The sequence below is a fragment of the Bubalus bubalis genome, chromosome 6, assembly GCF_019923935.1.
Source record: "Bubalus bubalis isolate 160015118507 breed Murrah chromosome 6, NDDB_SH_1, whole genome shotgun sequence".
Classification (NCBI taxonomy): Eukaryota; Metazoa; Chordata; class Mammalia; order Artiodactyla; family Bovidae; genus Bubalus; species Bubalus bubalis.
Genome location: NC_059162.1, coordinates 32541226 through 32613314, shown reverse-complemented (window position 1 = coordinate 32613314; position 72089 = coordinate 32541226). Strand labels below are relative to the sequence as shown.

The following is a 72089-nucleotide window of genomic DNA, read 5'->3' as shown; positions in this document are numbered from 1 at the left end:
ACAGCCACTATGGAGAACAGTGTGGAGATTCCTTAAAAAACTGGAAATAGAACTGCCATATGACCCAGAAATCCCACTGCTGGGCACACACACCTAGGAAACCAGAATTGAAAGAGAAACATGTATACCAATGTTCACTGCAGCACTGTTTGCAATAGCCAGTATATAGAAGCAACCTAGACGTCCATTGGCAGACGATTGGATAAGAAAGCTGTGGTACATATACACAATGGAATATTACACAGCTATTGAAAAGAATGCATTTGACTCAGTTCGAATGAAACTGGACCCTATTGTACAGAGAGAAATAAGTCAGAAAGAAAAACACCAATATGCATTAATATGGTATATTAACGCATATATATGGAATTTAGAAAGATGGTAATGATGACCCTGTATGTGAGAGACAGCAAAAGACACAGCAAGAGAGACACGGATGTAAAGAACAGACTTTTGGGCTCTGTGGGAGAAGGCAAGGGTGGGATAACTTGAGAAAATAGCATTGAAACATATTCATATGTGAATATCATTATCATATGTGAAATAGATGGCCAGTCCAGGTTCGATGCATGAGACAGGGTGCTCAGGGCTGGTGCACTGGGATGATCCTGAGCGATGGGATGGGGAGTTAGGTGGGAGGGAGTGTCAGGATGGAGAACTCATGTACACCCATGGCTGATTCATGTGAATGTATGGCATAAACCACCACAATACTGTAATGTAATTAGCCTTCAATTAAAATAAATTTTAAAGAAAAGAAAAGACCCTGATGCTGGGAAAGATTGAGGGCAGGAGGACAAGGGGACGACAGAGGATGAGATGGTTGGATGGCATCACGGACTCAATGAACATGATTCTGGGTAGACTCTGGGAGCTGGTGATGGATAGGGAGGCCTGGCGTGATGTGGTCCATGGGGTTGCAAAGAGTCGGACATGACGGTGTGACTGAACTGAACTGAACTGAAATTGAATGTAAATGAATGACATGAGCTAGTCAAAAAACAAAGTATCATACTGAATTTTTTGAACATCAAATTATATATTATTTACAAGAGAAATATCTAAAATTTCAAAGACCTGTAAATATATAGAATATGTCCTTTGCTCATAATCCATTTATACTGGAAATCTACTAAAGAAAGACAAAAAAGGACTTTCTTTTATTTAGAATTTAGGGAGTACTCATGGAATAGAGAAGAAATCATAATATAAATCAGAGAATATTGTGAATATATATATATATAAGTGTTATCATTCACAATATTCACAATAATATATATATTGCTCAAGATATATGGGAAGCAGCTACAGTTTGGAGAGAATTTATAGCCTTAAATGCATATGTTAGAAAAAAAAAGGGGGGGCGGTCCTAAGATGGCAGAGGAATAGGATGGGGAGACCACTTTCTCCCCCACAAATTCATCAAAAGAGCATTTGAACGCCTAGTAAATTCCACAAAACAACTTCTGAATGCTGGCAGAGGATATCAGGCACCCAGAAAAGCAGCCCATTGTCTTCAAAAGGAGGTAGGAAAAAATATAAAAGATAAAAAGAGAGACAAAAAGGTAGGGATGGAGATCCATCCCAGGAAGGGAGTCTTAAAAAAGAGAAAAGTTTCCAAACACCAAGAAACACTCTGACTGGTGAGTCTGTGGCGAGCCTTGGATCCTCAGAGGGCAACATAACCAGGAGGAAAAATAAATAAATAATTAAAACCCACAGATTACATGCCCAAAGGTTACTCCCAGTGGAGAAGCAGCGCAGACGCCCGCATCTGCCACTATCAAGCAGGGGCTGGGCAGGGAGGCGTGGCTGCATTGCTTAGAGCAAGGACCAGGCCTGAATACCCTGAGGGCAATCTGAGGGAACTAACTTGAGATAGCAAACCAGACTGGGATAGCTATCCCACGAAAAGCCCTAACCTAAGACACCGCCAGGCTGGCTCACAGAACAAAGGACTGAGCAGAGCTGGCCAGCTGTGGACAGTCCCATACTCTGCTGGAGACAGGCAGGTGAGGGCAGCCAGAGCCAGAAGTGGGCAATCACAGCCCCAGAGAGGCATCATCTACCAAACTGCAAGCAGGCTTCGTTGCTAACCAAGACTTCTTGGGATTCTGGATGGTCGACATCAGCTGGGAGGGTCGCAGCCAGAGAACAGCTCCCCAGAAGAGACACATGGCACACCTGAGAAGGTAGGCTGGTTGTACACCCAGAAAACCGAGCAGCAGGGACAGGGGAGGCAATAAGTCACAGCGACCATGCTCGTCAAGCACCTGGTCACCTGAGCTGCTCAGACCTGGGAAGGGCACAAAACAGGCCCAACCGAGTCTGCGCCATTAAGAGTACCTGAGTACCTGAACCTGAGCGGCTTAGACCTGGGAAATGCACACAACCCAGGGCCGGCCTCAGACAATTCCTGGCAGAGTAACCTAGAGCCTAAGCAGTGTAGACAGGGAAAGCACACACGCGGTGAGCAGGGGCAAACCCAGTGTGGCCGAGATACTGCGAGCACAGGCCAGTGTTATTTGTTTGTAGTGTTCCTCCCTTCCCACAGCACAATTGAACAAGTGAGCCTAAAAAAGTGTCCACCACCGCCCCCTTGAGTCAGGGCAGAAATTAGACACTGAAGAGACCAGCAAACTCAACCGACTTGGAAGTGACAGGTGAAATAGATTTAAACCCTGTAGTTAGCACCAACTACATAGAAAGGGGCCCATAGATCTTGAAAAGTATAAGCTGGATCAAGGAACTATCTGAAAATGAAATGACCCCACACTGCCCACAACAACACCAGAGAAAGTCCTAGATATATTTTTTACTATTATCATGATTTAAATTAAAAAATTTTTTTTCTTAATTTTTAAGTCCTCTATTACTCCTTTAATTTTCATTTTTATAACCTACTATTACTTTGTAAAAAATAGACCCTATTTTTAAAGCAAACTTCATATATATTTTATAATTTTTGTGATGTTGGCTTTTTTTCTTTAATATTGTATTTTTGAAAATCCAACCTGTACTCTAGATTTTTAACCTTCGCTTTTTGGTATTTGTTATCAATTTTGTACATTTAAGAATCCAATCTTCAGTACCCATTTTTACTTGGGAGCGAGATTACTGGCTTGACTGTTCTCTCCCCCTTTGGACTCTCCTTTTTCTCCACCAGGTCTCCTCTATCTCCTCCCTCCCCCTTCTCTTCTCTATCCAACTCTGTGAATCTCTTTGTGTGTTCCAGATGGTGGAGAACACTTAGGGAACTGATTACTGGCTGGATCTGTCTCTCTCCTTTTGATTCCCCTCCCTCCCATCCTTATGGCCACCTCTGTCTCCTTCCTCCCTCTTTTCTCTGTATAACGCTGTGGACATCTCTGAGCAGTCCAGACTGTGAAGCGCACATAAGGAAGTGATTACTAGCTAGTTTGCTCTCTCTTCTTTTGATTCCACCTCAACTCCTCCTGGTCACCTATATCTCCCTCTCCATCTTCTCTTCTCCATGTAACTCTGTGAAGCTCTCTGGGTGTCCCCCACTGTGCAGAAACTTTTCATCTTTAACCTAGATGTCTTATCAATGGTGCTGTATAGATGGAGAAGTCTTGAAGCTACTGTAAAAATAAGACTGAAAACTAGAAGCAGGAGGCTTAAGTCCAAATCCTGAGAACACCAGAGAACTCCTGACTCCAGGGAACATTAACAAACAGGAGTTCAACGAACAACTCCATGCCTGCACTGAAACCAAGCACCACCCAAGGGCCCACAAGTTCCATAGCAAGACATACCACACAAATTCTCCAGCAACACAAAAACATAGCCCTGAGCTTCAATATACACTGCCCAGAGTCACTCCAAACCCATTGACATTTCATAACTCATTACTGGACACTTTATTGCACTCCAGAGAGAAGAAATCCAGCTCCACCCACCAGAACACTGACACAAGCTTCCCTAACCAGGAAACCTTGATAAGCCCCCCGTACAACCTCACCCACAGTGAGGAACCTCCGCAATAAAGAGAACTCCACAAACTGCCAGAATACGGAAAGGCTGCCCCAAACACAGCAATATAAACAAGATGAAGAGGCAGAGAAATACCCAGAAGGTAAAGGAACAGGATAAATGCCCACCAAAACAAACAAAAGAGGAAGAGATAGGGAGTCTACCTGATAAAGAATTCTGAATAATGATAGTGAAAATGATCCAAAATCTTGAAAACAAAAGGGAGTTACAGATAAATAGCCTGGAGACAAGGATTGAGAAGATGCAAGAAAGGTTTAACAAGGACCTAGAAGAAAAAAAAAGAGTCAATATATAATGAATAATGCAATAAATAAGATAAAAAACACTCTGGATGAAACAAATAGTAGAATAATGGAGGCCGAAGATAGAATACATGAGATATAAGAAAGAATGGTAGAAATAAATGAAACAGAGAGGAAAAAAGACAAAACGAATTAAAAGAAATGAGGACAACCTCATAGAACGCTGGGACAATGTTAAAGGCCCCAACATTTGAATCATAGGAGTCTCAGAAGAAGAAGACAAAAAGAAAGACCATGAGAAAATACTTGAGGAGATAATAGTTGAAAACTTCCCTAAAATGGGGAGGGAAATAATCACCCAAGTGCAAGAAACCCAGATAGTCCCAAACAGGATAAACCCAAGACAAAACACCCAAGACACATATTAATCAAATTAACAAAGATCAAATGCAAAAACATATTAAAAGCAGCTAGGGAAAAACAACAAATAACACACAAGGGGATTCCCATAAGGATAACAGCTGATTTTTTGATAGAAACTCTTCAGGCCAGGAGGGAATGGCAGGACATACTTAAAGTAATGAAAGAAAATAACCTACAGCCCAGATTACTGTACCCAGCAAGGATCTCATTCAAATATGAAGGAGAAATCAAAAGCTTTACAGGCAAGCAAAAGCTGAGAGAATTCAGCACCACCAAACCAACTCTCCAACAAATGCTAAAGGATCTCCTCTAGACAGGAAACACAGAAAGGGTGTATAAACTCAAACCCAAAACAATAAAGTAAATGGCAATGGGATCATACTTATCAATAATTACCTTAAATGTAAATGGGTTGAATGCCCCAACCAAAAGACAAAGACTGGCTGAATGGATACAAAAACAAGACCCCTAAATATGTTGTCTACAAGAGACCCACCTCAAAACAAGGGACACATACAGACTGAAAGTGAAGGGCTTGAAAAAGATATTCCATGCAAATAGAGACCAAAAGAAAGCAGGAGTAGCAATACTCATATAAGATAAAATAGACTTTAAAACAAAGGCTATGAAAAGAGTCAATAATGACTGATACATAATGATACATTATGATCATAATGTATGATCATAATGATACATAATTGATCATAATACATAATGATCAAAGGATCAATCCAAGAAGAAGATATAACAAAGATAAATATATATGCGCCCAACACAGGAGCACCACAATATGTAAGACAAATGCTAACAAGTATGAATGGGGAAATTAACAATAACACAATAATAGTAGGAGACTTTAATACCCCACTCACACCTGTGGATAGATCAACTAAAGAGAAAATTAACAAGGAAACAAACTTTAAATCATACAATAGACCAGTTAGAGCTAATTGATATCTATAGGCCATTTCACCCCCAAACAATGAATTTCACCTTTTTCTCAAGCACACACAGAATCTTATCCAGGATAGATCACATCTTGGGCCATAAATCTAGCCTTCATAAATTCAAAAAAAAAAAAAAAAAGAAGAAGAAAAGAAATAATTCCAAGCATCTTTTCTGACCACAATGCAGTAAGATTAGATCTCAATTACAAGAGAAAAGCAATTAAAAATTCCAACATATACAGGCTGAACAACACACTGCTAAATAACCAACAAATCACAGAAGAAATCAAAATATGCATAGAAATGAATGAAAATGAAAACATGACAACCCAAAACCTGTGGGACACTGTAAAAGCAGTGCTAAGGGGAAGATTCATAGCAATACAGGCATACCTCAAGTAACAAGAAAAAAGTCAAATAAATAACCTAACTCTACACCTAAAGCAACTAGAAAAGGAAGAAATGAAGAACCTCAGGGTTAGTAGAAAGATAGAAATCTTAAAAATTGGGACAGAAATAAATGCAAAAGAAACAAAAGAGACCATAGCAAAAACCAACAAAGCCAAAAGCTGGTTCTTTGAAAAGATAAATCAAATTGACAAACCATTAGCCAGACTCATCAAGAAATGAAGGGGAAAAAATCAAATCAATAAAATTAGAAATGAAAATGGAGAGATCACAACAGACAACACAGAAATACAAAGGATCATAAGAGACTACTACCAGCAACTATTTGCCAATAAAATGGACAACTTGGAAGATATGGACAAATTTTTAGAAAATTGAACCAGGAAGAAATAGAAAATCTTAACAGAACCATCAAAAGCATGGAAATTAAAACTGTAATAAAAAATCTTCCAGCAAACAAAATCCCAGGTCCAGACAGCTTCACAGCTGAGTTATACCAAAATTGAGAAGAGCTAACACCTATCCTACTCAAACTCTTCCAGAAAATTGCAGAGGAAGGTAAACTTCCAAACTCATTCTATGAGGCCACCATCACCCTAATACCGAAACCTGACATAGATGCCACAAAAAAAGAAAACTACAGGCCAATATCACTGATGAACATAGATGCAAAAATCCTTTACAAAATTCTAGCAAACAGAATCCAACAACACATTAAAAAGATCATACATCATGACCAAGTGGGCTTTATCCCAGGAATGCAAGGATTCTTCAATATCCACAAATCAATCAATGTAATACACCACATTAACAAATTGAAAAATAAAAGCCATATGATTATCTCAATAGATGCAGACAAAGCCTTTGACAAAATTCAACATCCATTTATGATAAAAACGCTCCAGAAAGAAGGAATAGAAGGAACATACCTCAACATAAGAAAAGCTATATATGACAAATCCACAGCAAACATTATCCTCAATGGTGAAAAATTGAAAGCATTTCCCCTAAAGTCAGGAACAAGACAAGGGTGCCCACTCTCACCACTACTATTCAACATAGTTTTGGAAGTTTTGACCACAGCAATCAGAGCAGAAAAAGAAATAAAAGGAATCCAGATTGGAAACGAAGAAAACTCTCACTGTTTGCAGATGACATGATCCTCTACATAGAAAGCCCTAAAGACTCCACCAGAAAATTACTGCTGCTGCTGCTGCTAAGTCACTTCAGTCGTGTCTGACTCTGTGCAACCCCATAGACGGCAGCCTAACAGGCTCCCCTGTCCCTGGGATTCTCCAGGCAAGAACACTGGAGTGGGTTGCCATTTCCTTCTCCAATGCATGAAAGTGAAAAGTGAAAGGGAAGTCGCTCAGTCATGTCTGACTCTTAGCGACCCATGGACTACAGCCCACCAGGCTCCTCCATCCATGGGATTTTCCAGTCAAGAGTACTGGAGTGGGGTGCCATTGCCTTCTCCGAGAAAATTACTAGAGGTAATCAATGAATATAGTAAAGTTGCAGGATATAAAATTAACACACAGAAATCCCCTGCATTCCTATACACTAACAATTGAAAACAGGAAGAGAAATTAAGGAAACAATTCCATTCACCATTGCAATGAAAAGAATAAAATACTTAGGAATACATCTACCTAAAGAAACAAAAGACCTATATATAGAAAACTATAAAACACTGATCAAGGAAATCAAAGATGACACAAATTGATGGAGAAATATACCATGTTCATGGATTGGAAGAATCAGTATAGTGAAAATGAGTATACTACCCAAAGCAATCTATAGATTCAGTGCAATCCCTATCAAGCTACCAACGGTATTTTTCAGAGAACTAGAACAATTAATTTCACAATTTGTATGGAAATACAAAAACCCTCAAATAGCCAAAGCAATCTTGAGAAAGAAGAATGGAACTGGAGGAATCAATCTGCCTGACTTCAGGCTCTACTACAAAGACACAGTCATCAAGACAGTACTGGCACAAAGACAGAAATATAGATCAATGGAACAAAATAGAAAGCCCAGAGATAAATCCATGCACCCATGGACACCTTATCTTTGACAAAGGAGGCAAGAATATACAATGGAGTAAAGACAATCTCTTTAACAAGTGGTGCTGGAAAACTGGTCAACCACTTGTAAAAGAATGAAACTAAAACACTTTCTAACACCATACACAAAAGTAAACTCAAAATGTATTAAAGATCTAAACGTAAGACCAGAAACTATAAAACTCCTAGAGGAAAACATAGGCAAAACACTCTCTGACATGCACCACAGCAGCTTCCTTTATGACCCACTTCCCAGAGTAATGGAATAAAAGCAAAAATAAACAAATGGGACCTGATTAAACTTAAAAGCTTTTGCACAATGAAGGAAACTATAAAAATACAGCCTTCAGAATGGGAGAAAATAATAGCAAATGAAGCAACTGACAAAGAATTAATCTCAAAAATATACAAGCAACTCCTACAGCTCAATTCCAGAAAAATAAATGACCCAATCAAAAAATAGGCCAAAGAACTGAACAGACATTTCTCCAAAGAAGACATACAGATGGCTAACAAACACACGAAAAGATGCTCAGCATCACTCATTATCAGAGAAATGCAAATCAAAACTACAATGAGGTACCATTTCACACCTGTCAGAATGGCTGCTATCCAAAAGTCTAGAAGCAATAAATGCTGGAGAGGGTGTGGAGAAAAGGAACCTCTTACACTGTTGGTGGGAATGCAAACTAGCACAGCCATTATGGAGAACAGTGTGGAGATTCCTTAAAAAACTGGAAACAGAACTGCCATATGACCCAGCAATTGCACTCCTGGGCATACACATTGAGGAAACCAGAATTGAAAGAGACACGTGTACCCCAATGTTCATCATAGCACTGTTTATAATAGCCAGGACATGGAAGCAAGCTAGACATCCATCAGCAGACGAATAGATAAGAAAGCTGTGATACATATACACAATGGAGTATTACTCAGCCATTAAAAGAATACATTTGAATCACTTCTAGTGAGGTGGATGAAACTGGAGCCTATTATACAGAGTGAAGTAAGCCAGAAAGAAAAACACCAATACAGTATACTAATGCATATATACGGAATTTATAAAGATGTTTATGATAACCCTGTATGTGAGCCAGCAAAAGAGACACAGATGGATAGAAAAGTCTTTTGGACTCTGTGGGAGAGGGCAAGGGTGGGTTGATTTGGGAGAATGGCATTGAAACATGTATATAACCATATGTGAAATGAATTGGCAGTCCATGTTCAATGCATGATACAGGATGCTCGGGGCTGGTGCACTAGGATGACCCAGAGGGATCGTTTGGGGAGGGAGATGGGAGGGGGTTCAGGATGGTTAACACGTGTACTCCTGTGGTGGATTCATGTTGATGTATGGCAAAACAAATACAATATTGTAAAGTAATTAGCCACCAATTAAAATAAATAAATTTCTATTAAAAAAAAAAAAGAAAAAATTACCCCTGGCTTACACCATATAAAAATTTCGACTAACAATAGTTTGAAGATTTGAACATAAGATCTGAAACCATAAAACTCAGGTGAAAACAGAGACTGTAAGCTTCTTGACATTAACCTTGGCAATTAATTTTTGGATTTAATACCAAAAGCACAAATGACAAAAGCAAAAATAAACAGTTCAGTACAGTTCAGTCACTCAGTCGTGTCAGACTCTTTGTGACCCCATGAATCGCAGCACAACAGGCCTCCCTGTCCATCATCAACTCCCGGGGTTTACACAAACTCATGTCCATTGAGTCAGTGATGTCATCCAGCCATCTCATCCTCTGTCGTCCCCTTCTCCTCCTGCCCCTAATTCCTCCCAGCATCAGAGTCTTTTCCAATGAGTCAACTCTTCGCACGAGGTGGCCAAAGTATTGGAGTTTCAGCTTCAGCATCAGTCCTTCCAATGAACACCCAGGACTGAGCTTCTTTAGGATGGACTGGCTGGGCCTCCTTGCAGTCCAAGGGACTCTCAAGAGTCTTCTCCAACACCAGAGTTTAAAAGCATCAATTCTTCAGAGCTCAACTTTCTTCACAGTCCAACTCTCACATCCATACATGACCACAGGAAAAACCATAGCCTTGACTAGATGGACCTTTGTTGGCAAAGTAATGTCTCTGATATTGAATATGCTATCTAGGTTGGTTATAACTTTCCTTCCAAGGAGTAAGCGTCTTTTAATTTCATGGCTGCAATCACTACCTGCAGTGGTTTTGGAGCCCCCCAAAATAAAATCTGACACTGTTTCCATTGTTTCCCCATCTATTTGCCATGAAGTGATGGGACCAGATGCCATGATCTTTGTTTTCTGAATGTTGAGTTTTATGCCAACTTTTTCACTCTCCTCTTTCACTTTCATCAAGAGGCTTTTTAGTTCCTCTTCACTTTCTGCCATAAGGGTGGTGTCATCTGCATATCTGAGGTTATTGATATTTCTCCTGGCAATCTTGATTCCAGCTTGTGTTTCTTCCAGCCCAGCGTTTCTCATGATGTACTCTGCATGTAAGTTAAATAAGCAGGGTGACAATATACAGCCTTGACGTACTCCTTTTCCTATTTGGAACCAGTCTGTTGTTCCATGTCCAGTTCTAACTGTTGCTTCCTGACCTGCATATAGGTTTCTCAAGAGGCAGGTCAGGTGGTCTTGTATTCCCATCTCTTTCAGAATTTTCCACAGTTTGTTGTGATCCACAAGTGCAGACGGCTGCTATGGCACACGAGTGCGGCTGAGAGGAGCTACCCTACATCCTAGGTCAGGGGCAGAAGCCGGGAGGACCCCATGCCTGAGGCCAAGAGGAGCTGCTCCATGTCCGAGGTCAGGGGCGGCAGCCAGGAGGAGCTACCCCGCATCTGAGGTCAGGGGCAGGGGCCGAGGGGAGCTACTAACAGCCCGAGGCCAGGGGCGGAGGCCTGGAGGAGCTACCCCACACACGAGGTTGGGTGCGGCGGCCGAGAGGAGCAACCCCACGTCCAAGGAGTGGTGGCTGGGAGGGCGCAGGAGGGCCTAGGGGAGCTATTCCACGTTCAAGGTCAGGAAGGGCGGAGGTGAGGAGATATCCCTCTCCAAGTTAGGGAGCAACGGCTGTGCTTTGCTGGAGCAGCCGTGAAGAGATGCCCCACGTACAAGGTAGGAGAAACCCAAGTAGGACGGTGGGTGTTGCAAGAGGGCATCAGAGGGCAGACACACTGAAACCATAATCACCGAAAAGTAGTCAATCCAACCACACTAGGACCACAGCCTTGTCTAACTCAATGAAACTAAGCCATGCCCTGTGGAGCCACCCAAGACTAGCGGGTCATGGTGGAGAGGTCTGACAGAATGTAGTCCACTGGAGAAGGGAATGGCAAACCACTTCAATATTCTTGCCTTGAGAACCCTTGAACATTATGACCTATATATAGAAAACTATAAAACACTGATGAAAGAAATCAAAGATGACACAAATAGATGGAGAAATATACCATGTTCATGGATCAGAAGAATCAATATAGTCGAAAATGAGTATACTACCCAAAGCAATCTATAGATTCAGTGCAATCCCTATCAAGCTACCAACGGTATTTTTCAGAAAACTAGAACAATTAATTTCATAATTTGTATGGAAATACAAAAACCCTCAAATAGCCAAAGCAATCTTGAGAAAGAAGAATGGAACTGGAGGAATCAATCTGCCTGACTTCAGGCTCTACTACAAAGACACAGTCATCAAGACAGTACTGGCACAAAGACAGAAATATAGATCAATGGAACAAAATAGAAAGCCCAGAGATAAATCCATGCACCCATGGACACCTTATCTTTGACAAAGGAGGCAAGAATATACAATGGAGTAAAGACAATCTCTTTAACAAGTGGTGCTGGAAAACTGGTCAACCACTTGTAAAAGAATGAAACTAAAACACTTTCTAACACCATACACAAAAGTAAACTCAAAATGTATTAAAGATCTAAATGTAAGACCAGAAACTATAAAACTCCTAGAGGAAAACATAGGCAAAACACTCTCTGACATGCATCACAGCAGCTTCCTTTATGACCCACTTCCCAGAGTAATGGAATAAAAGCAAAAATAAACAAATGGGACCTGATTAAACTTAAAAGCTTTTGCACAATGAAGGAAACTATAAAAATACAGCCTTCAGAATGGGAGAAAATAATAGCAAATGAAGCAACTGACAACGAATTAATCTCAAAAATATACAAACAACTCATGCAGCTCAATTCCAGAAAAATAAACGACCCAATCAAAAAATGGGCCAAAAAACTGAACAGACATTTCTCCAAAGAAGACATACAGATGGCTAACAAACACACGAAAAGATGCTCAGCATCACTCATTATCAGAGAAATGCAAATCAAAACCACAATGAGGTACTATCTCAAGCCCGTCAGAATGGCTGCTATCCAAAAGTCTAGAAGCAATAAATGCTGGAGACGGTGTGGAGAAAAGGGAACCCTCTTACACTGTTGGTGGGACTGCAAACTAGTAGAGCCACTATGGAGAACAATGTGGAGATTTCTTAATAAACTGGAAGTAGAACTGCCATATGACCCAGAAATCCCACTGCTGGTCATACACACCGAGGAAACCAGAATTGAAAGAGACATGTGTAGCCCAATGTTCATTGCAGTACTGTTTATAATAGCCAGGACATGGAAGCAACCTAGGTTTCTGTCAGCAGCCCAATGGATAAGAAAGCTGTGGTACATATACACAATGGAATATTACTCAGCCATTAAAAATAGAGTACATTTGAATCTGTTCTAATGAGGTCGGTGAAACTGGAGCCTATTTTACAGAGGGAAATGAGCCAGAAACAAAAACACCAATACAGTATAATAATGCATGTATATGGAATTTAGAAAGATGGTAATGATAACCTTATATGCAAGACAGCAGAAGAGACAGAGATGTATAGAACAGTCTTTTGGACTCTGTGGGAGAAGGCAAGCATGGGATGATCTGAGAGAATAGCATTGAAACATGTATATTATCATATGTGAAACAGATCTCCAGTCCAGGTTTGATGCATGAGACAGGGTGCTCAGGGCTAGTGACTGGGATGACCCAGAGGGATGGGATGGGTAGGGAGCTCGGAACGGGGTTCAGGATGGGGAACACATGTAAATCCATGGCTGATTCATGTCAATGTGTGGCAAAACCCACTACAATATTTCAAAGCAATTAGCCTCCAATTAAAATCAATAAATTAATAAAAAAGAAATACAAATACAACAGGTACATGAAAGAAGTGCCTAACATCAGTAATCATCAGGGAAATGTGAATGAAAACCGCAATGATATATCCTCTAGTGTCTATTAAGACGTCTATTATCGTAAGACAAGAAACAAAAATATTGATGAGGATGTGGAAACAAGAGGATATTTGCACACTGACTGCTGCTGAGAATGTAAACAGGTAAAACCATGGTGGAAGACAGTATGGAGGGTCTTCGGGAAATTAAAAATAGAAATAGCAAATGACTCAGTGATACCTCTTCTGGTCTATGTGCAAAGGGAACAAACCCACTATCTTGGAAAAATATCTGTAGTCCCATGTTCATTGCAGCATTACTTACAATAGCAGAAGTATGTAAATAACCTAGATCCTAAGTGTTTATTATGAATGAATGGATGAAGAAAATGTGATATACAGATACAGATTGGAATATTATTGAAGTCTAAAAAGAAGGAAATACTATTGTTTATAGAAAGATGGATGAACCTGGAGGGAATTATGCTAACCATAATAAGACAGAAATAAAAATATAAATACTGTATGATGTCACTTATATGTGAAATATTTTGTTATACATCATTGAAATCATTGAAACGAAGAGTATAAAAGTGGTTTCCAGGGGGTGGGAGGCTGGGGAGTTGGGGAGATTTGTACTTTAAAGCACGTACAGTGATCCTAGACAGAAGATCTGAGATATACAAATTAATAACGAGAAAAGAAAGTGGGAAAATGTAAGTGAACATGAGTGTATGAAACTATAATACTAGTGTTTACTGGATTTTTAAAAATTTACTTAGAAGATATACTCAATTGTCATATAACAATAGCATTTAAAGAGAGGTATATATGAAGTTAAAGTGTTTTAAAGTCTTTGTATAATCTGGGAGATGAGTGTTGTTGTTCAGTTGCTAAGTAATATCTGACACTTTGCGACCCTGTGGATTGCAGAATGCTAGGCCTCGCTGTCCCTCACTATCTGCAAGAGTTTGCCCAAGTTCATGTCCATTGAGCTGGTGATGCTATCCAACCATCTCATCCTCTGCCACTCTCTTCTTTGGCCTTCAATCTTTTTCAGCATCAGGGTCTTTTCCAAAAGACCATCAGCCCTCATCTTTTCCAGGGCTGTTTGAATCAGGTGGCCAAAGTATTGGAGCTTCAGCTTTAGTATCAGTCCTTCCAATGAGTATTCAGGGTTGATTTCCTTCAGGGTTGACTAGTTTGACCATCTTGCTGTCCATGGGACTCTCAAGAGTCTTCTCCAGTACCACAATTTGAGATGAGTAGAGGTTTCAATTAAATTAAGACTAATTAAATTAAGTTTGCAGGTTGTCACTGATTGCTTACCACTGAAAGTACAAATACCACAACTAGTTTCCAAACTAGTAGAGGTAAAAGGTAAAATAATTTTAAAAGAATACTTATTGAACCCCAAAATATCAAGAAAGAAATTTTCTATTATTGGAACTAACAGAAAGCACAAAATAAAAGAGCAAATATAAATCAAACTATTTCAATAGAAAAGTCAAATGTAAAATTTGTAAAGGTCCAGTTTAAAAAATTGTTAAATTGGATAAAAACAAAGTTTAACAATAATAACAACAAAACCTGTCGTTAAATCAGGCAAAAAGTACTTTAAGTAAAACAGTATTATTTTAGGTGAAAAATCACTTCACCAGAAAAAAAATGTATTTAAAAAATTTTATGTATCTAATTGCACAATTTTTAAATATATAAAAGCAAAAATTGACAGAACCACAGGGAGAAATACACAAGTATAGTTAAAAATTTCTAGAAAATTTCTTTCAGTGGTAGATAGAACAAACATTTTTTAAAAATCCGTGAAGATTTAGTAAATATGATAAATAAAGTTGACCTAACATACCCATATATTGGGTTAGCCAAAAAGTTGTTGCAGTTTTTAAGTAAAAATAAGACATATTTTTCATTTTAATCAAGAACTTTATTGAACAATGTATTCACCATTTTGTTCCACTACCCTCTGCCATTTTTCAGGCAACTTCATAATTCCATCTTTCCAAAGTTTTTAATCTTTTTGAGCAATGAACTGTGCCAGGTGCCTTTTATAGTCTTCCAGGGAATTACATTCTTTTTCCATTAAGACAACTTTGTAAAAGACTGAAATAAATGGACATCTAAAGGAGTAGTGTCTGGTGAATATGGTGGATAAATCAGAACTTCCAAGCCAAGCTGTAAGTTATGCTGATGGAAGATTATGCATTATTCTGTTGACTAACTCCAGACACTTTTCATCAAGTGCAGCTTTTAGTTGGTCTAACTGGGAGTAGTACTTGTAGGAATTAACCATTTGGTTTTATGAAAGGACCTCATAATAGAGGACTTCCTTCTAATCCCACCATATGCACACCATCACCTTCTTTGGATGAAAATCAGTCTTTGGTGTGGTTGGTAGTGGTTCATTTTGCTTGCCCCATGAAATCTTTTGTTTCACAGTATTCATATTTCATTGCCCATAACAATGTACTTTTATTGTATTTATTTATTTTTTTATTTTAATATTTGCCTTTTAACTTTTTTAAATTTATTATTATTATTATTTTACTTTTCAATATTGTATTGGTTTTGCCATACATCAACATGCATCCACCACGGGTGTACACGTGTTCCCCATCCTGAACCCCCCTCCCACCTCCCTCCCCATACCATCAACCCTGTATGCGAGACAGCAAAACAGACACAGGTGTATAGCACAGTCTTTTGGACTCTGTGGCGGGGGGTGGGGGGGGGGATGATTTGGGAGAATGGCATTGAAACATGTGTAATATCACATAAGAAACGAATCACCAGTCCAGGTTTGATGCAGGATACAGGAAGCTTGGGGCTGGTGCACTGGGACGAACAATTTACTTTTAAAACGGACCATTATTTTACATTTAAGTAGACAATGACATGTGGAAATATAGTCAACTTTGTTTTTTGTTTTGTTTAACTTACATGGAACTCAAACATCAAAGCAAATAACATAACCATGCTTGTGCAAATGACTTTCAATGATTGATTTGGATATTTTGAGTATGTCAGCTATCTCCTGTATGGCATAACATTGATTGTTCTCAAATAATGTGTCGGTTTGTCATTATAAACTTTAACTGGTCTAGCTGACCATGGAGCATCATCCAGCAAGACATCTCCAGCATAAAACTTTGCAAACCATTAAAAAATTTTTTTTGTGTCATTCTTTTCAGATTCCACATATAAGGGATGTCATAGCATACCTCTCCTCTGTGTCCACAAGCCAGTTTTGACACATTCGATCAGTCGCAGTACCTTCCCCATGCACAACACAAATAATTTCTTTGCATTTCAATTGTGCTTTTACCTTTCTTGAAATAATATAGCATAATATACTGAAAATGTTGCTCTTTCTTCCATCTTCAATATTAAAATAGCTACATAAAATTCACCAATTTTGATAAGATTTTTTTTTAATGCATGCTGATATGACAGCTGTCACAATACAATCTAACCAAATGCTACTAGAGACATCTTGTGGGAGAAAACAAACGTTTCGGCCAGCCCAATAGAATGCTACCCATCCAATCTGAACAATGCAGATTGTTTTCAAACACACATACTATTAGTTTCCTATTACCGTGTCCACAAATTTGCTGGCTTAAAATAACATAAATTTATTATCTTGTAGTTCTGGATATTCAATGTCTAAAATGAATCTTAAGGGCTAAAGTCAAGACTCCATCAGGTTTGATTCTTTCTGGAGACTCTAAGGAGAAAATATGTAAACTCGAATGTAAAACCAGATACCCTAAAACTCCTAGAGGAAAACATAAGCATAACACTCCTTGACATAAACTGCAGCAATATTTTTCTTTGGGTCTGTCCCCTAGAGTAACAGAAATAAATACAAATATAAACAAATTAGACCTAATTAAACTTAAAAGCTTTTGCACAGCAAAGGAAACCATAAACAAAACAAAAATACAATCTACAAACTGGGATAAAATATTAGCAAACAATGCTATCAACGAGGATGAATTTTCAAAATATACAAACAACTTATATAGCTTAAAATAAAAAAAAAAAAAGCAAAGTCAAAAAATGGGCAGAAGACCTAAATAGAAATTTCTCTAAAGAAGACATACAGGTGGCCAACAGGCACATGAAAAGACACTCAAATTGCTAATTATTAGAGAAAGGCAAATCAAAGCTACAAGGAGGTATCACTTCACACTAATCAAAATGGTCATTATTAAAAACTCTACAAATAATAAATGCTGGAGAAGGCGTGGAGAGAAAGGAATGCTCCTACAATATTGGCAGGAAGGTAAATCGATGCAGCCACTATGCAGAACAGTATGGAGGTTCCTTAAAAAAACTAAAAATAGAGCTACCATATGATGCTGCAATCCCACTCCTGGGCATATATCTAAAGAAAACTCTAATTTGAAAAGACACATGCACTCCAATATTCATAGCAGCACTATTTACAACAGTCAAGACAATATCAACCTAAATGTCCATTGACAGATAAATGGGTAAAGACTATGTGGTGTATATATAAACAGTGGAATATTACTCAGTCATAAAAAAGAATGAAATAATACCTTTTGCAGCAACAGGCATGGACCTGGAAATTATAATACTAAGTGAAGTGAGTCAGATAAAGACAATCATCATACAATATCACTTACATGTAAGATCTAAAAAATGATATAAATGAACTTACAACAGAGAAATAGACTCTTAGAACTGGAAAATAAACTTACGGTTACCAAAGAGGATACTGGGGGTGGGAGGTAGATATACTAGGAATATGGGATTAACATCATTGAAAAAGCAAGAGAGTTCCAGAAAAACATCTATTTCTGCTTTATTGACTATTCCAAAGCCTTTGACTGTGTGCATCACAATAAACTGTGGAAAATTCTGAAAGAGATGGGAATACCAGACCACCTGACCTGCCTCTTGAGAAATTTGTATGCAGGTCAGGAAGCAACAGTTAGAACTGGACATGGAACAACAGACTGGTTCCAAATAGGAAAAGGAGTACATCAAGGCTGTATATTGTCACCCTGCTTATTTAACTTATATGCAGAGTACATCATGAGAAATGCTGGGCTGGAAGAAGCACAAGCTGGAATCAAGATTGCTGGGAGAAATATCAATAACCTCAGATATGCAGATGACACCACCCTTATGGCAGAAAGTGAAGAGGAACTAAAAAGCCTCTTGATGAAAGTGAAAGTGGAGAGTGAAAAAGTTGGCTTAAAGCTCAACATTCAGGAAATGAAGATCATGACATCCGGTCCCATCGCTTCATGGGAAATAGATGGGGGAAACAGTGGAAACAGTGTCAGACTTTATTTTTTTGGGCTACAAAATCACTGCAGATGGTGACTGCAGCCATGAAATTAAAAGACGCTTACTCCTTGGAAGGAAAGTTATGACCAACCTAGATAGCATATTCAAAAGCAGAGACATTACTTTGCCAACAAAGGTCCATCTAGTCAAGGCTATGGTTTTTCCTGTGGTCATGTATGGATGTGAGAGTTGGACTGTGAAGAAAGCTGAGTGCTGAAGAATTGATGCTTTTGAACTGTGGTGTTAAAGAAGACTCTTGAGAGTCCCTTGGACTGCAAGAAGATCCAACCAGTCCAGTCTGAAGGAGATCAGCCCTGGGATTTCTTTGGAAGGAATGATGCTAAAGCTGAAACTCCAGTACTTTGGCCACCTCATGCGAAGAGTTGACTCATTGGAAAAGACTCTGATGCTGGGAGGGATTGGGGGCATGAGGAGAAGGGGACGACAGAGGATGAGATGGCTGGATGGCATCACTGACTCGATGGACATGAGTCTGAGTGATCTCCGGGAGTTGGTGATGGACAGGGAGGCCTGGCGTGCTGCGATTCATGGGGTCGCAAAGAGTTGGACATGACTGAGTGACTGAATTGAACTGAACTGATATATAAAATAGATAAACAACACTAATCCTAACCCTAATCTTACTAGCATGTGAAATGAGCACAATTGTATGGTAGTTTAAACATTCTTTGGCATTACCCTTTTTGGAGATTGGAATAAAAATTGACCTCTTCCAGTCCCGTGGCCACTGCTGAGTTTTTCAAATTTGCTGGCATATTGAGTGAAGCACTTTAACAGCATCATCTTTTAGGATTTAAATAACTGAGCTGGAATTCCATCACCTGCACCAGTTTTGTTTGTAGTAATACTTCTTAAGGCCTACTTGACTTCACACTCCAGGATGTCTGGCTCTAGGTGAATGAACACACCATGTGGTTATCCAAGTCATTAAGACCTTTTTTTTTGTATAGTTCTATGTATTCTTGCCACTCCTTCTTAATCTCTTCTGCTTCTGTTAGGTCCTTATTTTTTCTGTCCTTTATCATACCCATCCTTGCATGAGATGTTTCCTTGATATCTCCAATTTTCTTGAAGAGATGTCTAGTCTTTCCCACTTTAATGTTTTCCTCTATTTTTTCGTGTGGTTCATTGAAGAAGGCCTTTTTATCTCTCCTTGCTATTCTCTGGAACTGTGCATTCAGTTGTATATATTTTCCCCTTTCTTCCCTGCTTTTCCCTTCTATTCTTCCCTCAGCTATTTGTAAAGCCTCCTCAGACAACCACTTTGCCTTCTTGTGTTTCTTTTTCTTTGGGATATTTTTGCCTCCTATGCAGTGGTACAAACCTCTGTCCATAGTTTTCCAGGCACTATATCTACTAGATCTAATTCCTTGAATTTATTTGTCACCTCCATTGTGTAATCAGCAGGGATTTGATTTAGGTCATAGCAAAATGGCCTAGTGATTTTCTCTACTTTCTTCAATTTATGCCTGAATTTTGCAATAAGGAGCTCACAGCCTAAGCCATAGTCAGCTCCAGGTCTTGTTTTTGCTTACTGTATAGAGCTTCTTCATCTTTGATTGCAAAGAATATAATCAATCTGATTTTGGTATTGACAGTTTGGTGATTTCCATGTGTAGAGACATCTCATGGATGTTAGAAAATGGTGTTTGCTATGAGTAGTGTGTTCTCTTAACAAAACTCTGTTAGCCTTTGCCCTGTTTCATTTTGTACTCTGAGGCCAAACTTTCCTATTACTCCATGTATTTCTTTCTTTCTTTCTTTCTTTAGAATTATGACTGATTTTAATCTTTTTTTAAAAATTTATTTTCATTGGAGGCTAATTACAATATTGTAGTGGTTTTTTCCATACATTGACATGAATCAGCCATGGGTTTACATGTGTTTCCCATCCTGAACCCCTCTCCCACCTCCCTCCACATCCCATCCCTTTGGGTCATTCCAGTGCACCAGCCTTGAGCACCCTGTCTCATGCATCAAACCTGGACTGGCAATCTGTTTCACATATGATAATATACATGTTTCAATGCTATTCTCTCAGATCATCCCACCCTCACCTTCTCCCACAGAGTCCAAAAAACTGTTATATACCTGTGTCTCTTTTGCTGTCTCGCATATATGGTTATCGTTACCATCTTTCTAAATTCCATGTATGTGTGTTAATATACTGTATTGGGGAGAAGGCAATGGCAACCCACTCCAGTACTCTAGCTTGGAAAACCCCATGGACGGAGGAGCCTGGTAGGCTGCAGTCCACAGGATCGCTAAGAGTCAGACACGACTGAGCGTCTTCACTTTCACTTTTCACTTTCATGCATTGGAGAAGGAAATGGCAACCCACTCCAGTGTTCTTGCCTGGAGAATCCCAGGGAGAGGGGAGCCTGGTGGGCTGCCATCTATGAGGTCGCACAGAGTTGGCATGACTGAAGCAACTTAGTAGCAGCAGCAGCAGCATACTGTATTGGTGTTTTTCTTTCTGGTTTACTTCACTCTATAAAATAGGCTCCAGTCTTGACTTCATCCTTTTACATTCCAATTCCCTGTGATGAAAGGACATCTTTTTTTGGTGTTAGTTCTAGTAGGTCTTCATATAACTGTTCAGCTTCCTCAGCATCTTTGGTTTGGGCATATATTTGGTTTACTTAGGTTTACTTAGGTTTTAGGTTTACTTTGGTTTACTTAAGTTTGGGCATAGACTTGGATTACTCTTATGTTGAGTGGTTTGCTTTGGAAATGAACTGAGATCATTCTGTCGCTTTTGAGGTTGCACTCAAGTACTGCATTTCAGATTCTTTTTTTGACTATGAGGGCTATTCCATTTCTTCTAAGGGATTCTTTCCCAATCCATTAGTAAATATAATGGTCATCTGAATTAAATTCACCCATTCCTGTACATTTTAGTTCACTGGTTCCTAAGATGTCAATAGTTCTCTGTCATCTCCTGCTTGATGACATCCAATTTACCTTAATTCATGGACCTAACATTCCAGGTTCCTATGCCATATTGTTCTTAACAGCCTCAGACTTTACTTTCACCACTAGACACATCCACAACAGAGCATCGTTTCCTCTTTGGCCAGCCGCTTCATTCTTTCTGGAGCTATTTGTAATTGCCCTCCACTTTTCCCCCATAGCATAATGGACATCTTCCGACCTGGGTGGCTCATCTTCTGGTGTCAATTTTTTTGTCCTTCGAAACTCTTCATGGGGTTTTGCAGGAAGAATCCTGGAATGGTTTGCCTTTCCCTCCTCCAATGGACCAGATTTTCTCAGAACTCTTCACTATGACCCATCCATCTTGGATGGCCCCGCATGGCAGGGCTCATAGCTTCACTGAGTTACACAAGCCCTTTTCCCATGACAAGTCTGTGATCCATGAAAGGGTTGCTTACATTAATCATATAAAAAAAAGTCACCAAATCAGAACACACCACAGAAGAGGAGAAAATATCTGCATCATGGAGAATCAAAAAGGCTTATATTCAAAATTGATAAAGAATTCCTGCAACTGGATAAGAAAAGTATAATACAAAGAAAATGGGCAAAAGATTTGATATAAGTTCAGTTCAAGCGCTCAGTCATGTCCGACCCTTTGTGACCCCATGGACTGAAGCACACCAGGCTTTCCTGTCGATCACCAACTCCTGGAGCTTACTCAAACTCATGTCCATTAAGTTGGTAATGTCATCCAACCATCTCATCCTCTGTCATCTCCTTCTCCTCCCTCCTTCAATCTTTCCCAGCATCAGGGTTTTTTCCAATGAGTCAGTTCTTCACATCATGTGGTCAAAGTATTTGAGCTTCAGCTTGAGCATCAGTTCTTCCAAAGAATATTCAGGACTAGTTTCCTTAGGATTGACTAGTTTGATCTCTTTTCAGTCCAAGGGAGTCTCAAGAGTCTTCTCCAACACTACAGTTCAAAAGTATCAATTCTTTGGCACTCAGCTTTCTTTATAGTCCAACTCTCACATCCATACATGATTACTGGATAACTGATAGCTTTGACTAGATGGACCTTTGTTGGCAAAGTAGTGTCTGTTTTTTTAGCATGCTGTCTAAGTTGGTTATAGGTTTTCTTCCAAGGAGCAAGCATCTTTTAATTTCATGGCTGCACTCACCATCTTCAGTACTTTTGGAGCCAAAGGAAATAAAGTCTCACTGTTTCCATTGTTTCCCCATCTATTTGCCATGAAGTGATGGGACAGGATGCCACGATCTTAGTCTTCTGAATGTTGAATTTTAAGCCAACATTTTTACTTTCCTCTTTCACTTTCATCAAGAGGATCTTTTGTTCTTCTTCTCTTTCTGCCATAAGGGTGGTGTCATCTGCATATCTGAGGTTATTGATATTTCTCCCGGCAATCTTGATTCCAGCTTGTGCTTCATCCAGTCCAGCATTTCTCATGATGTACTTTGCATATAAGTTAAATAAGCAGGGTGACAATATACAAACTTGATGTACTCCTTTCCCGATTTGGAACCAGTCTGTTGTTCCATGTCCAGTTCTAATTGTTGCTTCTTGACTTGCATACAAATTTCGCAGAAGGCAGGTGAGGTGGTCTGGTATTCCCATCTCTTTAAGAATTTTCCATGGTTTGTTGTGATCCACACAGTCAAAGGCTTTGGCATAGTCAATAAAGCAGAAGTAGATTTTTTTTTCTTTAACTCTCTTGCTTTTTCAATGATCCAACAGATGTTGGCAATTTGATCTCTGGTTCTTCTGCCTTTTCTAAATCCAGCTTGAACATCTGGAAGTTCACAGCTCACATATTGCTGAAGCCTGGCTTGGAGAATTTTGAGCATTACTTTGCTAGCATGTGAGATGAATGCAATTGTGCAACAGTTTGAACATCCTTTGGCATTGTCTTTCTTGGGGATTGGAATGAAAACTGACCTTTTCCAGTCCTGTGGCCACTGCTGAGTTTTCCAAATTTGCTGGCATATTGAGTGCAGCACTTTCACAGCATCAGCTTTTAGGATTTGAAATAGCTCAACTGGAATTCCATTACCTCTACTAGCTTTGTTCATTGTGATGCTTCCTAAGGCCCACTTGACTTTACATTCCAGGATGTCTGGCTCTAGGTGAGTGACCACACCATCATCGTCATGAAGATCTTTTTTGTATAGTCCTTCTATGTATTCTTGCCACCTCTTCTTAATATCTTCTGCTTCTGTTAGGTCCATACCAGTTCTGTTATTTACTGTGCCCATCTTTGCATGAAATGTTGCCTTGGTATCTCTAATTTTCTTGAAGAGATCTCTAGTCTTTCCCATTCTATTGTTTCCCTCTATTTCTTTGCACTGATCACTGATCACTTTCTTGTCTTTCCTTGCTATTCTTTGGAACTCTGCATTCAAATGTGTATATCTTTCCTTTTCTCCTTTGCCTTTTGCTTCTCTTCTTTTCACAGCTATTTGTAAGGCCTCCTCAGAAAGCTACTTTTCCTTTTTCCATTTCTTTTTCTTGGGGATGGTCTTGATCACTGCCTTCTGTACAATGTCACAAACCTCCATCTATAGTTATTCAGGCACTCTATCAGATCTAACCCCTTGAATCTATTTGTCACTTCCACTGTAAAATCGTAAAGGATTTGATTTAGGTCATACCTGAGTAGCCTAGTGGTTTCCCTACTTTCTTCAACTTAAGTCTGAAATATGCAATAAGGAGTTCATTATCTGAGCCACAGCCAGTTCCTGGTCTTGTTTTTGCTGACTGTATAGAGCTTCTCCATCTTTGGCTGCAAAGAATATAATCAATCTGGTTTCAGTATTGACTATCTGGTGATATCCATGTATTGAATCTTCTCTTGTGTTGTTGGAAAAGGGTATTTGCTATGACCGGTGTGTTCTTTTGGCAAAACTCTGTTAGCCTTTGCCCTGTTTCATTCTGTACTATAAGGCCAAATTTGCCTGTTACTCCAGGTATCTCTTGACTTCCTACTTTTGCATTCCAGTCCTCTATAATGAAAAGGATATCTTTTTTGGGTGTTAGTTCTATAAGGTCTTGTAGGTCTTCATAGAACCCTTCAACTTCAGCTTTTTCAGCATTACTGGTTGGGGCATAGACTTGGATTACTGTGATATTGAATGCTTTGCCTTGGAAATGAACAGAAATCATTTTGTCGTTTTTGAGATTGCATCCAAGTACTGCATTTCAGACTCTTTTGTTGACTAGGAAGTCTACTCCATTTCCTCTAAGGGATTCTTGCCCACTGTAGTAGATAAAATGGTCATCTGAGTTTAACCTACCCATTCCACTCCATTTTAGTTCACTGATTCCTTAAATGTTGACATTCACTCTTGCCATCTCCTGTTTGACCTGGACCCAACATTCCAGGTTCCTATGCAATATTGTTTTTCACAGCATCCTCCTTTACTGCCATCACCAGTCACAGCCACAATTGGGTGTTGTTTTTGCTTTGGCTCCCTTTCTTCATTCTTTCTGGAGTTATTTCTCCACTGATCTCCAGTAGCATATTGGGCACCTACTGACCCAGGCAGGTCATCTTTCAGTGTCCTATCTTTTTGCATTTTCATGCTGTTCCTGGTGTTCTCAAGGCAAGAATACTGAAGTGATTTTCCATTCCCTTCTCCAACTCTTTGTGACCCCATGGACTGTAGCCTACCAGGCTCCCCTGTCCATGGGATTTTCCAGGCAATAGTACTGGAGTGGATTGCCATTTCCTTCTCCAGTGGATCTTCCCAACCCAGGGATCGAACCCAGGTCTCCTGCATTGTAGACAGACGCTTTACCATCTGAGCCACCAGGGAAGATTTTCCCTTCTCTAGGTGACCACTTTTTGTCAGTACTCTCCACCATGATCCGCCCATCTTGGGTGCCCTACATGGCATGGCTCATAGTTTCAATGAGTGAGACAAGGCTGTGGTCCACGTGATTAGATTGGTTAGTTTTCTGCAATTGTGGTTTTCATTCTGTCTGTCCTCTGATGGAGAAGGATAAGAGGCTTATGGAAGCTTCCTGATGGGAGAGACTGACTAAGAGGGAAACTGGCTCTTGTCCTGATGGGTGGGGCCAGGCTCAGCAAATCTTTAATCCAATTTTCTGTTGATGGGTGGAGCTGTGTTCCCTCCCTGTTGTTTGATCTGAGGCCAAACTATGGTGGAGGTAAAGAAGATAATGTTGACCTCCTCAAAAGGTCCCATGCATGCACTGCCACACTCAGTGACCCAAACCCTGCAGCAGGCCACTGCCGACCCACACCTCCACCAGAGACTGACATGGCACTTCACAAAAGAGGAAACTCAAACAGCTGGTAATCAAAATAAATTACTCAAATTCATAAGAAATCAGGAAAATAAGACATCACTGCATACATATTACTTTGGCTAAGTAAATAAATAAATAACAGAGCTGACTAGTTCCTGTATTAAAATATGAAATATTGGGAAATCTTATATATTGCTGATGAGTACATAAATTAATACAATCCCTTGTACAACAGTGTGACACATTCTTTGATGCAATAATTTCACTCTTAAATAAACATCCTACAGAAATGCATAGTTAAATGCTCTGGGACATAGTATAAATTTGTTTTACAGAAACATTGTCTATAGCAGCTGAACGCTGGGGAAATTCCTAATGTTTATCAACAATAGAGTAGATAAATCATGACATATTCATGTGATGAAATATTAGATGTCAATGAAAATGAATTAAGTAAACGATGATGTCTTAAAACATAATACTGAATTAAAAAACAACACTCCAATAAATATATACAATATATTTCTGTTGAAAACCTTTAGAGTTATGCTATATTTTCCATCAAAAACTTAATTATCATTTTTAATAGAGCAAAAATATAAGTATCTAGAAATAAATTTCTAAAAAGTTATGCAAGAGGTTCTTGGAGAATATTTTAAAACTCAGTTGAAAAGCATTATAGAAAACTTAAATAGAGAAATGCACCATGCTTAGAGATTGTATCTGTTAACATTATACAAGATAATACATGTTGATTATCTCCAATTTAATCTATTGATATAATCCAACCTGAATACATACCAACAGATTACATTATGGAATTTGAGGAGTTATTCCTAAAATTTATATAAAAATGCTAAGGATAAAAACACCAAGATACTCTGGATCAAGAAAAGTAAGATAGGGTACATGCCAAGATATATATTAGAGCTACTGTAATTAAGACACAAGTAGTCACTGAGTTATAGATATCCCTTAACTTAAGTTAGGTACAGCTATACTAATATATACACATAGATATACTAAAAGAAAGACCAGAAAACAAACCCATACATGTATGGACACGTGCTATATGATAAACTTGATATTACATATTAGGTAGGTAGAATAGGGAAAAGGAGTCCAAAATGGCGGTGACTAGAAGACAAGGAAGGTCAAAGAAGGTCCGAGGATCAGAGTGAAGACTTCAGGCAGAACAAACAGCACTCCTGGCTAAGCCCAATTTGCATAGGGCAGGCCCAGGTGGAGGAAAAAACATATAAAAGGAGGAGCCAAAGCGCTTTCTCACGGACTCTCTCCCGCGTGCGTGCGCCCGCTCTGTCTCGCTCTCTCTTTCTCTCTCTCTCTCCCGTGCGTGCGTGCGCTCTCTCTCTCTCTCTCTCGTGTGTGCACGTGCTCTCTCCCCCCTTCCCCCCCGCTCCCCACGCACTCCTCCACTCTCTTCTCTTCGAGTCTTGGATTCTCCTGCTATCTTCTAAATAAAATGGAGCTGTAACACTGATTTGCCTAAGAGCTGTAGCACGGTTTGTCCAAGACCTGAGAGCTGTGACGCGCCGAGGACTTTAATGTCCGTCGCTCCAAATCTTTGTTGTGATGAGACAAAGAACCAAGGAACATACACTCGCGTGACATACCTATCAAAAGTGAAAAGATGGACTTTCCAATTAAGAATCTTGAAACAATGGACTAATCATTTGGAAAGAAATGGAATTGAACTCATTCACACTGTACATACATGAAAACCAATATGAAGCAAGTTAAAGAACAGTCTTTGAAAGGAAAAAAATTCTAAACTCATCACAGAAATTGTTGGAGAATTTTAAAATAAATTCAGGGTAATGTATAAGTCAGAGTTCAATCAGAGAAGCAGAACCACTACAATGTGGAATATGTATGTTTTTGTATGTGCAAAAGGATTCATTCTAGGAATCTAATCTTCTTGCCTCCTTGTGAAGAGCTATTGTCTCCTTATCTGATCGTGAAACTTCAAGTCCACAAGGCAGGAAATCAGCAAGAAATTCTGAGGGAGAGGAAGAACAAGTAGGAACACACAAGGACAAGCTGAGGGCCACAGGACAGATTGAAATTTGTGTCAATTCTGTTGTCTCTTACCTTGATGGTTTGCATGCCCTCTTTGTCACAGACCTAAACTTAGTAACTTGGCCAATAAGTAAGAAAGCTGAAGAAAGATACAGGGAAGATGAAGTAGTTCCAGATCTGGCCACACCTCATGACAAAGAGATGTGTCAGTAGATTAGACAACCTGTGTGAGCAATAAAGTGGCTACTGCTTTGATTTTGCCTCCCAAGTTTCCCACAGAAGTCTCTCTTGTAGTCCACCCTAACTAGAAATACTATATACAAAAGGAAGTTCTAGGAAATGTAGCTTAGCCTAGCCAAGCTGATTTAGTACAAAGCCACTGTTGTTCACTCACTCATCATATCCAACTCTTTGTGACCCTATAGACTGCAGGACACCAGGCTTCCTTGTCCTTCTCTATCTCCCAGAGTTTGTCCAAACTCATGTCCATTTAATTTGTGATATCATCCAACCATGTCATCCTCTGTTGTTCCCTTCTCCTTCTGACTTCTATCTTTCCCAGCATCAGGGTCTTTTCCAATGTCAGCTCTTTGCATCAGGTGGCCAAAGTATTGGAGCCTCAGCATCAGTCCTTCCAATGAATATTCAGGGTTAACATATTTTTTTAAAACAAAATATGCAAGGAATATTCTGGTGGTCCAGGGTTAGGACTCCGTGCTTCCAATGCAGGGGACCTGGATTCAACCCCTGGTGGAGGAACTAAGATTCTGCAAGCTCTGGGGCCAAAATAAAAGCCCTACAATGAGCTGTAATAGCACATGTTAAAATAGTTTTATTCAACAAGGAAACCTGAAAAGCATATTTTCTCGGCTCTTGTATATTTGAGAATATCTTGTTATAGATATCATTTTTCATTCAGAACTTCAGTTCAGTTCAGTTCAGTCACTCAGTCATGTCCGACTCTTTGCAACCCCATGAATCACAGCACACCAGGGCTCCGTGTCCATCACCAACTCCCAGAGTTCACTCAAACTCATGTCCATCGAGTCGGTGATGCCATTCAGCCATCTCATCCTCTGTCATTCCCTTCTCCTCTTACCCTCAATCCCTCCCAGAATCAGAGTCTTTTCCAATGAGTCAACTCTTCGCGTGAGGTGACCAAAGTATTGGAGTTTCAGCTTCAGCATCAGTCCTTCCAATGAACACCCAGGACTGATCTCCTTTAGGATGGACTGGTTGGATCTCCTTGCAGTCCAAGGGACTCGCAACAGTCTTCTCCAACACCACAGTTCAAAAGCATCAATTCTTCGGTGCTCAGCTTTCTTCACAGTCCAACTCTCACATCCATACATGACCACTGGAAAAACCTTAGCCTTGACTAGATGGACCTTTGTTGGAAAAGTAATATCTCTGCATTACAATATGCTATCTAGGTTGGTCATAACTTGCCTTCCAAGGGGTAAGCATCTTTTAATTTCATGGCTGCAGTCACCATCTGCATTTTGGAGCCCCCAAAATAAAATTTGACACTGTTTCCACTGTTATCCCATCCATTTCCCATGAAGTGATGGGACCAGATGCCATGATCTTCATTTTCTGAATGTTGAGCTTTAAGCCAACTTTTTCACTCTCCTCTTTCACTTTCATCAAGAGGCTCTTTGGCTCTTCTTCACTCTCTGCCATAAGGGTGGTGTCATCTGCATATCTGAGGTTATTAATATTTCTCCCGGCAATCTTGATTCCAGCTTGTGCTTCTTCCAGCCCAGCGTTTCTCATGATGTACTCTGCATATAAGTTAAATAAGCAGGGTGACAATATACAGCCTGACATACTCCTTTTCCTATTTGGAACCAGTCTGTTGTTCCATGTCCAGTTCTAACTGTTGCTTCCTGATTTTGGAAGGAAAGTTATGACCAATCTAGATAGCACATTGAAAAGCAGAGACATTACTTTGCCAACAAAGGTCCATCTAGTCAAGGCTATGGTTGTTCCAGTGGTCATGTATGGATGTGAGAGCTGGACTGTGAAGAAAGCTGATCGCTGAAGAATTGATGCTTTTGAACTGTGGTGTTGGAGAAGACTCTTGAGAGTCCCTTGGACTGCAAGGAGATCCAACCAGTCCATTCTGAAGATCAGCCCTGGGATTTCTTTGGAAGGAATGATGCTGAAGCTGAAACTCCAGTACTTTGGCCACCTCATGTGAAGAGTTGACTCATTGGAAAAGACTCTGATGCTGGGAGGGATTGGGGGCATGAGGAGAAGGGGACGACAGAGGATGATATGAATGGATGGCATCACTGACTCGATGGACGTGAGTCTGAGTGAACTCCGGGAGTTGGTGATGGACAGGGAGACCTGGCGTGCTGCGATTCATGGGGTCGCAAAGAGTTGGACACGACTGAGCAACTGAACTGAACTGAGTGCGAACTCCAATGTGAACTCTCTTCCTGGTTTGCAGATGGTTGCATTCTCACCATGTCTTCACTTGACCTTCTTCAGAGCAAGCATGTTGGTTCAGTACATTCTTGCTGGGGGTGGGGTGGGGGGGTGGGGGGGTGGGTGATTGTGGGGGATCATTCTAAAGTCTCATAAGGACACTAATCTTATTAAATCACAGTCCCATTCCCATGACCTCATTTAACCTCATTTACTTCCTTAGAGGCTCCATCTCCATACTGGGGTTTAGGGCCTCAGTGTATGAATTTTAGAAAGGACACAAACATTCAGCCCATAACAGAAAGGTTTTGTATTTTTGGAAAGACTACCACATACAAAAATGTCTTTATGCATCATATCAAGGGATTCATGATACTGATATGTCTACTTACTGGTGTTATTTATCTTGATCATTTGGATAGGTTGGTGTCTGCTAGGTTTCTCCCCTAAATTACAGTTACTTTATTTCCCCTTATAGTTAATAAGTATCTTTGGGGAAGTATTTTGAGATTGTAATTCCTTCTCAAACATTTGCCCCCTAATTTTAGCATCCATTGGTGAATCTTGTCTGCAACAAATATTACTAGGGCACTTAGAATGATGATTCTCTATTTCTCCTTTCCATCTACATTTAGTTGAAATTCAACTGGAAGGAAGAGCTCTCTTTTCCTTCATTTATGCATTTGATTTTTATATTTGCATAGACTCCCTGAGTGTATTATTCTAGGCGTTAAAGTCAAACACTATTATATTGTTATTCACATTATTCCAGTTTTGGCCATTAGATGCTCCTTTAGATTGGCTTCTCTGTTTTTAAAAAGCCTCCATCTTTCGTAGGAGCATTTCCTTACCTTCTGACATCACAAAATGTTCTAAGTTTATCTTCTATTTTCTTTGCTCCAGGCTGCTCTGGAATCAAATTATCCAAGGAACTCTGGTTCCTTATGTTGGAGCATGGCATTTAGAAACCAAGATCTGGTAGTAGGTGTGCTCATTGTTCTGGAGTGTCAACTGCTTCTAGGCCTTCTCAGTGAGTGAGTTAGGAAATATGAATGTATACTAACCCACACATATGCCCATATTATATATTTATAATAATGTGTCTGAATTATATACTAAAACCCATGAATCTATGTGGATGCCTCTTATTTTAATCCAATACCACAGGCTTGACTTTATCCTTCTTCCTTTCTTTACAAAGTTTTCCTCCAACAGTAAGACGCCTGGCTCGCTCTATCCACAATATATGTACTTACTTGTTCAATTCCAGCACATAGTAGGCAAATGCAGTTTCAGGATTGCTAACTCATATACCTGTGAGAATAACATTTACTAACTAGAGCACAGTGCTTAAGACTTTAGCTTTGTGCCTAGTGAAGATACTGCTTCTAAGTTGCTTAGGTTGATTTTTTTCCCCATCTTCTTAAGTATGGTCATGTTATTCTTTCACAATACATTTACTTTCATTTGTTAGTATTGACATTCCAATTTTCTTTTGTCATTTCCTGCTTGGTTTTAGTCATTTGTTTATTTAAGGGTATGTGAAGAGTATGCAAGATTCTAAGAATCATACAAAAAGATGTAATCAGAGAAATGTTACTCTACTTCATTCTTGCTAACCTATTGCCATTCTCTTCTTCTTTCTATCCCTTTCCTTTAGGTAGTCTGTCTCGTTAGCTTTTGGTTTATGCTTCTCGTATTTTTTATTTTGTACAAATGAGCAGATGTTTCTTGTAGCTCTTGTGCCTGCTCAGTCGCTTCAGTCGTGTCTGACTGTGACTCCAAGGACCACAGTCTGCCAGGCTTCTCTGTCCATTTGCCAGGGATTTTCCTGGCAAGAATACTGGATTGGGTTGCCACGCCTCCCTCCAGGGGGTCTTACCCACCCAGGGATCCAACCTGTGTCTCCTGCATTACAGACAGATTCTTTACTGCTGAGCCACAGAGGGGAGATATTATAAAGGGTAGATACATGAAGGGTAACATGCTATACTCTTCCCTTTTGCTTTTTTTTTTTTTTCATTTTAAAGCATGTCTTAGAAATTACTCCGTGTCTTAGAAATCACTTATCAGTTCATAAAGCTCTTCCTCATCCCACTATGTAGACATGTTTTTTTTTTCAACTACTCTCCTATAAATGGGCATTTAAATTGCTTGCAATTCACTGCAATTAAAAACTAATATATTTTTGTATATACTTTAATACTGTTGGAGGGTTATCTTCAGTATTCCTGAAAACAGAGGAGCTGGCCCCACTGGTTGAAACGTAAATGAATAACTTTGTTACATACCATCAAATTTCCCTCCAGAAAAACTGTATCCATTTGTAGTCCCATCAGCAACATGTGAACATGACTATTTCTTTACAGTCTTGCCAACATGTATTGCCATATTCTTAAGTATTTTCCATTCTTACCAATGAAAATTGTTGAATTTTAATGTGCATTTATCTAATCTCAAATGAATTTGAATATTTTTTGTTTGAAGGTTCTATCTTTCATCATGAATTATCTGTTCATATATTTTGCCCATTCTCATTCTGCTTTTGGTTCTTTTTCCTCTCATTACCTATACTTTTGGGGCTTCCCAGGTGGTGCAGAAGTAAATCTACCTGCCAGTATAGTAGCCGCAAGAGATGCAAATTCAGTCCCTGGGTCTCGAAGATCCCCTGGAGTAGGAAATGCCAATCCATTCCAGTAGTGTCACCTGGAAAATTCCATGGACAGAGGAGCTTGGCAGATCCACTCCTCAGGGTCACAAAGAGTTGGACATGACTGAGCATGCACGCACTTTTTTTATACTTTTAGCAAAATTATTTGCCTATTGTGCTAAGTAAAGGTTGTAGGAGGACACTGGTGGAAGCAGGGAGACAGTTGCTTCAATAATCCAAATGACAGATAATGCAAGGCTGTCACCATACAGGTGGTAAACAATGGTTACATTCCAGGTAAATGAAGACAATTTCCTAACTGACTAGGGTAAGAGAAAAAAAAAAATCAAGGTTACTCCAAGGTTCAACTGTGGTGTACTTAGTCACTCAGTCATGTCTGACTCTTTGCGATCCCATAGACTGCCGCCCTCCAGGGACCTCTGTCCATGGGATTCTCCAGGCAAGAATACTGGAGTGGGTTGCCATGCCCTCCTGCAGGGGATCTTCCCAACCCAGGGGTCAAACCCAGGTCTCTGCATTACAGGTGGATTCCTTACTATCTGAGCCACCAGGGAAGCCCAAGAACACTGGAGTGGGTAGCCTATCCCTTCTCCAGAGAAGCTTAGACTAGGGTATAAGAAAAAGAAAACTCAAGGTGTACTCCAAGTGGGTACACTTGAACAAGTTGAAGCCTGGATTTTTCATTAACTGAGATAGAGATCTTGGTTGAGGAAAATTGTGGGTGTGGATTAGAACTTGGGTTTGGTCTGTGTTAATTTTGAGATGCCCACTGAACTTCTAAATGGAAATCACAAGAAGGTGGTTGGAAACACAATGTTGAAGTTCAGAGAAAAGTTCCTGTATATAGATGGTTTTTTAATTCATGAGAACTAGATGAGACTATCATTAAGTGAACATAGGTATAAAATCAAAGACACACCAGGACTGAGCTGTATGTAACTTCAACATTAAGAGATCATGGAGGAGGGAAAAGAATAACGAGACTAAGGAGGAGCAACCAGTAAGGTAGTAGGAAATCAAGAATATGATGTCTTGGTAGCAAGAGTGAAGAAATTTCAGTGTTGTTGTTCAGTCACTCAGTTGTGCCCGACTGGATGGAGAAATGAGAAACTGACTAAAAACAGGTACATGGAAACTCTTTGGAGCAACAGAAACACATCTTGCTTGGTATGTACATAGGTGTGTGTATCACTTCAGTTGCACAGTCATGTCTCTTTGTGACCCCATGGACTGCAGCACTCCAGGCTTCCCTGTCCATCACCAACTCCCAGAGCTTGCTCAAACTCATGTCTATCGAGTTGGTGATGCCATCCAACCATCTCATCCTCTGTCGTCCCCTTCTCCTCCTGCCTTCAATCTTTCCCAGCATCAGGGTCTTTTCAAATGAGTCAGTTCTTTGCATCAGGTGGCCAAAAGTATTGGAGCTTCATCTTGAGCATCAGTCCTTCCAAAGAATATTCAGGACTAATTTCCTTTACGATGGACTGGTTTGATCTCCATGCAGTCCAAGGGACTTACAAATCTTCTCCAACACCACAGTTCAAAAGCATCAATTCTTTTGTGCTCAGCTTTGTTTACCGTCCAGCTCTCACACCATACATGACTACTGGAAAAGCCACAGCTTTGACTAGATGGACCTTCGTTGGCAAAGTAATGTCTCTGCTTTTTAATATGCTGTCTAGGTTGGTCATAGCTTTTCTTCCAAGGAGCAAGAAGAGTCTTTTAATTTCATGGCTGCACTCACCATCTGCAGTGATTTTGGGGCCCAAGAAAGTAGTGTCAAATTTCAATGACTTATAAACTGTCAAATGCTCTAACAGGTCAAGTAATATAAAACTAAGCATTAGATTTAGCAATATATTGATATTTGAAGACCTTGAGAAAAATAGCTTTAATGGAGTGATAAAGCTAAAACCCTAATTTGAGTGAATTTCAAATGAGAAATAAGAGTTTGAGACCATCAGTATAGATAAATTTTGAGAATTTTGCTCTAAAGGATTCAAGCTACATTTCCATATTATGGAATTTATTATCAGAAAAAAATGGGTGCTTGATAATTCCATGAGAAGCAAAGCCTTAATAATAAAAGCAGAAAACATCAAGAGGAGGAGGTAAAGTAAAAAAAATGAAATGAAATGAAAATGGACGCAGTATGTCTATTAGGATGATTTTAGATGATTTTATTTAACAAATACTGATACATTGCTGTCAGGCACTATCCAAGGATTTATAAATACAATTCATTGAAGAAGCTTCTGATTCCCAAAATTCATTTGAGACTGCCCTTTTCCCAATCTTTAATTGTATTAAGACATGAGCCCACAATTTCACCTTCTTCTCTGTTTATACTGTTACCCTAAGTGAAGTTATTCAGACCCATGGCTTCAAATGGTATCTATTTACTGATAGCCTTTAATTATGTATACCCAAGCTCCAACATTTAATATTTTAGCTTGATAGGAAAGTGAAATTTTAATATTTTGGATTGTTGTATTTGCAATTTTCCCAAAATGGACATGTACTGCTTCTTTTTTAAAAGCTAAAATTTTTTTTCAAAGGAGGTAATTAATTCATGAACTAATCTCCCCACAGATAAATAAATTAAGAAGACTGACAACTGACCACTGGATCTAGCAACATGGTAGTCACTGGTGTCCTTAACAAAATCTAATATGGTGGAGAAGGGGGAGAAAAATCTGCCTGGAATAATCTGGCAGTTCCTCAAAGTTAGGGTATGGCCCAGCAATTACACTCCTAGGTATATACCCAACAGACTTGAAAACATTATGTCCACACAAAAACATATACCCAAACATTCAGAAAAACACAGCAATATAACATCCTAGTAGCCAAAGTGTACACAACCCAAATGTCCATAAACAAATGGATAAACAAAGTATGGTATATCCATACAATGGAATATTAGCAATTTAAAAAATTAAGTATGAATGCATGTGACAGCACAGATGAACCTTGAAAATATTAAACTCAAAGAAATCAGTCACAAAGGAAAATATACTGAATGGTTCATTCCATGAATATGACTGTCTAAACTAGGCAAATTTATAGAGACAGAAAGTGTATTGGTGTGTTGCCAAGGGATGCAGAAAGAAGGGTCTGGGGAGTGACTGCTAATGAGTATGACGTTTTCTAGGTGGTAATGAAAATGATCTAAAATTAGATCATGTTGAAGGTTACACAACTCTGTGAATAACAACTATACACTTCAAAAGGGTGAAATTACAATATGCAAATTACCTTAATAAAGTTGTTACCAAAAAAAAAGGGGGGGCAAGAGAATCTAGTTGACACTCAGTTTGCATTTGTTTTATTCCCTCTCAGTGTCTTCTGACTTTCTGTTTTCTATTTTGTTGCCAATGTCCAGGTTTTATTTGACCTTACTTCCAGAAATTTATTATTTCTTAAAAATAACCTTTTCCTCCTTTCCCTTAATCCCTATCTCTACACCACTTTCCAACTCTCCAAAGATAACCAGAGATTAAAATGTCTGGCTCTATTAAGAAAAGCTACACTTTACAATTTTAAGAAGTATTAAATGTGGCCATGTTCAGATTTACTTTTCACACAATCTTAGTCATATATTTACATATTTCAAAAAAGGGTAGCATTTGCCTAGAGATAACATACCACTTTAAGCAAACAACACATTATATAGCCTGAATTCTAAAACCCATTTTGTATCATATGAAACTACTTTGTAAAAGTTACAAAACAAACATCCCTCACTCTTGAAAAATGTTTGAATTTTTTTAACAATGCTGCTATAATACATTTTCTTTCATGAAATTTAAGAAAAACTTACAACAACGGTGAGTAGAAGGTATTGTCATTTTATGGGTAAAGAGACATATATAAAGATACAAGCCCACTGGTAAAGCCAAGTTTTGAGTTGATTTCCTATCTTGGATTATATAATTTTAAAAGTATACAATAATTAACTATTGTTGGAATAACATCTGGGCAATTTAGCTAAACATACAAATAACAAATATTCAAACTTAGGGAATTCTAGTTGAAGTAATAGAAAAATAGAAAATTTTTCCTTCCAAAAAAAGGTATCTATAGACAAAGATTCAGATATCTCATGAGTTAGTCATAAAAATCAAATGTGAGTTAACCTTTTCTGTATCTTACATAAAATTTTACAATCAGCTGATGAAAAGACAACTTTTACATTCAAAAGCACTTTCAGAATGCCCTATAACTAACTTAATGCAAAAGTGTATGAAAAAACACAGCTATTTCACTGATGCCTGTAAGAACAGCCATTTTATTATTTTTGATGCATCTTCTTACGCATTTCTTCAAGAGCTGCTTCTTTCTCTCTCAGCACTTGCTTAAGTCTTCTTATCTTTTCATCTCTAATGGTTTCTTCTAACTCTGGTGGTGTCATTGGGAAAATATCTTCAGTATAATTTTTATTAAAGGAATGGCTTTGTTCAAAAGCTGTACTTGAGCTCAATGTGTCTTTTTCTTGGTTTCCATGAGTACAGTGCTCTACCTCAGTTCTTTTTTGTTCTCTGGTTTTGTTGCAGCTTGTGAGTATGTTATGGTTTGACACATCTGAAGTTGGTAAAATACTGCTAATGAGCTGAGAACTGGTGACATTAGTTCCTCCATTTATAGTTGTGTTATTAACACTATTGGTTCTTCTCTTCTTTGGCTGATCCATCTTCTTAGTGGTTTTTGCTTTTCTTTTCTTATCAATACCCTGCTGCAGTTTTGAGTAAGACTTCAAAAGAAAAATAAAATATTATTGCTGTATACTGTACTCTTGAATTTAAAAATATGTCCAGTTACAAATATTTAGACATTAAATTTAACTCAACAAAACTACTGAGAACAACTACAGGAAGAAAGTAATGTTTGCCACTGTATGGTATCAAAGTGAATGGCAATGTCCCAGTGACAGTCACTGAGAATAAATTGCCTATTTTCCTGCTTAAGTCAACTATTAGAAGCTATATTGATCTACTACAAAAGCGTAACAATCATTTGTGAAGAGCCTAAGAAATAGAATTTATCTAACATTTTTTTTCATCTGTACAGTAGGCGTATATGAAAGATTATCACTGGGAAAGGTTGACTGGTTTCTGATCTGAAGTTCAGGATATTCAACAACAAGGAAACATTTATAAGTAGAATGACAGTAGGCAAAGTTACAGGGATTTTTTGGTTTATCATTATTGTGTAGATTTCTCCTAAGGCTTATATTAAAAGCAATACTGTAGTGAATATCTACATGCTTATATTTTCTCTACATTTCTGTCATTTATTTTCCTTTTTAAATTTTTTTGGCCACACTGTGCAGCTCAAGGGATCTTAGTTCCCTGAGAAAGGATTGGGCCCTCGACAGTGAGAATGTGGAGTCCTAACAACCGGACTGCCAGGGAATTCCCTAAACAATATTTTAATTAACTGGGGATATCTTCTTACTTGTGCATATCTTATTTTCTTTTATGTTTTGGTATAATACATATAGACGCAATATTGGTAAGAACTATCATTCATATTAATGCATAAGACTAAAAAATAAAAATCAAGAAAATTAATACATTCATGTATCTTTGGAGTACCTACAAAGGATACTTTAAAACCTATTACCTGTGTTCACACGTACACGTGTTCCCCATCCTGAACCCCCACCCGTGGCAGATGCATGTTGATGTATGGCAAAACCAATACAATATTGTAAAGTAAAAAATAATAATAAAAAAAAGGAAAATAAATAAAATCTATTACCTGTTTTCTCCCTTCCTCCTTCACTATGAACTCTGCCTCTTTGTAAGTTTCACTCTTCACCAAAGGGCTAATGGAATCAAAACCTTCTCCAGAGCCCAACTGCTGAGCAATCCGAGTAAGGTACACTCTCAAATCTTTAGTGATACCAAATATCTTTTTAAGTTCAGCATCACTCTTCAGATATGATGCCTTATTGCTTCTTCGTTGAGAACTGTTCTTGTCATTTCTTTCCTGAGTAACTTTTTCTAATGTTGATGCCATCTCATTCTGGATCTGGAAATAGAAAAAGAAAACACACAAACAATACTGCCAATTACTTAAACTATTTTATCACACTAGCAACTAAGTAATTACCTCATCTTACTTAAAATGCCATGCTTTAAAGTCCTAAATGGTTGGATTGCATTACTCTTACGTTACCACCCACACTTTGGAAAGCTGAACTTTACTGGGCAAAACCAAAATGCTCCCCTACAATTTTACTTTCTTGTACTAGGAAAGTAACAGGCAGTCAATTCTCAAACAAATGAAATGAGAATACAGACTAATAACAAGTTGAAGGTAATCTATATGACAGTATGTTGGAAATTGTCATTTTTTGAAAAACTCTTATACCTTTAATCAATCGTACTTCATGAGAATTTACCTCCTTATATCCCTGGAGTTCAATGAATTCTGTACAAAATGGGAAAATACTGAGATTATTAAGTAGACCTCTAAGTACAAATATTTAGAGGTCACACATACACATATCTTAAGTAGAACAGAAATAATTATGTGGATATGTTGGGTAACTGAATGAGGAGTCAGAAAGAAGGGCTAGAAAAAGGAAAAGGAAACTTGTATATTAAAAAAAAAAATCAAGATGTTGATAAATTTTTTCCACATATGAATGAAAGGTGTTAATTAGTCAAGTCCTACCCTTTCCACCATCTACCTAAAAAACTGCCAGATAGCTCCCTACCACAAAACAAACAAACATCCCAGCTCTCCTCTATGCCTAACATTAATCTCTTCATATACTAAAAGTAATCTCTTAAATACATGTATGTATATGTACTTATGTGTACAAATATAAGCATGCATATATATATTTACACACATAATTTTACGAAGCTTTGACTTCACATAATCCTTGTCCAACTCTTCTGAATCTTGTTGCTCTGTGATTTGTTTAATTTTGCTCTGAAGATTTGGCATGCCAAATGATTCAAGAGAAAAATACTGTTTGGCCTCTATTATACTTCTCAAACATTTCCCTCAAATGAAAGCTTTGGCTTAAGCATTCACCTGTGTATGATATGTATATGATGAAAAGGAGGATGGGAGAGGAGGGAAAAAGAGGTATCACAGATAACTAAGAATCAAGAAAGAAAAATGTTCTATATACATAAGATAAAAAGAACACCCTGACATGGGAAAATTACCTTTGGTTCTTGGTCTCTGAAAACACACTGTTGTGAAGTAACAGTTGTTGCATCAACAGAGGAACTTATTTTCTCTATGCTCTGGATGATATTTCCTTTCCTGGGGGCATTTTGTCCTGTACTAAATCCATCTGGTAAGACTGGCTTTGAGAATAAAGTCTTACTCTGTTTTAAGTAGTTAATAGACTGGTTCATACTATGTGGGTTTGGGGCAGAAAGAGATGGTTTCTCCACTTTCTTATTCTTCTCTGCCCTTAAATTGGCCATGGAAGCAAGCTGAGTATTTGAAACTGATTTTGTCTCCATCTGGGAAGATTTACTTTTAGCCAAAACAATATTTACAACCTCTCTGGATATTTCTGTGACTGGACTTGAACTCACTATCTGTGATGCATCTTTTCTTGGTGGAATATCAGAAGAAACTGAATTCGGTTTGTCAATTAGTGATGGCAAAACATCTGTCCCCTTTTTAGCCAAGAGATAGACTTTCCCATTAAACATAACCAAAGCATTATCTTTAATAGGCATACTTTTGGATTGTGTCCCAGTAGGACTGATGGTACTCAATGGTGGCATATTTACAGTATTATCTCCCAAATTTTTTCTATCTACAAAAGTTTTTAAAATCTTTGAAGCCACATTATTTGAAGATTTAACAGGAACAAGAGATGGAGTGCAAGGCTGTAGATTTTCTTGAAAAATCCATTTCACTGGAGCAGCTTGAGAATGCTGACCACCTTTAAACTGTGTCTCTTTAGCAACATTCATTGGAATCTGTGTGGTGTTTAATATCATTGGCTTTGCTATTTCTGTAACAGGTTTTGGGTAAATGTTTTGAAAGTTCTTGGTAACTACATTTTTCACTGTATTTACAGGAGATACATAAATAACAGTAGGTATTTGGGAGGGCTCAACTGTTCCTGAGGTACTTGTGGTGGCAGTTGCAAGTATCTTTTGCTGAACTGAAGGAGGCAATGATGACGCTGGTACAGATTTCACTTCAGCATGGGCTGGAATCTGTAAATGATGCCCAGAAGGCAAAACCGGAGACTTCACAGTCATTGGGAGATTCTGGGTATTTACTAAAATATAAGATGAATCATTTTGTGTTGAAGAGGGAGAAACAGCAAATGTTTGCATGGTGAGTCCATCAACTTTCACACCATGACTCTGAACTTTAGAAACTGATGAGGTAAAATTTTCAGTTCCCACAGAAGTAACTCTAACTTTTTCTGCTGTATCTACTGTTCTTGTAAGAAAATAGTTTGAAGAACTGGCTGGCTGAAAAATGGGCAATTGAACTGATGCACTTGTGGAAGAGCTGGAAATCTGAGTCTGAAAAGTAACTTGAACTGGACTTCCTGTATTCCCTTTCAAAGCATCAGACATGACTGAAGATTGAACTAGTGGCATAAGATTTCCAGAGGAATTAGGAATTGGAAGTAATTGCAGAAGGTTTTTTCCATCCGAGCCAATCGTCTGAACTACTTGGTACATGCAGCCTGAAACACTTAAAAAAAGATTAAGTAAATAAATACAACATACTACATGGTATATACATTTTATTTAAAAACAAGTACTTGTAAATATTTTTTTAAAGTAAAAGTTTATAAAATATAAGTATGTAATTTGACACTTTGAGTTTTCAAAGTGAAATACTGCAAAAGAAAGATTTTGAAGTAGAAGAGATAATCAAAGATATAGCAAGCTTTGATTTAGATCTTCTCATATGATTAGGCAATGCATATGAGATACTAGCATTTATTCTTAAAACTAAAATTAGACTTTCCTAAGGTTTTATCTTGTATAAAATTTCACCTACTAGAATATGCTCCTCTTAAACCACATATTCTCCCTTCTTCCTTAAATTTTCTTCTAGTCCTTCTTCTTTACTATTACTGACCGTGATTCTCATTTTACCTCCATTTATGTCATTCTATTTCCCTCGCTCTTTTCTTTCCCTAATCTGTTCTGTGTTCTTCCCACTGATAATGACAAGTTCTACTGTCAGCTATTCTTTTGCTCAACACATCTCTTAAGACACCACCTTCATGCGTCACATGTCTGGAGACTAAACTGAGTTACTCATGTAGGAAGCAAATTCTTCTTTGATTTCAGTACGTTTGACATTTAGTACTAAATAGCTCTTGGTATGGCAATTACTCATATTAGTTTCAACTGTCTGTCAATCATATTTTAATAGCAACATCATTTCAGCTGAATGGCTTTCAATGAATATGGGATATGAACGACATCATTCACTATAAACTATCAAATACACTGGAAGTCAGTATTCCTTTTTAACAGCCTATTTTGATCCTGATAGTTATTAGCTATTACTTAGCACAGGTTGTCTGATTTTAAAGAAAAAATCAATACATACCAGTATCAGATTGTATAATTAATTATCTGTAGATTAGTTAAATGCATACACCTAAAGCTATATACCTAAAACCAACCTTCAGCTCTTGGAAAATACTAAACCCTTTGTATGGGAATCAGGGTCCTCACACATGCTAATTAGTTATTAATTAGTTATTCTTCATCCACCCATGTAACTTAAGTCTCAACATAAATGATATTTCCCAGAAGATACATCCTCTGGCCACTTTTAACTACCCTTGTTCCTCCTTCATAATTAATAACATTACATCTGTTAACTTTCTTCAGGGTACATATATCACAAGTTTTTACCATATCTTAATTTTTTTTTTCACCATTTTATGTATTGTCTCTCATGCTCAATTCTAGCAATATGGGTACAGAGTCCATGTCCTATACAGTTAACACGGCTTTATATGACTAAGATCAGATGAAAAAAAATTAAGAATGAAAAACAATGAAATAATAATTAGAATTCTCAGTAGTGTAAAGGTATGTTTTACTGCCTAAAGGTGTTTTTTAAGCCTCAGGTATTAATACAAATCAAAGTAAAAAATTCTATGCAGTACACAAGCTAAGAATGCTTTTTTAAAATCTTTTTTTAAAAATCGCAAGTATTTTGTGATATGTAAAAATTATGAATTTCAAACTCACTGATGGACAGGGAGGCCTGGTGTGCTGCGGTTCATGGGGTTGCAAAGAGTCAGACATGACTGAGCGACTGAACTGAACTGATCCATAAATAGTTTTATTAGTACAGAGTCACCCCTACTTTTTATGCACTGTACATGGCTATTCTCATGCTGCAACAAGAGTTCAGTAGTTGCAGAAGAGATTATATGGCTTATATAGCCTAAATATTTACTATCTAGCCCTTTACAGAAAATGTTTGCTAGCTTCCAATGTAGTTCAACCCACAATCCCTAAAAGAATTTAAACTGTTGAGTACATGAACATGTAAATAGGCAATTATCATTGAGATGATGATCTATTTGTATGACAACAAACATGCTTACTCCTTTCTTAAAACATTTTCTTCCCAAGGCTTCCTAGATACCATATTCTTCTATCTTTGTAGTGGTTCCTCAGTCTTCTTTGCCAACTCCATCCTTGAGTCAGCCTTAAAATGTTGGAATTCAACAAAGTTTAAAGTGAACTCGTCCTACTCAATAAGCTTTGCCTCAGATGATTTATTTTATATACATGACTTAAATTACCATTTATATATCAACAACTCAAATATTTATATCTTAGCTCTTTTGAGTCAGTCTTGTATGTCCAACTTCCCTCTTGACATTTCCATTCACAATCTCAAATGCACCTAAAACTAAACAGTCTTTTCCAATGTTCTTCCTTCAGTAAATGGTATCCCAACTATCTTAGATGCCTAAATCTAAACAAGTAATTCCAGCTTTCTAACCATATATATCCAACCTATCTCAAAATCCTGTTGATATTATTTCCTACATTTCTCTTGATCTAGTCAACTGTTTCCAAATCAGTTGTTCCCACTCCAGTCTATCTCTGGCTTGGTCTGTTATAGTAGCTTAACAACCAATCTTTTCTTTAGTCTACTGTCTTCTCTTCAAATTACTTAGCACTCTTAAAGCTGGCTGGCCCTTCCCTACTTAAAATGTTTCATCAGCTTCCCACTTTCTCTGAGGTAAAAAGGAAACCAAGAGATTCTGAGGCAATTGAAGACAAAGGAAGAAAGAGTTTCAAGAAAACTGGGTAATTCCACTGAAAGTTTCTGAGAGACCAAATAGAAAGCAGATTAAAAATGTATACAGGAATTAATGGCATGAGGATCACTGATGGCATTAAAGGGCAGTTTTGTGTGGAAAGAAATCGGTAGGAGTGAATATGAAGAAAGAATATGAAAACAGCAAGGATAGATAACACTTTGATGAACTTTGGATGTAAAGGGAAAGAGAAAAACTGGCAAGTAGCTGGAAACTAAATGGGGTCAAAGAGGAGTTTTTTTTTGTTTTTTTTGTTTTTTTTTTTTTTTTTTTAATGTTAGGTGAACTAGAGCAGCAGTCCCCATTCTTTTTGGCACCAGGGACTGGTTTCATGGAAGACAATGTTTCCATGAACCAGGGTGGGGGGATGGTTTCAGGATGATTGAATCACATTACATTTATCATGCATTTTATTTCTATTATTATTATATCAGTTATTACATCAGCTCCACCTCAGATCATCAAGCATTAGATCTGGAAGCTAAGGATCTCTGAATTTGAGCATGAATACTCATGTGAGTCACCAAAAGGAAGAGACTGGAAATAAAGGAGAAAGAGGGATAATTAATAATGTAAAGTTTGAAAAAGAGGTAGGAAATTGAGACCACAAGTCAGGTGAAGAGACTAAAATGGAGGAATCAACCTACCTGACTTCAGGCTCTACTACAAAGACACAGTTATCAAGAAAGTATGGTACTGGCACAAAGACAGAAATATAGATCAATGGAACAAAATAGAAAGCCCAGAGATAAATCCATGCACCCATGGACACCTTATCTTTGACAAAGGAGGCAAGAATATACAAGGGAGGAAAAACAATCTCTTTAACAAGTGGTGCTGGGAAAACTGGTCAACCACTTGTAAAAGAATGAAACTAAAACACTTTCTAACACCATACACAAAAGTAAACTCAAAATGTATTAAAGATCTAAATGTAAGACCAGAAACTATAAAACTCCTAGAGGAAAACATAGGCAAAACACTCTCCGACATGCATCAGAGCAGCTTCCTTTATGACCCACTTCCCAGAGCAATGGAATAAAAGCAAAAATAAACAAATGGGACCTAATTAAACTTAAAAGCTTTTGCACAATGAAGCAAACTATAAAAATACAGCCTTCAGAATGGGAGAAAATAATAGCAAATGAAGCAACTGACAAAGAATTAATCTCAAAAATATACAAGCAACTCATGCAGCTCAATTCCAGAAAAATAAACGACCCAATCAAAAAATGGGCCAAAAAACTGAACAGACATTTCTCCAAAGACATACAGATGGCTAACAAAGACATGAAAAGATGCTCAACATCACTCATTATCAGAGAAATGTAAATCAAAACCACAATGAGGTACCATTTCATGTCAGTCAGAATGGCTGCGATCCAAAAGTCTACAAGCAATAAATGCTGGAGAGGGTGTGGAGAAAAGGGAACCCTCTTACACTGTTGGTGGGAATGCAAACTAGTACAGCCACTATGGAGAACAGTGTGGAGATTGCTTAAAAAACTGAAAATAGAACTGCCATACAACCCAGCAATCCCAATGCTGAGCATACACACCGAGGAAACCAGAACTGAAAGAGACATGTGTACCCCAATGTTCATCGCAGCACTGTTTATAATAGCCAGGACATGGAAGCAACCTTGATGTCCATCAGCAGACGAATGGATAAGAAAGCTGTGGTACATATACACAATGGAGTATTACTCAGCCATTAAAAAGAATACATTTGAATCAATTCTAATGAGGTGGATGAAACTGGAGCCTATTATACAGAGTGAAGTAAGCCAGAAAGAAAAACACCAATACAGTACACTAAAGCATATATATGGAATTTAGAAAGATGATAATGGTAACCCTGTATGCGAGACAGCAAAAGAGACACAGATGTATAGAACAGTCTTTTGGACTCTGTGGGAGAGGGCAAGGGGTGGTATGGTTTGGGAGAATGCCATTGAAACATGTATATCATATGTGAAATGAATTGCCAGTCCAGGTTTGATGCATGATACAGGATGCTTGGGGCTGGTGCACTGGGATGATCCAGAGGGATGGTAGGGAGAGGGAGGAGGGAGGGGGGTGCAGGATAGGGAACACGTGTATACCCGTGGTGGATTCATGTTGATGTATGGCAAAACCAATACAATACTGTAAAGTTACAACACACACACACACACACACAAATACGAGAAAAACTTAGCTAGGAAAAAAAAAAAAGAAATAAAAAAGATGCAAAAACAGTCTTTCAGCAAGAATAAGCTGACTTTAGAAAATATCAGAGTCATTAGACACTGTAAATGACCCAGAGAGGTAGGTAACGATCATTAACTTACAGTTATACCAACTGTGCTGGTTAGTCTCCTTGTTTTACCAGGTATAGCCGAAGAGCAAGTGTTATCACTAAGTTCACCCAAGGTTGCAGTGGCTTCAGAAGGGTGTAACAAAAATCAAAGAGCAGCAAATGATTTTAGGGTATTGAAAATTTTTTTCAAATAATCAAATGCAGAATCTATACTAGATGGGATGAAACTGAGAATATAAAAGTCTAACATTTAGGGAGAAAGGGGATTCCCTGGTGGTTCAGACAGTGAAGAATCTGCCTACAATGCTAGAGAGCCGGGTTTGATCCCTAGGTTGAGAAGACCTAGAGAAGGCAATGGATACCCACTCCAGTATTCTTGCCTGGAGAATTCCCCAGACAGAGGAGCCTGGCAGGCTACAGTCCATGATGTTGCAAAGAGTCGGAGGTCACTGAGCAACTAACATTTTCACTTTTTCACTTTCATAGGGAGAAGATAAAGGGAATGGACTGAAGAGCCAGATAAAAAAGTCAGCATGGGAGTACTTAAAACAACTAAGCTAAAATACAGGAACTGTGGTGTTTGGAAAGCAGGATGCCTAAAACCAAAATTTTGTAAATGCAGCAATTTCATCTGATAACAACTACAGAAGTGGATTGATGGTGATAGAATGGAGAAAACACTGAAGAAAAAGATCTGTGTACTGAAAGACCAGGTGACAAAAGAGATTACCCATATAGATGCTGAAGTCATTTGGATTAGAGAGATGATTAGGATGTGGGTGCTTACATTCAGTGACAGGAAGTGGGTACATGGTGTTAATGAACCACAGTTAACTTTCTGTTGCTGATATGCTAGAAAGTTGACTTGAAGCTCATGTCTTCTGCAATCTATTCCCCCCCCCCCCCCAATATTCTACACCTTCCTAACACGGTTTCCATTGTGTGCAGTCTTTCTTTTGTCTTTCTTACTGTTCCATTTCTTATTAATTTTCTGCATTTTAAGCATCCAACTATGACTACTCCTGAAAGTACAGTTCTTGACTATTTTCTTTCAAGACATTCCTTTGTAAATCAACCATATTTCAATAAAAACAAACAAACTGTTTTTAAAGGCATTCTTCCATAAAGACTGCATCAAGGTAACAGTTCAAAGCTTCATCTATTATCTTAAATTATCTCCTTTGCAATAATGACTCTATTATTTATCTCTCTTCCTATTCCTTATCTCAATTCCATATTTGTAACGTCTGACCAAATATTTTCACTTCTAAAACCATTAAAGTTAAAATTACTCTGTACTGAAAACTAATACTTTCTTACCATTCAGTCATGTGTCAGCATACTATTTTCCAAGTCACTTAGGTCTTAAAATACCTAGTGATCTCTATCTTTACCACCCTCCTTATTCAACTTTAATTCACTCAGAGCACCTTGTATAGATACCTAGATACCTAAAAAGGATAAACATACAATAAATGTATACTGAATGAATCACCAAGTCTACATTTTTTCCTTTTACATCTCTTCTTCATATTCTCTTTCTTCGTCATCACCACTTCTACTTCCTAGATCAGACCTGTATCACCTTGTGTCCTGACCTCATTATCTCATCCCTATATTTTTTGGCTTTGACTTTTAAACTAGATTGCTTGATTGCAGCCATTATTATGATGTATCTCTGGCAGACTAAATCATTGTTTTCATCCTGTTACCTTCTTGCTCAAAGTTTCAATAATTCATCACTGCCAACTCAGTTTGATGTTAAAATCATCTACAACCTAGTCTCAACCAATCTCCTATAACATCTCAACATAAAATCTCTGGTCTTATCATAAAGGTCTTTACTATTCTGGATTGTCCCATGTACAATATTTACTCTAACTATTCGTTGTTTTTTTTTTTTTTCCTTCTCTAACAATTTAAAAGTTATAAATTGAGGACCAATCCATTTTCTCTACGAAATATCTCCTAGACACTCAAACTCACATTAATTTCTCCCAACTTGGTATCCCTAAAGCACTCTTGTTGTTGCCATTAATGCCAGGAGTTATATAATGCCTTCTGTATTGTCTTTATTAGTTAATTTTTAAAAATGAGTAAACTATTGTTTTCCTCCGTAAGGCTGAAACTCCTTATGGTCAGAGACTATATCATTTATTTTGCAATTGTTCTTCCAATACCAAGCACAGAAGACCCTAACAAAATTATATAAAAAATAATGCAACTCTTTGAAATATTTCAAACATATTAAAATGCCTCAACACCTGTATTGTTTAGTTAATGTATGTCATCTGTCAGTAATATCTGGCTAACAGATTAGAAGTTTCAACAGAACAGAATCCATGCTTTTATAATTAATTATTTACATAGTGGAAAACACATTTTGGACTTCCCTGGTGGCTCTGATGGTATGGAATCTGCCTGCAATGTAGAAGACCTGGGTTTCATCCCTGTGTCAGGAAGATCCGCTGGAGAAGGAAATGGCAACCCACTCCAGTATTCTTGCCTGGAGAATTCCATGGATAGAGGAGTCTGGCAGGCTACAGTCCAAGGGGTCCCAAAGAGTGGGACATGACTGAGCAACTAACACGCAGTCATTTAAGGGCTTCCCAGATGGCACTAGTGGTAAAGAACCTGCCTGCCAATGCAGGAGACATAAAAGTTGCGGGTTCGATCCCTGGGTCAGGAAGATCCCCTGGAGGAGGAAATGGCAACCCACTCCAGTATTTTTGCCTGGTGAATCCCATGAACAGAAAAATCTGGCCAACTACAGCCCATAGGGTCACAAAGAGTCAGATACCACTGAAGCGACTTAGCACACACATAAACACGTTTTAATTAGCACAGCAGTTAAGCAAATCACACAGGCTTCCAATAGGTCATTCACATACTTTATTATATGACCCCTGTATTCATTTTATAAAAAATATTTATACTATGCAAACTCTTTTTAAATCTAATCCAGAGTTTTTTCCTCTTTTCCACTTCCCCTCAAAAAAGGGATGGAAAATACAGTCTCTTCTATGTCAGTATATCAGTAGAGATTTATATGATCTGCCAGAGACCTACTCATATTTATGTTCTCTATATGTAATAGAGCAACTGGCACACTGTTAACAGTATTAGCTAAACTGAATCCTACAAGCTATAATTTTTAAAAAATCCATGATTTCCTAGTAATAAATGGAATGAGTTCTAAAGATTATTTGGCAAAACTAATACAATTATGTAAAGTTTAAAAATAAAATAAAATTAAAAAAAAATAAAGATTAAACTGAAATGCAGAATGCTAAGGAAAGAAGTGATAAACCAGGATGAAATTCATACTTCTTCAATCACTATACATTTTTTTCAGATACAGAAGAGACATTCCATTTAAGATACTAAAGATTATATTCTTCTAGCTAAAGTTAGAACTAAAACTAGAGCCAGATTTTGCATCCCATGTTCTGGTTAGGCCACTTAAAGAATAATAAACATGCTAATTACTTTAAATCAATTAGGATTTGAACTGAGAAATTACATTGTAAAGTTATAGTTTTAAGACTTTAAAAGAGAAGAGAGAAATGCATTAGAAGATTACTGGCTTCTAATCCTAGCTCTCCCAATTATTAATTGACTTTGGTAAACTTAACTTAATTTCTTTGAATCTCTCTTTCTTTATTTGTAAGTTTTGCTATAACTGGTTGGGATCCTGATAAGCTCCCAATACATGCTAGACATTATCTTCCATTAAAATATTATAATTTCTGTCCAAGATCAAATAAATGAATCAGGTAATCATTTGAAAATGTGAGAACTTAGATATTAAATAAACTTATTATATAACTTTTGACATTTTTGACTTTTCATTTTGAATGAAGCATTTACAGATTTGATACAGAATCATAAAAATTTTGCAGGTTAGGACTTTTCTGATGGTACAGTGGATAGGAGTTGTCCTGACAATGCAGGGGATGCAGGTTTGAACCCTGGTCCAGGAAGGTTCCCCACATCACAGGTAGCTAAAGCCCACGTGCCACAACTATTGAGTCCATACTCTAGAGCCCCTGAGCCACATCTAATGAGCCCCTGTGGTGTAACTACTGAAAACAATGTGCCTAGAGCCTGTGTTCAGCAACAAGAGAAGTCAGCACAATAGGAAGTCTGTGCACCATGACCAAGAGTAGCCCCTGATCACTGCAACTCGAGAAAGCCCGTGCTCAGCAACAAAGACCCAGTGCAACCAAAAATAATTTAAAAAAATTTTTGTAGGTTAATAAACATTTTGTAGATAATTTCACAAAATTTTCAACTGCTAAGAGATTTTTTCCAACTTACTCTCTATGATTATTATAATAATCTCTATAATTATTCTCTATTATGTACACACATAACATATACAAATACATAATATAATAATATATATAACATATTTCATATGACATTATATGTATAACATGTTGTTATAAATAGTTGTCATTAACTCTAATCCTTATAAACAGTCCAACAAGGTAGGTACTGCCATTCCCATTTTATAGTTGAGAAAACGGAAGTTTAGTAATATTAAAGAACTTATTCAGAATGACATGCTTTCTTAGGCAATCCCATTCACTTTGTTGTATTTACTTTAGCATAACCTCAATATAATATGGTCCTCAAAATTCATGCATAAACTGAGATATTAATGAGAAATAGATTTCATTTAACCAGTATAGTATGTTTCTCTCTCTCTTACACACACACACACACTCAAATCACATAAACAAAGATAATAACAACTGTACAAAACTACATGCACACCAAACTGACAATGAAACATTTTATAACCAAACCAAGTCCCATGCTGAGGACACCCATTTAGCTCCCTATTTAAGAACAAAGGGTCAAAGGTGGATAGAAGCCAACTGCCAATCACATGGCATCCTAATTCTTATTATTGTAGGATATATTATCACAGGCTTTTATTATAATTCTTCTAAGCTGATGACTCACAAGTCTCTTTGTGAACTCTGACTCTCAAATTTCCAGCTTTGACTCTACCTGAATTTCAGATTCAAGTATCTCACTGATTGCTTTCTTGGTGTATTCCTCATCTCAATTAATTTGATAATATCTGCCCAGAAAACTGGCATCATAATTGACCCACTTTTCTTCATACCAATTCACTGACAAGATCTGCCCATTTGTCTTTCTGTATTTCTTTGAATCCAACCCTTGCTCTACATTCTAGCACAGACTTTCAGAATCTCTGAAAGGACAACTGAAATAGAATCTTTATTCGTCTGACTCGGCACCTCAAATCCACACTGTCATCAGTTATCTAAAATGACACGTGACTGTAACAGTTCCTTTCTTAAAATCCTCAGAAGGGTCTCCAATGGAGAGAAGTCTAATCTCTTTAGCAAATCCTTATGAGCTATCTATTTATCCTGCTTGTAGTATAGACTCAAACAGTAAATACCAATTACTAGTAAATACATCATACTACCTTTTTTTTTTTTTTTTTAATCAATTTCCTCTGCCTGGGTATAGCCTTCATTCATCTTTTACTTGCACAGCTAATACTTAATATTCCCCAACTCAGCCACTCCAGAAACCTTTCCCACAATTTCCTTTCTCTATGCCCTCACAGGATCATCCTGTGCATATTATTATTAACAAGTGTATTATAATTCCCCCTAGATGTTAATTTTTTCATGGGCATGGTCCATAGCCTATTCTTTAATCAGTCTGTCCATTTAGTACAGTCGGTCACACCATAGGCACTCAGTGAACAGCTTTTAACCAAATGTTTTAACTATAGTAAGTGATGAACTAGAACATGAACCTAGGTCTCTGTAACTATCTTCTTTCTCTAACTCTACCAAGGTCTTTGTACCTCAACTGTACCATTCTGACTCCTGGTTTTCTCTTTACATATTAAGTTCAAATCTAAATAAACTTAATGCCTACTATCACAGATGTATCTACCAGATTTCTCCTTTGTACTATAAGATTAAATTTGGGTTTTACATTTTATACCCTGATGAATTAAAGAAACACTTTTAAAGCGATCAACATTCTGTATTACATTACTGAAAGCTTTTACAGCAGGAAAGAGGTAACTCAAAAAAAATCCAAGTATCCACAGAAAATCATATAATAATTTTAAGCTTGTAAAAAAATGATTTTGTACAATAAAAATATCATCAGATATGTAAGACCATGAAGCCTCCAAAAAGCTAAAGAGCAGACATTAATCCACATATTTACAAAAGTATCTTTGAATGTCCTGCAGATTAATTATAAAACAACAGAATAGGCAAACAGTAACCAAAATAAATGTCAAAGAGCTTCAGAAAGGCATCTGGCAAATGTCCCAAATATGTGATTTAAAATCTAAAGGACTTGAATAAAAATGCATTCAAAGATGATAAAAATGCATAAACCAATGAGTTAATTAACTCCAAATAACTGATAAATGTAGAAAACATAATTCAATTTGCAATGTTTTTAAATATAGCCAAAAGTAGAAACAGGATAATTAAGTACACAATAAACAAAAAGTAAGGTTCTTACCCTAATTTCTGGTATTTAAAAGGAATGAAACCCTGAAACAAATTGTATTAAACTAGGATAAATCAAACGTTTATCAAATATGCAGGTATTAAGACAAGATACAAGAAATCAGCAACCATTAAAGACTAGTTCCATTTTTGCGTATCCATACAAGGCACTATCTCTGCTCTTTCCCTCAACTTCCACCAAAAATAAACCAACAAAAAACAGACATGCACAAAAGCTGGCTCTTGTTATGATCTGAAATATAATGGCTCTTTCTTGGCAGTTTTCAATGCAGTTTTAGCGAACCACTTTTGATGACCATTTCGTTTTAGATTATTATGCATGCTTTTCTTAAGTGTTTATCACAATTAGGTTTCATATCTATTCGTAACTACCTACTTTCTGGACTAAAATTTTTACAGAGGTAAAATCGTATCCTTAAAATTATAATAGCTAACATTTAAACAACGTTTTTCTATTTTTACTTCGCTAAGTATTTTAGTATATTCATTATTTTAATCCTTAAAATACCTCTGGGTGTTCTTACTTACAGACTGGAAACCACGTCATTTGGCCTCACAAATAGTAACTAGCAAATCAAGGATTAAACCTAGTGATACTGTTTTCTTCAAACATAAATGCTCTTCCATGATTTTTACATCTCCATTTCTATGGTTTCTTCTTCACATTTTCTTCTACAGGGACTCAAACTTTTTTTTTCACCACTTATTATACACTCACAAACCACTGATAATTTAACTTAAAATATTCTACCTTAGCTTACAATTTTGTTCATTTTATTTCATCTTGAATAATATGTTTTAAAAAAATGAGTTAGTGATACACTATTGTCTAAATTTACAAATAAGTGTCTAAGAAATACAGGAATCTACCTCTGATAAATGTAGTTCCTTTACATATACATCCAATTTGAGATGGCATTCTCATTACACCCGCTTCAAATACGCTGTTCCAAAGGATTTTACATGATAATTCCTCTATTTTCATTTTTTAATATCTTCAAATAAAGCTATCATTTGAAAAAAATTTTTTTAATTAATTCCCTTTTTCCAAAACAAATTTTGTTTCTATATTCTTATCAATTACCCTCCCCCCACCCCCCAAAAAAAGCCTTTCCTTCCCACAAACTCTTACATTACAGCTATTTTCCCTGACGGTCCAGCGCCACCTGTGCTGCACTTGCTAATCCGCTCTGATTGCTGCGTGTTTTTCTGCCAGTGCGCGAGAATCTTCCAGAAGATTTTGGTCATACAGGCGCGCCGGCCATGTTGATCTTCCTCTCCCATGGAGATCTACTCTGTCAGCCTATGAAATTCAGAGGCTGGAGTCCTGCGGCGCCAGGGCAGAGGCTGACTGCGTCAGACTCTGAAGGGGGATGTGCTCTAAGGGATCTAAGCGCCAAACTGCCGCGCACTTTCCCTGGAATGCTCACCCAGAGGGATCAAAGGCGTCTGAATTGCAGAACCTCAGGAAACGACGGCCGACTCGACATCCTGCTAAGAGACGGGAGAGGGGCCGCCGGGTCGAGGGAGATTAGAAACCGGTACTTACCAATGCGAGGCGTTGCCTGACTTTTCCTCTGTTGGTTTCAAGAAGACCCTCTGTGGGTTATTGGACATTTTATAGGGTTGGGAGGGGCCAATACATCCAGGAAAGGGGGCAGTATCGGGGCCGAGGTCCTCCAAGGGACGAGAATGAGAGCGAGAGCGAGAGAATGTTGGGCTGTAGTTGTCCCGGAGCAATTCAGAGGGGTTCGAAGATGAAAGGAGGGAGATGGCAGGCTCTTAAGAGGGTGTATCCTCAGGCTTCGGAGGGAGGCGGCGCAGCCACCAAAAACCGGAAGAATAGAAGAGACTGACGGGGCGGGTCCGTCCCTAGCCTCTCAGAGAAGGGTCTCGAGTCTCCACCCACTCAGGGCCTGGGACTTCGCTCCACAGCCGCCCGGAGTCAGCGCTGGAGGCGTGGCCTTAATGGCACCGCCCCTATGGGTGCCTGGTCAGCCTTAAAGACCGAGCCAGAAGGGCCCGACCAACCCCGCCCACCGAAGCCGCCAGCTAGCAAAGCTCAGCCTGCCAGCTTCCTGTATCGTCACATCCGGTCGCCAAGATGACTGGCTCGCTAGCGCCCCGCCCTTATACTTCGATCCAATCAAAGGTGCTGTCTGCCATCTCTTCTTCCGGATCAAGTAACGAATCGCAAAAGAAAATTCTCCAGATGCCTACGCAAAATAAAATGTTTCCGGGGCAATCGCGAATTTCCTCCCTTTGTATTTACCGCTGGTCTGTTTTCTTTTCCGCCCGTGCTTTAAAAGACATTGGAGGGTTCTTACGTAGTCATAGGAACTTCCGGAGTGAGAAAATTTTAAGACGCCTGCCTGTGGCAAGCGCCTGTTCTATTGCTACTTCCTGTGGGTTTCTCGGGGTTTATTCTCTTACTTAAAGGTTTGCCTCGAGACTTAACCTACTCTCTCCCTCCACCCCTTAATACTTGCTGGAAATAACACTGTCATATAGTTTCTTCAGTCCCTAAAAGTTTCATTTCTTGTATTGACTTACTTTTTGGCATCTTTATCTGACTCTCCAGAGAAATACTTGGCAGATGTCTCTTGATTACTGTTGTTAAGTCTCTTATCTGATAAACGGGTTGACTCTTTGGCTTCAGCTGGGACTAGGAGAAAGTTGTGGGAGGAGTGGTTTCAAAGATCTAGTTTTATCAGCTACCAGCAGTAAAAATGTAAACAGGCTCATACTGTTCAAATTTAGGAGACTCATGTATGGTAGCCAAGTTAAAGGTTTATTTTGGTCTTTTATAAATGCTGGTTAGTCATTCTCCTAACTCGTTAGTGAAATGATGAAAGATCTTGACGTCTCTATTATCACAGAGTAATACTTTTTAACTACTATTCACTCTTTGTTAAAGATTAATTTTGGTGATATCGAATCCTGTGTGTAAGTGGTATTTATCTTTTAGTCAAATATCCCTATGCTAAAGAGGAGGCAGAGTGTTGAGCCCTTTTTACTGTCTTGGCTTTGATTGTCCTCCTGTCTGTGAAAGCAGAATTACTTAAATGAGTTGCCCATTCTTGGCTTGTTTCATTTTTCTCACCACTCATTTCTTAACTTTTGCGTTTTTTAACTTCTCCTCACATTCATCAGCACTTCTCATAAATTAAGCTTATTGTCACAGATTGGGTTCCCTGGGAGGCAGACTCTTCAGATAGACTTTGGTGGGCAGGAAGTTTATTAGGGATCAGTGTCTGTGGAAGGAAGGCATGTTGTTTAGCTGTAAGTCCTGTTAGATTCTTTGTGACCCCATGAACTGTAGCCCAACCTGTCTCCTCTGTCCATGGGATTTCCCAGGCAGGAATTCTGGAGTGGGTTGCCATTTCCTTCTCCAGATGATCTTCCCTACCTGGGAATTCGAACCCAAGTCTCTTGCACTGGCTTGTGGATTCCTTATCATTGAGCCACCAGGGAAGCCTTAGTTCAGTTCAGTTCAGTCACTCAGTCGTGTCCGACTCTTTATGACCCCATGAATCACAGCACGCCAGGCCTCCCAGTCCATCACCAACTCCTGGAGTTCACTCAGACTCACGTCCATCGAGTCAGTGATGCCATCCAGCCATCTCATCCTCTGTCGTCCCCTTCCCTCCTGCCCCCAATCCCTCCCAGCATCAGAGTCTTTTCCAATGAGTAAATTCTTCACATGAGGTGGCCAAAGTACTGGAGTTTCAGCTTTATCATCATCCCTTCCAAAGAAATCCCAGGGCTGATCTCCTTCAGAATGGACTGGTTGGATCTCCTTGCAGTCCTAGAAAGGAAGAAAAGGGAGCAAAGTTGGGCAGAGGGAAAAATTAGGTTGTGATGCCCAGTCTTAACAAAGCCCTTCAAGGATCCCACATACAGCACTAAAATTAAGATGAACTTTTGAAGCCTTCCCAAGTGGGATTCAGGCTTTTCCAGGGAAGGGTGCATGAGCTTAGGTGAGGAGGATCTCTTTAGCCAAGGCAATTACTCAAGGAGGCATAGCTAAAGCATGTCTGCTGGCAACAGTCCCAGTTGGAATGTTGGCAGAATAAAACTTTCATTTCTCAAAGAAGTTCTGGGAAATGCATTAAAGTGTCAAGTGTACTCATTAAACCACTCATTCAGCTACTTCAGTTGATGCTGTTTATCACATTTATTTATATCTTTATTCGGTTCAGTTCAGTTCAGGCACTCAGTCATGTCTGACTCTTTGCGACCCCATGAATTGCAGCATGCCAGGCCTCCCTGTCCATCATCAACTCCAAGAGTTCACCCAAACTCATGTCCATCGAGTCAGTAATGCCATCCAGCCATCTCATCCTCTGTCGTCCCCTTCTCCTCCTGCCCCCAATCCCTCCCAGCATCAGAGTGTTTTCCATTGAGTCAACTCTTTGCATGAGGTGGCCAAAGTATTGGAGTTTCAGTTTCAGCATCAATCCTTCCAAAGAACACCCAGGACTGATCTCCTTTAGGATGGACTGGTTGGATCTCCTTGCAATCCAAGGGACTCTAAAGAGGCTTATCCAACACTACAGTTCAAAAGCATCAATTCTTAATTGGTCAGCTTTCTTCACAGTCCAACTTTCACATCCATACATGACCACTGGAAAAACCATAGCCTTGACTAGTTGGACCTTTGTTGGCAAAGCAATGTCTCTGCTTTTGAATATGCTATCTAGGTTGGTCATAACTTGCCTTCCAAGGAGTAAGTGTCTTTTAATTTCATGGCTGCAGTCACCATCTGCAGTGATTTTGGAGCCAAATAAATAAATAAAGTCTGACACTGTTTCCACTGTTTCCCCATCTATTTCCCATGAAGTGATGGGACCAGATGCTATGATCTTAGTTATTCAGCAGCACGTTAATCCTTCTACTTGGCGCCATTGGTAATGTATTTTCTTGGATTCCCTCCTACTTTTTTGTGTACTCCTTTTAAGTTTCTTTTGAAGTTTTATCCCTCACATGCCCATTAAACAGATTTCCTTAAATTTGATCATTGATCCTTTTATTTTCTCAAACTATCCTGTCTCCTAAAGTGACTTTAAACATGCTTGTGGTTTCAATGACCACCTCTAGCCATTTTTATCCTAACCAAACACCTACATAATATTACATGGCAAGCACTACCCTAAGTACTTTACAAATGTTAACTTGTTTACTCTTAACAGCAGTGAAAAATGGTACATTCGATGGAGAAACTGATGCACAGAGAATAATACAACAGCATGGATAAAGGAATGAGACACCAAAGAGAAACAAGAGCATATTAAGATAAAGATCTTGTTAGCTAAAAGCGTGACAAATTTAAGCAACAACTGACAGAAATGAGTAGATTTACAAACCAACAAATGTAGAGGATGGTTTTATAGACATTTTTCTCTGAGAAATTAATAGTTAAAACATACAAAAGCTAGGCATAGATTTCAAATTTCTAAACAATGCAATAAGCCAGATCGGGACATCAGGTGTGTAAATAACTCTCCACTCATTGAATAATTCACATTATTTTTGAGACCATGTAGAATATGTATAAAATAACATACTGGATTAGGATTAATACTATAAATACTATGTTTACCAACCATAAGTTGGTTAAAATTATTCAGATAATTAAGAATAGCTTTAAGACATATTTGGAAACTGAGTAACCTGTTACTTGAATTAAAGATGAAATTATAGTGGAAATTAAGTGATTTAAATGTTTGTCATAAAATAACAATATTTAAACACATGAATTACATATGTTGTAACTAAAGATTCTGCATGCTGCAACTAAAAAAATTTGAAAAAGATCCCACATACCACAAGGAAGACCTAGCATACTAAAACTTAGACACAACACAGTCAAATTAATTAATTTTTAGAAAGTTAAGAATCCAATTTAGACATGTTTTTAGAAGCAACAGAATACCAAAGGAAACAAGAATAAGCAAGTGAAGTAAATAACAATAATAATGCAGTAAGTTAATAAAGCCACAAGCTGGTTCTTTGATAAAATCAACACTAGAGATAGACGTTAAGAGAGATTAATCAAGAAAAAAAAGAGCAAAAATACAGAATAAAACGTGGAAATAACTATAAATACAGCAGAGATTTTTCTTCACAAGTACTATAAATAATAATTATAACACAACATTTGTTGAATCCTGCTACAGTGATGAGCTAAGAACAGCTGTTTCCTTCCCCTATATTATAAAAGGAAAACATATTCTAAGAACTAAGAACATTGTTGGCTTAAAACTCAACACTCAGAAAACTAAGATCATGGCATCTGGTCCCATCACTTCATGGGAAATAGATGGGGAAACGGTGACAGACTTTATTGGGGGGGCCTCCAAAATCACTGCAGATGGTGACTGCAGCCATAAAATTAAAAGACGCTTGCTCCTTGGAAGAAAAGTTATGACCAACCTAGACAGCATATTCAAAAGCAGAGACGTTACTTTATTAACAAAGGTCCATCTAGTCACAGCTATGGTTTTTCCAGTAGTCATGTATGGATGTGAGAGTTGGACTATAAAGAAAGCTGAGCGCCAAAGAATTGATGCTTTTGAACGGTGGTGTTGGAGAAGACTCTTGAGAGTCCCTTGGACTGCAAAGAAATCTAACCAGTCCATTCTAAAGGAAATCAGTCCTGAGTGTTCATTGAAAGGACTGATGTTTGAAGCTGAAACTCCAATACTTTGGCCACCTGATGCAAAGAACTGACTCATTTGTAAAAACCCTGATGCTGGGAAAGATTGAAGGCAGGAGGAGAAGGGGACGACAGAGAATAAGATGGTTGGATGGCATCACTGACTCAATGAACATGAGTTTGAGTAAACTCTGGGAGTTGGTGACAGTGAGGCCTAGCGTGCTGCAGTACTTGGGGTTGCAAAGAGTCAGATACGACTGAGCGATGAACTGAAGAACATTTTGAAAACTCCAGAGGGAACTGAAGGCTGTCTTAAAATGAACGTGTAGGGAAGAAAGTAGCTGCTGTCTGAGCACAGAAAACTGAAGTCATAAGTTTGAAAAAGGCAGTTTTAAGTTATTTCTGTTCCCTCTCTCCCACATTGCCTGGGATTATCAATGTCTGTCCATCCACTCAGAAGGAAGTTAAAGAAATAGTCAAGATTCCTGGTGCACGTGTTCATGATAATATCAGGTCAGCAAAGAGCACTTCAGGCTTCTCTGGTGGCCCAGATGGTAAAGAATCTTCCTGTAATGCAGGAGACCTGGGTTCGATCCCTGGGTTGGGAAGATCTCCTGGAGGAGGGCATGATAACCTACTCTAGTATTCTACATTGGAGAATCCCCATGGACAAAGGAGCCTGGTGGGCTAGAATCTGTGGGGCTGCAAAGAGTCAGACACAACTGAGTGACTAAGCACACAAAGTGCACTGCTGAGGTGAAGAGTTGAATAAGATATTAATAGATAAATAGTTTGAGATGCGGGCATCTCTGTCTCTCTAAAAAATCCTAAGACATAGATTAGAGTCTAGGATGCACCTTCCTCCCAAAATTCCAGTGAATTATTTCAGTCAAGTGAAACCCTCACTTGGGGACCTGGTTTGTGGGGAGACAGAAAGCAGGAATATTTTACTGTTTGGGGATACCTGGAGTTCTCGGTTCTAGACCTCAACCTAGCCAGTCTCCTTTGTTTTACTGGAAAAATGACATAAATATGGGTAAGGCCTTTGGCCCTTGCTTAAAACGCATTACCAGGTAAAGCAACCACAGTCAACAGGAGAATATGGCATCACAAACCAAAGTAACTAAAAAGGAATACACTATTTCAGAAGAAGACAAATGGAATTATTGAAAAAATACAATATGAAAAAGAGTTACTAAAACAGATAAATCAAAATTTTAAATATGCATTATCAATCAAGTTAAGATAAGGAAAATTAAAGGAAATTTTAATTGGAAAACCACCAAAAAATAAATTTATTTGGTCAGTAATATATGAGTTAAAAATACATTGGATGTGACAATTAGTAGAATCATACAGCTGAAGGAAAACTTAGGGAACTGAGAGAACATATCAAGAAAAATGTTGGATAGCAGCTGGAAGATATAAAAAATTAATATTTATTAATCATTTAATAGCAATCTATGAAATTAAATAATAATAAATAAATAATAAAATTATGTTAGATAGAAGCTATGTGCCAATATCTAGATAACAAGAGTTGCAGAAAGAGAAAAATGAAAACAATTATTTAAATCTATAAACTATTTTTCCAGGATTAAATAAAGTAGAAAGATGTAAGATAAAAAGAGCCATAAAGAAATGAGTAGGGAAGAAAAGAAAAAAAAAAAAAACAGAAACAAAAACCATGCCTAAAAATAGAGAAAATAGAGACTACAAAAGAGAAAGAGAAAATTTAAAGCTTCTAGAGAGGAAGACTGTATTAGTTATGTAATGCTGCATTACAAATTACCACAAGTTTGGTCAGTGAGAAAAACCCACACTTTAGTATCACGTAGTTTTTCTGGGTCAGAAGTCCAGGCACAGCTTAGCTGAGTCATCTGCTTTAAGGTCTCTCACAAGGCTGCAGTCAAGGTGTTGTCCAGGGCTGCAGTCTCATTTGAAGGTTCAACTGGGCAAGGTCTACATTCAAGCTCTTGTGGTTAGCAGAATTCAGTTCTTTGCAACTGTTAGACTGAGGGCCTCACTCTCTTGCTGGTTGTTTCTTCAGAGGCTACTTTCACTTGTTTGCTATGTGAGCTGTAAGAGATAATCACAGCTGGGGATTAGTAAAAGCAGTCAAACATTTCTGCTGCCAGTAAGAGAAAGAACCTGAGCCTCATACCAATTTGTGAGGAAATGTTCTGGTATTTTAAAGGGAAAATCAGAGAAAGGTGAATTGAGACTCAAGGAGAGTTAAAGAAGTGAAAAATTATTAAGGGTTGGTCAGTGTAAATGCAGGTGAGCCAGTGTCTGCTAGCTTGCAATTATCAAGGTTAAGATTTTATCTTCCCCTAGAGACTGGGAGTGCTCTATCCTTCCTTATGATTACATTTTGAAGCAATGACTTTCTGGTCTTTGAGAAAGACACATCTAGTTGTAGGACATAGATATACATCTCAAAAGGATGGATAAAGGATTCAAAATTGTAAGTCCTTTTATAGTAAATGTTCAAATTAAGGGAGCATGAAGATAGCAGTGGCCTATCATTAGGTACTGGGTAGGACAAACAGTATAATTTCTTGGCAGTGTTTAGCTTTCTCAGGCAAGCATTTTACTGGAGTCATCCTTAGAATTCCAGGATGTCAGACGCTAGGTGAGTGGGCACACCATCGAGGTTATCTGGGTCATGATCTTTTTTGTATACTTCATCTGTTTATTCTCACCACTTCTTTTTAATACCGTCTGCTTCTGTTAGGTCCATACCATTTCTGTCCCCTATTGTGCCCATCTTTGCATGAAATGTTCCATTGGTATCTCTAATTTTCTTTAAGAAATCTCTAGTCTTTCCCATTCAATTCTTTCCCTCTATTTCTTTGCACTGATCACTGAGGAAGGCTTTCTTATCTCCTTGCTATTCCTTGGAACTCTGCATTCAAATGGGTATGTTTTTCTTTTTCTCCTTTGCTTTTCACCACTATTCTTTTCACAGCTATTTGTAAGGCCTCCTCAGACAGCCATTTTGCCTTTTTGCAATGCTTTTTCTTGGGGATGGTCTTGATCCATGTTTCCTTTACAGTGTCACAAACCTCCATCCATAGTTCTTCAGGCACTCTGTCTATCAGATCTAATCCCTTGAATCTATTTCTCACTTCCATTGTATGATCATAAGGGATTTGATTTTGATCATAGCTGAATGGTCTAGTGGTTTTCTTTACTTTCTTCAATTTAAGTCTGAATTTGGCAACAAGGAGTTCATGATCTGAGCCACAGTCAGCTCCCCATCTTGTTTTTGCTGACTGTATAGGGCTTCTCCATCTTTGGATGCAAATAATATAATCATTCTGATTTCAGTATTGATCATCTGGTGATGCCCATGTGTAGTCTTCTCTTGTGTTGTTGGAAGAGGGTGTTTGCTGTGACCAGTACATTCTCTTGGCAAAACTCTGTTAGCCTTTTCCCTGCTTCATTCTGTACTCCAAGGGCCAAATTTGCCTGTTATTCCAGATATCTCTTGACTTCTTACTTTTGCATTCCAATCCCCTGTGATGAAAATGACATCTTTTTTGGGTGTTAGTTCTAGAAGGTCTTGTAGGTCTTCAAAGAACCATTTAGCTTCAGCTTCTTCAGCATTACTGGTTAGGGCTTAGATTTGGATTACTGTGATATTGAATGGTTTGCTTGGAAATGAACAGAGATCATTCTGTCATTTTGCATACAATACTGAATTTCGGACTCTTTTGTTGACTATCATGGCTACTCCATTTCTTCTAAGGGATTCTTGCCCACAGTAGTAGATATAATGGTTATCTGAATTAAATTCACCGATTCCATTCCATTTTAGTTCACTGATACCTAAAATTTCGATATTCACTCTTGCCATTTCCTGTTTGACCACTTCCAATTTACCTTGATTCAGGGTCCTAACATTCCAGGTTCCTATGCAATGTTTTTCTTTACAGCATTGGACTTTACTTCCATCATGAGTCACATCCAGAACTGGGCATTATTTTCACTTTGGCTCCATCTATTCATTCTTTCTGGAGTTATTTTCCCACTGTTCTCCAGTAGCATATTAGGCACCTACTGACATGGGAAGTTCATCTTACCTTCAGTTCAGTTAGCCTCAGTCGCTCAGTCATGTCCAACTCTTTGCGACCCCATGAATCGCAGCACGCCAGGCTTCCCTGTCCATCACCAACTCCCGAAGTTCACTCAGACTCACGTCCATCGAGTCAATGATGCCATCCAGCCATCTCATCCTCTGTCGTCCCCGTCTCCTCCTGCCCCCAATCCCTCCCAGCATCAGAGTCTTTTCCAGTGAGTCAACTCTTCGCATGAGGTGGCCAAAGTATTGGAGTTTCAGCTTTAACATCATTCCTTCCAAAGAAATCCCAGGGCTGATCTCCTTCAGAATGGACTGGTTGGATCTCCTTGCAGTCCAAGGACTCTCAAGAGTCTTCTCCAACAACACAGTTCAAAAGCATCAATTCTTCGGTGTTCAGCTTTCTTCACAGTCCAACTCTCACATCCATACATGACCACTGGAAAAACCATAGCCTTGACTAGACCGACCTTTGTTGGCAAAGTAATGTCTCTGCTTTTCAATATGCTATCTAGGTTGGTCATAACTTTCCTTCCAAGGAGTAAGCGTCTTTTAATTTCACGGCTGCAGTCACCATCTGAAGTGATTTTGGAGCCCCCAAAAATAAAGTCTGACACTGTTTCCACTGTTTCCCCATCTATTTCCCATGAAGTGATGGGACCAGATGCCATGATCTTCATTTTCTGAATGTTGAGCTTTAAGCCAACTTTTTCACTCTCCAATTTCACTTTCATCAAGGGGCTTTTGAGTTCCTCTTCACTTTCTGCCATAAGGGTGGTGTCATCTGCATATCTGAGGTTATTGATATTTCTCCCAGCAATCTTGATTCCAGCTTGTATTTCTTCCAGTATGCAGGTCAAGAAGCAACAGTTAGAACCAGGCATGGAACAACAGACTGATTCCAAACTGGGAAATGAGTACATCAAGGCTGTATATTGTCACTCTGCTTATTTAACTTATATGAAGAATACATCATGCAAAATCCCAGGCTGGATGAAGCACAAGCTGGAATCAAGATTGCTGGGAGAAATATCAATAACCTCAAATATGCAGATGACACCACCCTTATGGCAGAAAGTGAAGAAGAACTAAAGAGCTTTTTGATGAAAATGAAAGAGAAAAGTTAAAAAGTTGGCTTAAAACTCAACATTCAAAAAGCTAAGATCATGGCATCTGGTCCCATCATTTCATGGCAAACAGATGGGAAAAAATGGAAACAGTGAGAGACTTTATTTTGGGGGGCTCCAAAATCACTGCAGATGGTGAATATATCCATGAGATTCAAAGATACTTGCTTCTTGGAAGAAAAGCCATGAACAGCCTAGACAACATATTAAAAAGAGGAGACATTACTCTGCCGACAAAGGTTCCTCTAGTCAAAGCTATGGTTTTTCCAGTAGTCTTGTAATGATGTGAGAGTTGGACTCTAAAGAAAGCTGACCACTGGAGAATTGATGCTTTTGAACTGTTGGAGAAGACTCTTGAGGGTACCTTGGACCCAAGGATATCCAACCAGTCCATCCTAAAGGAAATCAGTCCTGAATATTCACTGGAAGGACTGATGCTGAAGCTGAAACTCCAATTCTTTGGATACTTAATGTGAAGAACTGACCCATTGGTAAAGACCCTGAGACTGTGAAAGATTGAAGGCAGGAGGAGAAGGGGACGATAGAGGATGAGATGGTTGGATGGCATCACCGACTCAATGGACATGAGTTTGAGCAAGCTCCAGGAGTTGGTGATGGACAGGGAAACCTGGCGTGCTGCAGTCCATGGGGTTTCAAAGAGTCAGACACGACTGAGCAACTGAGCTGAACTGAACATAGGGTCTTCATAGGAGCACAATTTCTTGCAGCTACAAGTTTTGCAGCTCTCTGACATTCCCAATTTGGCACCTTGCTTTGTCAAATCCAACATGTAAGAGATTCTAGTAACAAGATGGAGGTCACAAGCTCATGTAACTTAAACACAGAGGTGATATCCCATCATTTTTTATGAATTCCATTTGTTACATTTGAAAAGAGATTATTGCACTACATGGTCAACAGAAGAAGATGGGAATCATTGGAGACCAATCTTTAAGTCTGCCCACCACAACTAGCAAGCACTAAAAAATGATATTGGTATCATACATCTCAAAAAACAGTTGATGCAAAAGTAAGATGAAGGGGACTTCCCTGGTAGTTCATTAGTTAAGAATTAGTTTAGAATACTAAAGAATAGTTCATTAGTGAAGAATACTTCATACTTCCATTGCAGGGGTTGTATGATTGATCCCTGGTCTGGGAACTAATATCCCACATGTTGTGCAGCATGGCCAAAAAAAAAAAAAAAAAAAAAAAGAAGTGTGATGCAGTTTTTGAACTGTTAAATGATAATTGAAAAAATGTAAAATTATGGCTTTCATGTAAAATTAAATGGGCATGTATTAATAATTTCATATAACTTAAAAATTAATGAGGGAACAATTAAGATGTTGAAATAGGTTTAAATAGAATCCTAAGAGCAGGCAACTATTTAGGCAATGGGGAATGCTGAACTGAATTTGATAATAGGTGTAAATAGGATATTTACCCAATATCTGCTGGGTAATAAAGCAAAATGTAGTATTTATAATCATCTCTCTCACAGGTTTGAGAGGGGTGTAGAATCAAATGCATCTCTACCATACAAAATTCACTTGCATCTTTTTTAAGAGGAACCATTTATCTCATCACTATCAGGCTTTTGAAAAGTTAACTTCATCACCAAAGAGTTGAAAAATTATCAGAGATAATGGAAAGTGTAAATTCTATAGACTCTGATAAACCTTAAAGTAAATTATGGATGAAGTCCAGCATTCCTTTGAAAGAAATGTGTCATCTTTTTTCCATTTCTCTGCTAAATTTTCTGAAAGAATGAAGAAATTTATATGAAGCAAAATTATCACTTAATATGATATTCAAATCCTTAATATGATATTCAAATCCTTTTCATATATACATGAAAAGTATTTTAATTAAATACTAAAATAAAAAGAAAAACAAGTCCAGGAAATAAAAGGGGAAGATAGTTCTTCTATAATCCTTGGTTTGAAAGTATGATTTGTTACTAGACATTTGATACATTACAGAAGAATTTTAGAGGATGTAAATTTTGCAGTTCCTTAACAGCAGCCATGAGATTAAAAGACTCTTACTCCTTGGAAGGAAAGTTATGAGCAATTAGACAGCATATTAAAAAGCAGAGACATTACTTTGCCAACAAAGGTCCATCTAGTCAAGGCTATAGTTTTTCCAGTAGTCGTGTGTGGATGTGAGAGTTGGACTATAAATAAAGCTGAGCGCCAAAGAATTGGTGCTTTTGAGCTGTGGTGTTGGAGAAGACTCTTGCGAGTCCCTTGGACTGCAGGGAGATCCAATTAGTGCATCCTAAAGGAGATCAGTCTTGAGTGTTCATTGGAAGGACTGATGTTGAAGCTGAAACTCCAATACTTTGGCCACCTGATGCAAAGAACTGACTCATTTGTAAAGACCCTGATGCTGGGAAAGATTGAAGGCAGGAGGAGAAGGGGACGATAGCGGATGAGATGATTGGATGGCATCACTGACTCAATGCATATGAGTTTGGGTAAACTCTGGGAGTTGGTGATGGACAGAGAGGTCTGGCGTGCTGCAGTCCACGGGATCACAAAGAGTTGGACACGACTGAGTGACTGAACTGACTGAGGCACAATTTTGTACCTAAAAAACACTAAGTAACTGCAAAAGACTGCACCCAGATGAACTGAGAAATGTAGATCATAAAACACATGTTCCCACATGCCTCAAGGACAATGAGCCCTACACATCCATATCTGGTGTTGAAATTCTCCATCTTATCTTGGACAACCCTCCTTCTATCACTTGACAATTTCCACAAGTTATATCCCTTCAAATGGTCAATTTGGCTGCTCAGCCTAGTACATTCTAGCTTTAATTTCTTGTCTGTCTTGTCAGACTATTTGCACTTTTTTCTCCATGTTCTTTGTTGTTTTTCTTTTTAATCTACCATTTCTCTCAATGTTTTTAAAAGCTCTTTTGCTTTCTTTCTCATACATACAACATGGTGAGGGTGAGGTGGGCAGGCTGGCAGGAGAATGAGCATGCCCTCCCACAAGTAAATTTCAGATTTTTCACAAGGTAAAATGCCATGTTTGTTACAGTATTTACATATTTATTAGTCATTAAACCTGTTAAAAACTGTATTTCCATTTTTATTTAGTACTTATCTTTTTATTTAATGTGTCAGAATTTTCTGGTGTTGTGTTCATAACCTAATTTTCCTATGAGTAAAATGGGTTTTTATTGCATAATTTTGCATGGTGTGGTGATTTTTAGGAATGTATATATCATGCTATATTAAAAATGACTGAAAAGATAATTTAAAAAAAACTCTAGTAATATCACTTCTGGACAAGACAGAGTCACAGGGACTGGATTTAACCTCCAACTTGAAGCAATGACAATAACAACAATCAGACAAGAATGTTTGAAACAACTGTTTTCAAGACTATCAGATAATGAACAATGTTTCAGTCAGCTTGGGCTGCCATAAAAATACCATAAAACAGGTGGATAATAAATGGTAGACATTTATTTCTCACAGTTCTGGAGGCTAAGATCAGGGTGCCAGCATGTTCAGATTCTGTTGAGAGCAGACTATCAAATTCTCATTGTATTTCCACATGAAAGAGAACAGAAAGAGGACAGGAGTTCTAACTCTTCAGTTCAGTTCAGTTCAGTCACTCAGTCGTGTCCAACTCTTTGTGACCCCATGAATCACAGCACGCCAGGCCTCCCTGTCCATCACCAACTCTCGGAGTTCACTCAGACTCCCGTCCATCGAGTCAGTGATGCCATCCAGCCATCTCATCCTCCGTCGTCCCCTTCTCCTCCTGCCCCCAATCCCTTCCAGCATCAGAGTCTTTTCCAATGAGTCAACTCTTCGCATGAGGTGGCCAAAGTATTGGAGTTTCAGCTTTAGCATCATTCCTTCCAAAGAAATCCCAGGGCTGATCTCCTTCAGAATGGACTGGTTGGATCTCCTTGGCAGTCCAAGGGACTCTCAAGAGTCTTCTCCAACACCACAGTTCAAAAGCATCAATTCTTCAGCGTTCAGCCTTCTTCACAGTCCAACTCTCACATCCATACATGACCACAGGAAAAACCATAGCCTTGACTAGACGGACCTTTGTTGGCAAAGTAATGTCTCTGCTTTTGAAAATGCTGTCTAGGTTGGTCATAACTTTCCCTCCAAGGAGTAAGCGTCTTTTAATTTCATGACTGCAATCACCATCTGCAGTGATTTTGGAGCCCCCCAAAATAAAGTCTGACACTGTTTCCCCATCTATTTCCCATGAAGTGATGGGACCGGATGCCATGATCTTCGTTTTCTGAATGTTGAGCTTTAAGCCAACTTTTTCACTCTCCACTTTCACTTTCATCAAGAGGCTTTTTAGTTCCTCTTCACTTTCTGCCATAAAGGTGGTGTCATCTGCATATCTGAGGTTATTGACATTTCTCCCGGCAATCTTGATTCCAGCTTGTGTTTCTTCCAGTCCAGCATTTCTCATGATGTACTCTGCATATAAATTCAATAAGCAGGGTGACAATATACTGCCTTGATGTACTCCTTTTCCTATTTGGAGCCAGTCTATTTGTTCCATATCCAGTTCTAACTGTTGCTTCCTGACCTGCATACAGATTTCTCAAGAGGCAGATCAGGTGGTCTGGTATTCCCATCTCTTTCAGAATTTTCCACAGTTTATTGTGATCCACACAGTCAAAGGCCTTGGCATAGTCAATAAAACAGAAATAGATGTTTTCTCTGGAACTCTCTTATAAGGGCACTAATCTCATTCATGAGGACTCCACCCTCATGCCTTCTTCTAATTCTAGTTACTTCCTAAAAGCCCCATATTCAAATATCATCACGTGGAGCGGGTGGGTAGGATTTCAACATACAAATTTAGGGAGACACAAACATTCCCATCAGACAGTGATCCCTGAAAGATGGGAAACAACTGAGTTAAAGCTTACAAACACCTCACATTACTGCTTTGAGGGTTTCTACACTACAAGTCAGGGAAGGGAAAGTGAGGAAGAACATGTCAGACTAGCTGAGTTGTGAAGACGGAGCTGATGGCCTAGGATACAAGGAAGCTAGAATTGATAAGGTAAAATATCCGTCTGCAATGTAGGAGGTCCCAGTTCAATTCCTGGGTCAGGAAGTTCCCCTGGAGAAGGGATAGTTTACCCACTTCTGTATTATTGGGTTTCCCTGGTGACTCAGCTGGTAAAGAATCTGCCTGCAATGTGGGAGACCTGGATTCTATCCCTGGGTTGGGAAGATCCCCTGGAGAAGGGAATGGCAACCCACTCTTGTATTCTGGCCTGGTGATTCCAGGGCTGTACAGTCCAAGGACTCTATATTTTGATAAATGGGGCTAGGAAAACTGGGCTGCTACATGTGAAAAAATAAAATTAGAAATTTTCTCATACACTATACAAAAATAAGCTCAAAATGGATTAAACACCTAAATGTAAGATGAAAAACAATTAAACCTAATATAGAAGAAAACATAGGCAATCTCTTTGGCATCTGTCTTCAGTTCAGTTCAGTTCAGTCGCTCAGTAGTGTCCGACTCTTTACGATCCCATGAATTGCAGCATGCCAGGCCTCCCTGTCCATCACCAACTCCCAGAATTCATCCAAACTCTTGTCCATCGAGTCAGTAATGCCATCCAGCCATCTCATCCTGTCGTCCCCTTCTCCTCCTGCCCCCAATCCCTCCCAGCATCAGTCTTTTCCATGAGTCAACTCTTCACATGAGGTGGCCAGAGTACTGGAGTTTCAGCTTCAGCATTAGTCCTTCCAAAGAACATCCAGGACTCATCTCCTTTAGAATGGACTGGTTGGATCTCCTTCCAATCCAAGGGACTCTCAAGAGTCTTCTCCAACACCACAGTTCAAAAGCATCAATTCTTTGGCACTCAGCTTTTTTCACATTCCAACTCTCACATCCATACATGATCACTAGAAAAATCATAGCCTTGACTAGATGGACCTTTGTTGGCAAAGTAATATCTCTGCTTTTCAATATGCTATCTAGGTTGGTCATAACTTTCTTTCCAAGGAGTAAGCATCTTTTAATTTCATGGCTGCAATCACCATCTGCAGTGATTTTGGAGCCCCCCAAAATAAAGTCTGACACTGTTTCCACTGTTTCCCCATCTATTTCCCATGAAGTGATGGGACCAGATGCCATGATCTTCGTTTTCTGAATGTTGAGCTTTAAGCCAAGTTTTTCACTCTCCTCTTTCACTTTCATCAAGAGGCTTTTTAGTTCCTCTTCACTTTCTGCCCTAAACTATATCAGACTACAAAAACATATGCATGGTGAAGGAAACTGTCAACAAAATGAAAAGGTCACCTACTGAATGGGAGACCATATTTGCAAATAATATATCTGATAAAGGCTTTATATTCTAAAAGGTAGGAAGAACTCATGCAGCTCAACATCAAAAAAGCAACTTGTTTATAAAATGGGCAGAAGACCTGAATAGGTATTTTTCCTATTAAAACAGGAAATAGGTATTTTTCCTATGTTTTCCTAAGGAAACATACTGATTGCCAACAGTCAGATGAAAATATGCTGAACATCATTAATCATCAGTAAAATACAAATCAAAACCACAATGAGATCATCTCATACTCATTAGAATGGCAACTATCAAAATGACTGCAAATAACAAATGTTGGAGATGTTGTGGAGAACAAGTAACTCATATGCTGTTGGCAGGAATGTAAAAATGTACAATAGCTTTGGAAAACAGTATGGAGATTCTTCCCCCAAAAAACTGAAAATAGAACTAACATGTAACCCAGGAATTTCACTCCTGGGTGTTTATTCAAAAACTATGAAAACACTAACTTGGGGAATTCCCTGAATAGACTTGGTATAAACATTTATGTGCAGGCTTTTTTGTGGATAAAAATTTTCAACTTATTTGGTTAAACACTCAGGATCGTGACTGCTGAAATATGGTAGAGCATGTTTAATTTTGTAAAACATTTCT

At 38.4% G+C, this 72089-nt stretch overlaps 1 protein-coding gene across 5 annotated transcripts; it reads right to left on the bottom strand.

Annotated features, from left to right (window-relative positions):
• Positions 1-35239: 35239 nt before the first annotated feature.
• Positions 35240-55260, bottom strand: LRIF1 (ligand dependent nuclear receptor interacting factor 1). 5 transcript variants are annotated; one of them, XM_044944566.2, is made up of 5 exons: positions 54798-55260; positions 54381-54551; positions 40275-41784; positions 38848-39120; positions 35240-37837 (listed from the first exon to the last, which is right to left on the bottom strand). In XM_044944566.2, exons 2-5 carry the CDS (start codon positions 54530-54532, stop codon positions 37379-37381), a joined length of 2394 nt encoding a protein of 797 aa, XP_044800501.1. In that variant the 5' UTR covers positions 54533-54551; positions 54798-55260; the 3' UTR covers positions 35240-37378. The 5 variants fall into 5 exon arrangements, with proteins under 5 accessions (XP_044800501.1, XP_006060731.2, XP_006060729.2 ...); XM_006060669.4 differs by lacking the exon at positions 54381-54551 and having other exon boundaries at positions 40275-41776; positions 54798-55259; XM_006060667.4 differs by lacking the exon at positions 54381-54551 and having other exon boundaries at positions 54798-55258.
• Positions 55261-72089: the final 16829 nt, after the last annotated feature.

Coding starts and splice junctions, on each gene's coding strand:
- LRIF1 (XM_044944566.2), bottom strand. CDS start 54,532: ATGGGAGAGGAAGATCAACATGGCCGGCGCGCCTGTATGACCAAAATC. Junction 41,785..54,380: donor TCAGGGAAAATAGCTGTAAT/GTAAGAGTTTGT, acceptor TCTTTTTTTAAG/TGTTTCAGGCTGCATGTACC. Junction 37,838..38,847: donor AGGAGGAAGGGAGAAAACAG/GTAATAGATTTT, acceptor TTTCTTTTGAAG/TCTTACTCAAAACTGCAGCA.